Genomic DNA, 72,089 nt, shown 5'->3' on the forward strand with positions numbered 1-72,089 from the left:
ATCCTCTCCAAACAACACTAGAGGCAGCCGTGGATTGCGCCTAACTCTGCCTATGCAACTCGGCACAGCCTGAGAAACTAACTAGCCTGAAGATAGAAAATAAGCCTACCTTGCCTCAGAGAAATACCCCAAAGGAAAAGGCAGCCCCCCACATATAATGACTGTGAGTTAAGATGAAAAGACAAACGTAGAGATGAAATAGATTCAGCAAAGTGAGGCCCAACTTTCTTAACAGAGCAAGGATAGAAAAGATAACTTTGCGGTCTACACAAAACCCTAAAGAAAACCACGCAAAGGGGGCAAAAAGACCCTCCGTACCGAACTAACGGCACGGAGGTACACCCTTTGCGTCCCAGAGCTTCCAGCAAAAAATTAGACAAGCTGGACAGAAAAAATAGCAAACAAATAGCAAAGAAGAACTTAGCTATGCAGAGCAGCAGGCCACAGGAATGATCCAGGGAAAAGCAAGTCCAACACTGGAACATTGACAGGAAGCCAGGATCAAAGCATTAGGTGGAGTTAAGTAGAGAAGCACCTAACGACCTCACCAGATCACCTGAGGGAGGAAACTCAGAAGCCGCAGTACCACTTCCCTCCACCAACAGAAGCTCACAGAGAGAATCAGCCGAAGTACCACTTGTGACCACAGGAGGGAGCTCTGCCACAGAATTCACAACACTTGGGTGTTTGGTCCTAACAATGTAGATATTGGCCTTCATGTTGTCCTACATTAGCTTTTACACAGATTTCATTCACTAAAAGTCTCATTTTTGCTATGGCAACTTTTTTGTATATGGACATATTTTCATTGTATATACATGTATTTTTAGCTCCAAATCATTTTTGTAATAGGGTTTCATTAAAATGATTGAGCTGTTTAACTTGTATGTATCACTGTGTGTATAAGTATTTGTAGCACCTCCGATTTTGCAAGTTTTCCCACCTACAAAGAATGGGGAGGTCTGTAATTTTTATCGTAGGTACACTTCAACTGTGAGAGATAGAATCAAAAAATAAAAACCAAAAATTCACATTGCAGGATTTTTACATAATTAGACTCAATTTTATTGCATGAAATAAGTATTTGATCACCTACCAACCAGCAAGCATTCTGGCTCTCACAGACCTGTTAGTTTTTCTTTAAAAAGCTCTCCTACTCTGCCCTAATTACCTGTATCTATTGCACCTGTATGAACTCATTACTAGTGATGAGCGAGTATACTCACTGCTCAAGTTTCTCCGAGCATGCTCGGGTGGGTTCCGAGTATTTTGTCGTGCTCGGAGATTTAGTTTTTGTCGCCTCAGCTACATGATTTGAGGCTGCTAGACAGGCTGAATACATGTGGGAATTCCCTAACAAACAGGCAACACCAACATGTATTCAGGCTGTCTAGCAGTTGCAAATCATGCAGCTGTGGTGACGAAAATGAAATCTCCAAGCACGCCAAAATACTCGAGCATGCTTGGGAAAACCCGAGCAACAAATATACTCGCTCATCACTACTCATTACCTATATAAATTACACTTGTCCACACAGTCCATCAATCACACTCCAATCTCTCCACCATGGCCAAGACTAAAGAGCTGTCTAAGGACTCCGGGGACAAAATTGCAGACCTGCACAAGGCTGGGAAGGGCTATAAGACAATAGACATGCAGCTTGTTGAGAAGGCAACAACTGTTGGCACAAGTATTTGAAAATGGAAGCGTCACGGTTCCCCCCTCAGTGTGTCTGGGATGCAGTTACTGACAGCTCAGCCATCCAATGTGGTTCAAGAGTGTGCTGAAGCTCTCAGTGTGTTGATTGACAGCTCTGTCATCCAGTCTGGTGCAGGGTCATGCTGAGCTGTCAGTGTGTTGTTTTGATAGCTCTGCCTCCAATCTGAGACTGGGAGGTGCTGACTGTCCACAAGTGTTCATTATCCAAGGTGATTGCCAGGCTACTTAACTGAGCTGCTTCTCCCAGACCTCTGGCAGATGTACATTCAACTGCTGTGTGGATTGTTCCTCTGTGCCTTCTGTTCCATATGTTGATCTTTTGTTGCTTCATCTTGGACCTTGTTCTGACCGTCGGTCTGTTTTACTCCTACTGCTCTGATTCGCTATCTTCATGATATTCTGACCTCGGGACATTACCTGACTACGCTTTTATCTCTTTTTTCATTTTATTGCATACCCTCATGGCATCTGACCTTGGACTCCTTGACTATCCTGACTCATGGTTTGACCGTGAGAAGTGACTAGAGTCACAGAATGAAACACAAGATGACTGTCAATCTTCCTCGGTCTGGGGCTCCATGTAAGAGCTCATCTCGTGTGCTAAAGATGACTCTGAGAAAGGTCAGGAATCAGCTGAGACTTACATGGGAGGAACTGGTCAATAACCTGAAGAGAACTGGGAGCACAGTCTCAAACATTACCTTTAGTAACACACTAAGCCGTCATGGATTAAAATCCTGCAGGGCACGCAAGGCCCCCCTGTTCACGCCAGCACATGTTCAGGCCCATTTGAAGTTCACCAATGACCATCTGTATGATCCACAAGAGATATGGAGAAAGTCATGTGGTCAGATGAGACCAAACAGGACTTTTTGCCATCAACTCCACTTGCAGTGTTTGGAGGAAGAAGAATGATGAGTAGTTGTGTACAACACCAAGAACACCGTCCCAACTGTAAAACATGGTGGGAGAAACACCCTACTTTGGGGTGCTTTTCTGCAAAGTAGACAGGATGACTGCACAGTATTGAAGCAAGAATGGATGGGGTAATGTATCGAGCAATTTTAGCTAACAACTTCCTTCCCTCAGTAAGAGCATTGAACATAAGTCATCTTTGGGTCTTCCAGCATGACTATGACTTGAAACACACAGCCAGGGCAATTAATGAATAGCTCCGTAAGAAGAATTTCAAGGTCCTGGAGTGGCATAGCCAGTCTCCAGACCTGAACCCAATAGATAATCTTTGGAGGCAGCTGAAACTCAATATTACCCAGTAAAAGCCATGAAACCTGAAAGATCCAGACAAGATCCTCAGAAATAAGAATACAGATAATAAATGGGAAATGTTTAAGAACATCCTAAATAGGCAGTGTAAGCGGTTTATACCTTGTGGGAATAAAAGGACTAGAAATAGGAAAAACCCAATGTGGCTAAACAAAGAAGTAAGACAGGCAATTAACAGTAAAAAGAAAGCATTTGCACTACTAAAGCAGGATGGCACCATTGAAGCTCTAAAAAACTATAGGGAGATAAATACTTTATCTAAAAAACTAATTAAAGCTGCCAAAAAGGAAACAGAGAAGCACATTGCTAAGGAGAGTAAAACTAATCCCAAACTGTTCTTCAACTAAATCAATAGTAAAAGAATAAAAACTGAAAATGTAGGCCCCTTAAAAAATAGTGAGGAAAGAATGGTTGTAGATGACGAGGAAAAAGCTAACATATTAAACACCTTCTTCTCCACGGTATTCACGGTGGAAAATGAAATGCTAGGTGAAATCCCAAGAAACAATGAAAACCCTATATTAAGGGTCACCAATCTAACCCAAGAAGAGGTGCAAAACCGGCTAAATAAGATTAAAATAGATAAATCTCCGGGTCCGGATGGCATACACCCACGAGTACTAAGAGAACTAAGTAATGTAATAGATAAACCATTATTTCTTATTTTTAGGGACTCTATAGCGACAGGGTCTGTTCCGCAGGATTGGCGCATAGCAAATGTGGTGCCAATATTCAAAAAGGGCTCTAAAAGTGAACCTGGAAATTATAGGCCAGTAAGTCTAACCTCTATTGTTGGTAAAATATTTGAAGGGTTTCTGAGGGATGTTATTCTGGATTATCTCAATGAGAATAACTGTTTAACTCCATATCAGCATGGGTTTATGAGAAATCGCTCCTGTCAAACCAATCTAATCAGTTTTTATGAAGAGGTAAGCTATAGACTGGACCACGGTGAGTCATTGGACGTGGTATATCTCGATTTTTCCAAAGCGTTTGATACCGTGCCGCACAAGAGGTTGGTACACAAAATGAGAATGCTTGGTCTGGGGGAAAATGTGTGTAAATGGGTTAGTAACTGGCTTAGTGATAGAAAGCAGAGGGTGGTTATAAATGGTATAGTCTCTAACTGGGTCGCTGTGACCAGTGGGGTACCGCAGGGGTCGGTATTGGGACCTGTTCTCTTCAACATATTCATTAATGATCTGGTAGAAGGTTTACACAGTAAAATATCGATATTTGCAGATGATACAAAACTATGTAAAGCAGTTAATACAAGAGAAGATAGTATTCTGCTACAGATGGATCTGGATAAGTTGGAAACTTGGGCTGAAAGGTGGCAGATGAGGTTTAACAATGATAAATGTAAGGTTATACACATGGGAAGAAGGAATCAATGTCACCATTACACACTGAATGGGAAACCACTGGGTAAATCTGACAGGGAGAAGGACTTGGGGATCCTAGTTAATGATAAACTTACCTGGAGCAGCCAGTGCCAGGCAGCAGCTGCCAAGGCAAACAGGATCATGGGGTGCATTAAAAGAGGTCTGGATACACATGATGAGAGCATTATACTGCCTCTGTACAAATCCCTAGTTAGACCGCACATGGAGTACTGTGTCCAGTTTTGGGCACCGGTGCTCAGGAAGGATATAATGGAACTAGAGAGAGTACAAAGGAGGGCAACAAAATTAATAAAGGGGATGGGAGAACTACAATACCCAGATAGATTAGCGAAATTAGGATTATTTAGTCTAGAAAAAAGACGACTGAGGGGCGATCTAATAACCATGTATAAGTATATAAGGGGACAATACAAATATCTAGCTGAGGATCTGTTTATACCAAGGAAGGTGACGGGCACAAGGGGGCATTCTTTGCGTCTGGAGGAGAGAAGGTTTTTCCACCAACATAGAAGAGGATTCTTTACTGTTAGGGCAGTGAGAATCTGGAATTGCTTGCCTGAGGAGGTGGTGATGGCGAACTCAGTCGAGGGGTTCAAGAGAGGCCTGGATGTCTTCCTGGAGCAGAACAATATTGTATCATACAATTAGGTTCTGTAGAAGGACGTAGATCTGGGGATTTATTATGATGGAATATAGGCTGAACTGGATGGACAAATGTCTTTTTTCGGCCTTACTAACTATGTTACTATGTTACTATGTTACTAAGATCTATATTTAGGAGTGGGCCAAAAACCCTGCTGTAGTGTGTACAAACTTGGTCAAGAACTGCAGGAAATGCTTGAGCTCTGTAATTGTAAACAAAGGTTTTTGTACCAAATATTTAGATCTGTTTTGCTATTGTGAAAAAATACTTATATCTTGCACAAAATGCTAATGAATTAAGTAAAAATCATACAATTTGATTTTCAGGATGTTTTTAATTATTCTGTCTCACATGTGAAGTATGCCTACTATAAAAATTACAGACCTCTCAATTCTTTATAGGTGGGAAAACTTGCAAAATCGGCAGTGTATCAAATACTTATTTTCCCCACTGTATATATGCAACTTGTGAAATAAGTATTGAACATGTCACCAATTTTCTAAGTAAATATGTTTGTAAGCTGCTCTTGGCATAAAAGTATCCCCAAATGACGGCAGCAACCCATCCAATCCCCACAGGCAAATAAATCAAACCATTCAAGTCCATAAATGAAGTTACGTGTAATAATGAAAAATGACACAGAAAAAATGTAGGGAACATATGAAGAAAGAGTGCAAAAAAGTCATGGAAAGTCATGACAAGAGCTGAAATCTATCAGTAATTAGATGGCAATCCTTCCACTTAGTGGAAAGTAATATCAGCTGATTCAAATTATGGCCTGTAAAAGGGTGTATCTGTCACGATTCCACTACTCAGTGTGTCTGGGATGCAGTTACTGACTTCTCAGCCATCCAATCTGGTATAGGGGCATGCTGAGGCTGTGGGTACTTTGATAGCTCAGTGCCCTGTTTGGTGCAGGGGCATGTTGAGCTGTCGGAGTTTTAATTAACAACTTGGCTGTACAAGCTGAGACTGTGAGGTACTGGCTGTCCCCAGGTGTTCATTGTGGCAGGTGACTGCCCCGCTTCTTAGCTGGGCTGTTAGTTCCAGGCCTCTGCCAGACCTTGATTCAGCTAAGTTCAGTTGGTTTTCTCTGTGCTTAGTGTTTTGTTTGATGATCTTTCATTGACTGATCTTGGACCTCATTCTGACTCTCTGTCTGTTTAACCACTTTCCCCTGATCCGCTTTCCCCCTGGTTTTTGACCTCGGACTCATTGACTATCCTGATTCACGGCTTGTCCGTGAGTAGTGATTAAATGTTACATTACATCTGGCTAATACATTTTTTTCTTCCAGTATGAAATTTGTTCACATGCTCAGTGACCAGATGGGGAATTTGATGCAGATGACCTAAGATCTGTCTAATGAATGCCTGAGTGTGAAGTCCCAGATCTCTGTCAGATGTATCTTCAGCAAAGTGCAGTTGGTTTTCTCTGTGCCTAGCGTTTTGTTTGATCTTTTGTTGCCTCATCTTGGACCTTGTTCTGATTCTCCAGTTGACGAATTCAGCAAACAAGCTCATTTTGGTCCCTTGCCAGGATTACCTAAAAACAAAGATACTCTATGGGTTGTTTATTTCTCATATTGTAAGATTACATGGGATCCATCTTATTATTGTGTGTGATAGAGGAGTGCATTTTCTCGCTATATTCTGAAGAGCTTTTTGTAGCAGACGCAGGATTAACATATCATTTTCGCCTGCTTACCACCCTGAAACCAATGGCAACTGGGCAGGAAGACTGATGTTTGTTTTTACCTCTCACTGAGTTCGCCTTTAACAAGTGAGTAAATCGGTCTACTGGGACCTCACTATTTTTCTGCAATTATGGTTTTCATCCCCATTTTGGTGAACTTTCTATGATTAGTTCTGGATTTTCTGGGGTGGAGGTCACCTTGCAGAGACTTGCTGATGTCTGGAAGGAGGTTTGCCAAAACGGAAGGCAGGCAGAAGATGCTCAGTGCGTCCTATTTTTAAGATTAGAGATAAGGTTTGGTTGTCATTTACAAATATTAAACTTAAAATGCCATCGACGAAGTTGGGGCCAAAGTATTGTTCATATGAGATCCTGGAGGTGGTCAATCCGGTGGCATTCAGATTAAAGCTTCCTAAATTCCTTGCATCCCTAATGTGTTCCATAAATCATGGAGTTTGTCCCTTTGGCAGTGTCTCATTCATCCCTGCTTCCTCTGGCTTCTGTTGACAATGACTTAGGGCATGATGATCAGAGGGTTATGAATTCTCGAAGGGTCTGAAATTCCCCCGATGCCTCATCCACTCGATGGGAAATGGACCAGAGGAGAGATCCTGGGTTTCAGCTCGAGATGTGATGGCCAATCGGTCAAGGCCTCCCATCTTAAATTTCATGGGGGTACTTTCACAATTCCACCGTCAGTGTGTCTGTAATGCAGTTTCTGATGGCTTTACCATCCAAACTAATACAGGGATGTGCTGAAGCTGTCAGTAATTTGATTAACAGCTTAATGTCCAGGTTGGTTCAGGGGCATGCTGAGCTGCCATTGTTTTTATTGTCGGCTCAGCCATTCAATCTGAGACTGGGAGGTGCTGGCTATCTCCAGATGTTCATTGTCCTAGGTGATTGCTAGGCTTCTTAGCTGGGCTGTTAGACCCAGACCTCTGCCAGATGCAGCTTCAGCTGAGTGCAGTTGATTTTCTCTGTGCCTAGTGTTTTGCTTAATGATCTTTTGTTGCCTGACCTTGGACCTTGTTCTTACTCTTCATCTATTTAACCCCTTTTTCTGATCCACTATCCTCCTAATATTTTGACCTCGGACCATTACCTGACTACGTCTTTTTCTCTTCCGTTTGTTCCGCATTGGCAAACTTTGTGTAATTGAAGGAACGATGAATGGACAAATGTGTCTAGACATTCTTTATAAAAATCTGCTGCCATCTGCCTGGATTATGAAGATGAAATGAGGGTAGAGATTTCAGCAAGACAATGATCCAAAACACACAGGCATTGATTCAGAGAAAGAAAATAAAGCTGCTAGAATGGTCCAGCCATTCACCTGACCTGAATCCAATAGAAAATGTGTGAAAGAAACTAAAGCTCAGAGTTTATAGAAGGAGCCCACGGAAACTTCAGAATTTGAAGAGTTTTTGTGTGGAAGAATGCACCAAAATTATGAATTAAAGCTTTTGTACACAATATTAATTGCATTTCAGTAAGTGGGGTTGAAAACTTTTTCACTGAGTAATACTGTAACTCAAATAACTTAATTTTTGGACATCTATGGTTTGATTTCTTTGCCTGTGTGGATTGGATGGGTTGTTACCGACATCTGGTGAGAATTTCATGTTAATGGCACCTTTAGAAATATATGCACTTAGAAAATTGGTGACGGGTGCAGTTGTTATTTCACCTTCTGTATGTTTTTCAAGCGAAAAGGTGATTAATTATTAAATATAGTTCAAATTCGAGGAACAGGGAGCCCTGATACATTCCAATGGGATGAATGTAATGTGTTACACATGTTGAAGACAAATCACATACTTTGTTGGGAGCTCATAATTGCTTTTAATATTTTGCTTAACTGAATTGAAGATCAATTTACTAAATGTGGTAGGGGTTGTCCGAGTGTGAGATTTTTGTAATGTGACACATCAGACATTGTCAGTGAAGTCTATCGAGACAAAGACTATATAAAGACGGCATTTCCTATTTCTAAGAGTTTGGGATATTACTTACCTACATCTTCAAGAAAATAGGACTAAGTGACTCTCACCATGGGAAGCGGAACGAGGCCCAATGGGCTTTTTCTCTTGTCCCTTTTGTTGCTTAAAAGTAAGTACCCTACGAGTTGGATTAATGTTAGATATATGTTTAATCGTTTTACACCAACTAGTATCACTATTACAGTACATAGATTTCATCAACAAAATCTAAGACAAAATTTCTTGTAACAGATGTCAACAAATAGGAAAGAAATGATGCGCAATAAGAACTTATGTAAATCTTTAAATCTGTATGTCATATTCAAAGTTAAGACTTAATATACTATAATAAGAAATAAAAAAAATTGAGAAAACGAATCATTAAATCAACATCTCAGTTTGTTTAATTTCTTACTTATTTTTGTTTTAGGCATCAAGTTATTAAATCTATCTCTCTTTCTATCTCTCTATATATACATATATGTATATACATAGATATATATACTATATTTTTTGGACTATAAGATGCACTGGACCATAAGACACGCCAATGTTTTAGAGGATGAAAATAGAAAAAAAATCGAAACAAAAAATGTGATCATGACTCACTGTTATGAGGGAGATTTCTGCTGCTGACACTGTTATAGGGGTAATGTACCCCAATTCAATGCTAATATCTCCCATTCTGGTATATGTCCCATCCTGGTTTATATGGCCCCATCCTGGAATATACTGTATGGCCTCCCATCCTGACATATATGTTGCCATCCAGGTATTTGTGATCCCCATCCTGGAATATACGGCCCCATACACCCCCCCATCCTGGAATATATGGCCTCCCATCCTGACATATATGTTGCCATCCAGGTATATATGATCCTCATCCTGGTATACATGGCCCCATCCCAATCCTGGTATACATGGCCCCTCATGGGGCGCTTCATTAAGCTAGCAATGCTACTGGCAATGTATATTATAAAAATGTAAGAAGTCCTCTGGGATTATAACTTTGATGATGTATTGATTGGTATATTATTATTATTATTATTATTATTATTATTATTACATTTTCAGCACTATCACCATTTTGTCGTACCCTAAGGTATTTAAAAAAAAAGTACTTTGAGATTATAACATTGTTCTAATGTATAGGTTATATTTCCTTTATGATTATTTTACATCATACCGTGCATATAGAATATATATATATATTTAGAACTAAAATAATAAAAAAAAAAATAACTAAAAACATTAAATAAATTAATGTACTAAAGTTATTTAAAAATTGATTTCCAGGCTGTTACTTTCTAATAGTTACATTTATTTCATCATTTAAGAGAGGGGTCATTTTTATTTCTAAATGTTAGTGAATACGGTGTTCTTGATGGACCAAAATTTCAAACTCTAGTTAAGTTCACTGCAAAGACAGATATTTAAAACACCGCACATTTTTTCCACCGATGTACTCCGTTGTCCCCTTGGATTGATTTTATATACACTAAAATTATGCAAAACCGGTTAAAGACAAAAATAAATAAATATTTTTAAATCACGTGTCACAAAAAAACAGCAATGAATTCCACAAGATAAAAAAGCTGCGTAAAAAAACTTTTGAAAAAAAACCCTGCAAAATTATGATGTTGGCCCTTGTTGTAAATTATATAATAGAAAAGATTAGCTTTAAGAAAAAAATAAGGAGAAGAAAATGTATTATAGTACTTTATTAATTTAACCAATTCATGGAAATGTACGTAGATTAAAACTGAAATATTAGAAACTCTAATATTTCTAATAATTAAAGAAAAAAAGATAAAAAAAAAAGATTACAAAAAGTGAAGCACTGAAGGACTCAAAAGCAAAAACAAACAAAAGAACACAAAACATTACTGCATAAGAGTATGCAAATTCTTTTTCATTTTTCTGTTTTCATTTTATGTGTTTTTAGTTAGTGTCCTACTTTACAACATATTAAATGTTATTCTACTTAATTAAGTACATTCATTATTAAATCTATATTATTAAATTAATATCATTAATAATAAATCTATTATTAACATTTCCTCTACATCAGCTGTTAAATTGATCCAATTAATCCAAGAACAGTAAAGTGGAAACAAATATATAACTATTTAGTAACTTTAAAAAACTAATAAAAGCGCACACAATCCTTGTAATACTCACACTACTTCCTTCCCAGAAAACTGTTTTCTTCTTCATTGTAAGCATTTCCTCCACTAATATATATAAGTGCGGGATAAAAATCCCACAATAATTAATTATGATATTTTAATCATTTATGGCTGTCATTATTTTTAATATTGCCGATTTTATATAGCTTTGGCTAACTCGAAAAGTTACAAGAATTGACATTGTGCAAGCTCGATCCCTGCTCTATAAAACAATTCGTCACCATAGACGTACTGAGCAGGTGGGATTGGGAGCTAATCACTTAATCTTGTAATTAGGAGGTGGTCCAATAAATTGAACCTCCACCAAAGATTTTTTTTTTTAGTGTGAGAGAGTAAAATATAATTTCAATTTGCCATCCTTTTACCATATTGGCGTGTCTTGACCTATGAAGATTTCTATATGACTGATATACTTGTAATTAAGTTTAAAGGCACCAGCAGTGAATGAAATGCTGGAAATGTCAATTAATGATTTTGTATTTCTTCTTTGGAAACACCTTAATGACAAGTAATCAGACATGAAAAAGTGAAGCCGCAGCCAAATTGCTTCGTGTAATAGTTTCCCCACTTACAACGCCCCACACATAATTAGTGTCTTCTCCTGGGGCAGAAATAGCATTCAGTCTCACTTGGCACCAGAGCCGTTGTGACTGCAACTTTGGTAATTATAGAAGTTATTGGATGACCCATCCCCCATGTGTCATTATTCATCAAAGTCAATTAAATCATTCCTTGGTTAAATGGTTGAAATGTTTGACGTGGAGACCAAGGTAATGGTTTCAAAATGTGCCCTCACCACCGTAGGGTTCAACAAGGTACATGGTTCACCAAATGTGACCATCCTTATATTTCTGCTTGACTCAACATAGAGGATGAGTATCGTAGATGTCCAGTTCTAAAAAAGAAACATGGTGTCACATTTCTCTATGGCAGAGGCCCCCAACCTTTCTGACCTTGAGAGCCACATTCAGCTCTGAGAGAGGGTCGCGAGCCACAACCAGCTCCTTCCCAACTCACGGTAGTGACACCGAGAGCCTCAATTACCGGTATAATAACAACCAAAGCTTTTCCACTGAAATCACACCAAGGCAGTATGCCAAGCTCCAAGGTTTTTTATCTCACCCCCATTCAGTTCTGGTCTTCTCTACAGGGCTACACACAAAAGTCACCATTTAGAGATCTGCTCTTAATAGATTTTTATACCTGGTGTTAATGCACCAAGCTGGCAGGCAGCCGTGAGCCACACATCACGGGCTCGCGAGCCACATGTGGCTCCCGAGCTACAGGTTGGGGACCCCTGCTCTATGGGGACATAAGACACCCTTTATATTGCCAGAAATTGTGTAACTGTGTACATTTTTTATCCAGTGTTCTCTCTCCTGAATTTGGCAACGTTTTAAATTTTTTCTTGTATCTCTCAGTTCAAGATGGCCGCCTTTTTTCTGCATATAAGCCTAGTCTTTTTTTTATAACCAACTGAGCATGGTCCTAAAGAAGATGCTTGTATAGAAGAGTTGCTGAACACGCTCACTTGGCTTAAAATACCAGATTTCCATACAGGGAAGTGAGGGCAATATCTTAGGAACGGGGTGACGCAGAAACGAAAGAAAAACAGATTCAGGAGAACAGCATATTCAACAGTTAAACAAATACATGTTTGTAGCAAATGGCAGGTCCTCTTTAAGCTTTATATCTCTATAGATGCCATCTAACAGTTGTGATTTTAATTGCTCCTATGTCCCGAAATTGAAATTAATTTGTCTTTTTCAATATCTGCAGAAAGTTGATCTTGGACACATCTACAACAGTCAGTCAAAAGCCCTGATAAGTAGAATAGGATTGATTAAATAATAATAATAGCTATACATACAAATTATAATACTTCAATAGAAAAAAAATAGAAACTCCATGACAGTCCCACAGAAGACATCACAGAATATAGCTATACGTTTCATTTCCGAGTCCGGTGTTTGAGCTGGAATCATTCTTTTTCTATTGGATAGTCCAAAGTTGGTAATAATGGAGGTCCATGCTCCCATACTCTATGAATCGCATGGGTTGTGCTGGCTATTCCATTATAAAAGCCCAGATCACAATGTAACGTACCTGTAACATCTATGCAAGTAACTGACTGCATATAACATTTACTGTTTTGTTTTTTGCTAATATTGAGGCATATTTGGAGACCACATACCTGTGCTTGTTCTTACAACCCATTAGATTTGGTTTTTCCTTCCTTCGATAAGACTTGAGAGACTCACACCAATCTTGAGAATAAAGGATCTGAAGAGATGGAATAACGTGATGATTCTTTCACAGTCTTTCCCTGCACTTTGTCAATTTTAGTTGGGTGTCCAGAACTATATTGTTTATTAAAAACTTCGAAGGGACTCCAGAAATAAATTAGGCATCTTCTTTTCTGAGATTGGTCAGGGATGCAATAATGGAATCCAAACTCATCACATAGTCGTGGCAAATCCAAGAGATCCTTATTTAGTTGTTTCTCTTTCCTAAACACTCTTTAGATTTGATTTCAAGAGCATTATTGAAACATGTCTCGTCAGAACTAGTTAAACATAACACCCACAACAAACCCTGGGGCATTGTGTGTCTGCAATAGAATAAATGGTGCTGGAATAAAAAAACAAGTACGGGGCACAGCTATACTTGGCGTCCGTGCCAACAGCAAAGCAAAAATAAGGTTTTTTTTCCAAAAGTGGACAATTAGTGCTTGCATACTATATCGGAGCATGTGGACATCATTCTGAAACAACTTCCCTCTACTAGTGAGAGAAAGTCACTCTAAATGTACAAAGACTCAATGCTGCTATGTGTTACATCTTAGTTTTACCACTTAAGGATCGAGACACTTTATATGTCAATGACTGAGCCTCATTTTTTAAAATCTGACCAGCGTGACTTTTTGAGATAGTAACTCTAGAAAGCTTTAACATATCCCAATGATTCTATTTTTTGTGGCATATTGTACTTCATGATAGTTGTATATTTTGATTGATATGAGTCCATCAATGAAGAAAAGAAGAGGCAGCACTCACCGATCCTTCCGAGACAGGTATTTTTATTTGCTTACAATAAAATCTTCACGGCCAGGGGTGCAGATATACAGAGTGCGACAAGCCTGACAACGGCCGTTTCGCGCCCGACTGGAAGGATCGGTGAGTGCTGCCTCTTCTTTTCTTCGTTGAAGGACTTATTGGCATGTCATTTCAGCTGGAGCACCCTAGATCCGGCAGCCACACTCCTATCGCTGGTGAGCAGGCTCAGCTATTTCCATAAGCAGTGGTGCGGTCAGCTGTGCTTCCTTATGGACTGACATTTTGATTGATATGATTTCAGTTAATTTATAAAAAAAAATTGAAAAATTTACAAAAAAAAATTAGAAAATTTAGGGATTTTCAAACTTTGAATTTTCATTCCCTTAAATTAGATAGCTATCCCACACAAATTGGCTAATAAATAACATTTCCTGTATGTCTACTATACAACAACATATTTTTTAAACATAATATGTTTTAATTTTTTTATATTTTTTTTATGAGCAATTTTCCATTTTTTAAATAATTTTTTACAAAACCTACTTTTTTACGGACCACATCACATTTGAATTGATTTTGAGGGGTGGCATGACAGAAAATAACCAAAGGTGACATTATTTAAAAATCTGCACACCTCAAAGTCCTCAAAAACACATTCAAGAAGCTCATTAACCATTCAGGTGCTTCACAGGAATTAAAACAATGTGGAGGAAAAAATGAACATTTTACTTTTAACCACAAAATGTTGTTTCAGCCCCAAATTGTTCATGTTCACAAGGTTAACAAGAGAAATTGGACCATACAAGTTGTTGATACCCCCCAAATGGTGGAAAACTACTGTTTTGGCACACAGCAACACTCGTAAGGGAAGGAGCACCATTTTTCTTTTTAAGTGTAAAATTGTCTGGAATAGACAGTGAACGCCGTGTTGCGTTTGCTGAGCCCCTGATATGCCTAAACAAGGAAAGCCACCACAAGTGACCATATTTTGGAAACTAAATTGCTCAAAGGATTTATCTAGATGTGTGGTGAGCATCTTGAACCCACAGATGCTTCACAGAATTTTAAAACTTTGGACCATGAAAACTAAAACTTAATTTTTTTTCCAAAAATTTTTTTCAGAGCCAAATCAATTTTTTTCATTTTCACAAAAGTAACAGGAGAAAATGGAATAAGTAATTTGCTGTGTAATTTCTTTTGTATACAGTGATACCCCTTATGTGGTCAGAAACCCTAGTTTGGTCACTTGGCAGGACTTGGAAGGAAAGTGCTATTTTATTTTTGGAGTGACAAATTGTTCGGAATAGATTGTGGATGCCATATCGCATTTGGCAATACCCCATATGTGTCTGTTCAGAACTGCTTAGCTACACAGCGAGACTCGGGATGGAGAACAAATTTTCATAGAATTTATCAACTGTTGTAGTGACGATTTTGACTCTTTTCGTGCTTTCCAAAAACAAGCAGCAATGGCTGTTGCTCAGTGAAAATGCAAATCTGCCATTGTAGTGCCTGTTCCTTGTAGTGCCCAGTACATTGTAGTGCTCATATATTGTGCCCAGCTTGTACTTCTGGAGATATGCACCCTGTAAATAGAGTGTGCTCTCCTCACTATGTTAATGCCAGACATGTGGATGTTAACTTCAATTTAGGCACACTGTGGGGCTCAGGGGAAGGTGGAATTTGGATTTGGGAGAGCAGACTTCTTCAGATGGAGCAATGTCATTTTTTAGTCTTTGTGCTGCCAGTAATATTTCTGTTAAGTGGGGACTTGTTTTTTGTGGGTGGAGTAGAAGCTCTTATTCTTGGAATTTTGATGTACAGAGCATATTGGATCAGTTCACATTTATCCTATGCTTTACGTTGAGCACTTCCATCCGGATTTCCATCTAAATCTGCAAAGTAGAATCCCCTGAGGGATTAGTCACTACTAGTCAATAATATGCAGCAGAGATACTCTGGACTCTGGCTTCTGTTTGGTGCTATCCAGCTTTTAAGAGGTGTACACCACCAGATCATAGGCCAGATGGAGTCTACAATGCCTCCATCTGCTTCATTATAGGGAATCTTCCCTCGGGGGTTCCATTGGAATCACGTATTGTAGAGATTAATATAGAAACCTCGGTGTAAGAGCTGAGTGTAGCGCGCAGGATAAATTTGCGCTGAGGCTTTCTGTGCTCTTTGAGAGGCAGAATGAACAAATCAGCAGCAGGAGGAGAATAAGTTTTATTTATTTTTTATGCTATTCCTCTTGCGATCTAAGTGATTAGATAAGTTTATTATTCTAGTCGGTGCGATTACAGCGATATCATTTGTTTAGTTTTTTTATTTTTGGCTGCTTTCACACACTAAAATACCTTTTTTTTTACAAAAGCAAATTTTTGCAATATTTTAAGAGCTAAAATTTTTCAATATTTCTGCCTACAAAGTTGTGAGGGCTTGCTTTTTGCATGACGAGTTGACATTTTCATTGGTACCATTTTCTGGTACACAGCATTTTTTTATCGCTTTCTATTCCGATTTTTGGGAGGCAGAATGCACAATAAGCAGCAATTCAGGAATTGTCGTCTGAGGACTTCTTTTATGCTACTCATCGTGTTGTAAAAGTGAAAAGGCAGCTTTATCGAGTCAGTACGATTATAATGATACATTATTAATATCTTTTCTTTAGTTTTGCTGCTTTTATACAATAAAAGCAACTTTATACAAATAATATTGTTTTTGCACATATGTATTCTGAGTGCTATAACTGTCACGATAATGTACAAAATGCAATATTATTATTAGTTTTCCCTGAGAGCACAACATGGTGGGCCTTTGTCCCCCCTTGTCTCTGTTTCTGTTTACTGAGATGTGTATGTGTAGATCCCAAACCCCTCATGCCCCTGCCAGAAGAATTTTTATTGCTCACTCTCCCCGCTCCCATCTAGAATCAGCTAGAACTGGTATAGAATGTCTCTAAAGACAGGAAGTCCTTTGTTCCATTATAATAAGATATTGGGCCAACGACTCAGGCTAGGAAAATAATGAGTCCATTTTGCGAATCTCCATCGGCGGATCTGCCAAACACTGTAAGTGCGAGCCTTTAACCCCTTCATGACCTTGGGATTTTTCATTTTTCCGTGTTCGTTTTTCACTCCCCTCCTTCCCAGAGCCATAACTTTTTTATTTTTCCGTCAATTTGGCCATGTGAGGGCTTATTTTTTGCGGGACGAGTTGTACTTTTGAACGACATCATTGGTTTTAGCATGTCGTGTACTAGAAAACGGGAAAAAAATTCCAAGTGCGGTGAAATTGCAAAAAAAGTGCAATCCCACACTTGTTTTTTGTTTGGCTTTTTTGCTAGGTTCACTAAATGCTAAAACTAAGTTAAGTAAAAAGGGCAGCACACTGCAGCGCCAAAACATGCAAACTTGAAAACACGAAATTTGAACTGCATTACTGCACTAGAAATATGAAAAATGAGAGCTTTTAGCGCATAAAAATGGCCATATTTATGTGTACCTCGTAGCCACTTTACGGCATCTCTCTTATACGAGGTCCTACGCTTGACCTACCTCGCTGAGAATAAACGTCTCCATCTGAATGGGTACATGTGAAACCTCTTCTTGGACTCAAATTCTCTCTTTCTGTGGAGGGGTATTGGACCTACTATAATTAAAACACCTGTGGCTAGGAGGCGGGGAGTGCACGATCAGAAGGCTAAAGAATACATTTCAAAAACCTGACCTGCACATCCAAACATAGACTGAGTGTGAACAGGTGCTGAACCCAGAGTCGCCAACTCGTATATAGTTAAGTAAAAAGGGTAGCACACTGCAGCGCCAAAACATGCAAACTTGAAAACACGAAATTTGAACTGCATTACTGCACTAGAAATATGAAAAATGAGAGCTTTTAGCGCATAAAAATGGCCATATTTATGTGTACCTCGTAGCCACTTTACGGCATCTCTCTTATACGAGGTCCTACGCTTGACCTACCTCGCTGAGAATAAACGTCTCCATCTGAATGGGTACATGTGAAACCTCTTCTTGGACTCAAATTCTCTCTTTCTGTGGAGGGGTATTGGACCTACTCTAATTAAAACACCTGTGGCTAGGAGGCGGGGAGTGCACGATCAGAAGGCTAAAGAATACATTTCAAAAACCTGACCTGCACATCCAAACATAGACTGAGTGTGAACAGGTGCTGAACCCAGAGTCGCCAACTCGTATATAGTTAAGTAAAAAGGGTAGCACACTGCAGCGCCAAAACATGCAAACTTGAAAACACGAAATTTGAACTGCATTACTGCACTAGAAATATGAAAAATAAGAGCTTTTAGCGCATAAAAATGGCCATATTTATGTGTACCTCGTAGCCACTTTACGGCATCTCTCTTATACGAGGTCCTACGCTTGACCTACCTCGCTGAGAATAAACGTCTCCATCTGAATGGGTACATGTGAAACCTCTTCTTGGACTCAAATTCTCTCTTTCTGTGGAGGGGTATTGGACCTACTATAATTAAAACACCTGTGGCTAGGAGGCGGGGAGTGCACGATCAGAAGGCTAGAGAATACATTTCAAAAACCTGACCTGCACATCCAAACATAGACTGAGTGTGAACAGGTGCTGAACCCAGAGTCGCCAACTCGTATATAGTTAAGTAAAAAGGGCAGCACACTGCAGCGCCAAAACATGCAAACTTGAAAACACGAAATTTGAACTGCATTACTGCACTAGAAATATGAAAAATGAGAGCTTTTAGCGCATAAAAATGGCCATATTTATGTGTACCTCGTAGCCACTTTACGGCATCTCTCTTATACGAGGTCCTACGCTTGACCTACCTCGCTGAGAATAAACGTCTCCATCTGAATGGGTACATGTGAAACCTCTTCTTGGACTCAAATTCTCTCTTTCTGTGGAGGGGTATTGGACCTACTATAATTAAAACACCTGTGGCTAGGAGGCGGGGAGTGCACGATCAGAAGGCTAGAGAATACATTTCAAAAACCTGACCTGCACATCCAAACATAGACTGAGTGTGAACAGGTACTGAACCCAGAGTCGCCAACTCGTATATAGTTAAGTAAAAAGGGCAGCACACTGCAGCGCCAAAACATGCAAACTTGAAAACACGAAATTTGAACTGCATTACTGCACTAGAAATATGAAAAATGAGAGCTTTTAGCGCATAAAAATGGCCATATTTATGTGTACCTCGTAGCCACTTTACGGCATCTCTCTTATACGAGGTCCTACGCTTGACCTACCTCGCTGAGAATAAACGTCTCCATCTGAATGGGTACATGTGAAACCTCTTCTTGGACTCAAATTCTCTCTTTCTGTGGAGGGGTATTGGACCTACTATAATTAAAACACCTGTGGCTAGGAGGCGGGGAGTGCACGATCAGAAGGCTAAAGAATACATTTCAAAAACCTGACCTGCACATCCAAACATAGACTGAGTGTGAACAGGTGCTGAACCCAGAGTCGCCAACTCGTATATAGTTAAGTAAAAAGGGCAGCACACTGCAGCGCCAAAACATGCAAACTTGAAAACACGAAATTTGAACTGCATTACTGCACTAGAAATATGAAAAATGAGAGCTTTTAGCGCATAAAAATGGCCATATTTATGTGTACCTCGTAGCCACTTTACGGCATCTCTCTTATACGAGGTCCTACGCTTGACCTACCTCGCTGAGAATAAACGTCTCCATCTGAATGGGTACATGTGAAACCTCTTCTTGGACTCAAATTCTCTCTTTCTGTGGAGGGGTATTGGACCTACTATAATTAAAACACCTGTGGCTAGGAGGCGGGGAGTGCACGATCAGAAGGCTAAAGAATACATTTCAAAAACCTGACCTGCACATCCAAACATAGACTGAGTGTGGCTACGAGGTACACATAAATATGGCCATTTTTATGCGCTAAAAGCTCTCATTTTTCATATTTCTAGTGCAGTAATGCAGTTCAAATTTCGTGTTTTCAAGTTTGCATGTTTTGGCGCTGCAGTGTGCTGCCCTTTTTACTTAACTATATACGAGTTGGCGACTCTGGGTTCAGCACCTGTTCACACTCAGTCTATGTTTGGATGTGCAGGTCAGGTTTTTGAAATGTAAATGATAAAACTGACCTGCCATTATGATTCTCCAGGTCAGTATGAGTTCATATACACCTAACATGACTAGGTTATTTTTTATCTAAGTAGTGAAAAAAAATTCCAAACTTTGCTAAAAAAACAAAACAAAATTGCGCCATTTTCCGATACTCGTAGCGTCTCCATTTTTCGTGATCTGGGGTCGGTTGAGGGCTTATTTTTTGCGTGCCGCGATGACGTTTTTAATGATAGCATTTGGGTGCAGATACGTTCTTTTGATCACCCGTTATTGCATTTTAATGCAATATCGCGGCGACCTAAAAAACGTAATTCTGGCGTTTTGAATTTTTTTCTCGCTACGCTGTTTAGCCATCAGGTTAAAGCTTTTTTTTAGTTGATAGATCGGGCGATTCTGAGCGCGGCGATACCACATATGTGTAGATTTGATTTTTTTTTTATTGATTTATTTTGATTGGGGCGAAAGGGGGGTGATTTAAACTTTTATATTTTTTTTATTTTTTTCACATTTTTTAACTTTTTTTTTTTTACTTTTGCCATGCTTCAATAGCCTCCATGGGAGGCTAGAAGCAGGCACAACTCGATCGCCTCTGCTACATAGCAGCGATCTGCTGATCGCTGCTATGTAGCAGAAATGGAGGTGTGCTGTGAGCGCCGACCACAGGGTGGCGCTCACAGCAACCGGTGATCAGTAACCATAGAGGTCTCTAGGACCTCTATGGTTACCATCCTGATGCATCGCCGACCCCCGATCATGTGATGGGGGTCGGCGATGACGTCATTTCTGGCCGTCCGGCCGGAAGCGGTAGTTAAATGCCGCTGTCTGCGTTTGACAACGGCATTTAACTAGTTAATAGGTGCGGGCAGATCGCGATTCTGCCTGCGCCTATTACGGGCACATGTCAGCTGTTCAAAACAGCTGACATGTCCCAGCTTTGATGCGGGCTCACCGCGGAGCCCTGCATCAAAGCAGGGGATCTGACCTCGGACGTACTATCCTGTCCGAGGTCAGAAAGGGGTTAATTCCAACAGGTACCAAAATACGGATTTCTCCGGAACTGTGTGTCCCAACTAGGACAAATTTGGTTTCATTAGAAAGCCAATTTTAAAATAAGATGAATGTTGGGTGTGTTATGATTCTGACATGTTCGGGAACGAAAATACAAGAATTATAAGAATTGTTGGAGAAAACTGTACAGCTGAGGAGAGGGGAGGGCGATGTTAACTCAACCCCTTTAGTGATGTCACGAGGCTGCAGTTTTTACATTGCTGCACTTCACCCAAGCTTTGAGTCTTACCTGAGGAGCTGTTGCTATCCAGACCCGCTGATGCACTGGGACATTTGCGGTCCTGCCTGCCAGCATAGTTTTGCCTGAAATGACCTGAGAACATGTGAGTTTTACCTTTTCTCATTTAATCCCGTTATTTTATAATTACCTTGTACATATTTTCAATTGTCTCATTTTGTAACAACTTTATATACCTTCTTTTATAAACACTGCCTTAACCCCTTTCTGACATTAGATGTACTATCCCGTCGAGGTGGGGTGGGCCCTTATGACCACAGATGGGATAGTACGTCATACGCGATCGGCCGCGCTCACGGGGGGAGTGTGGCCGATCGCGGCCGGGTGTCGCAGCTGACATCTGGCACTATGTGCCAGGAGTGGTCACGGACTGCTCCCGGCACATTAACCTCCGGCACACTGCAATCAAACATGATCGTGATGTGCCGGCGGTACAGGGAAGCATCGCGCAGGGAGAAGGCTCCCTGCGGGCTTCCCTGAGCCCCCCGCAGCAACGTGATGTGATCGCGTTGCTGCGAGGGTCTCCTTACCTCCCTCCGTGTAGCAGGCCCAGATCCAAGATATCCACGGCATCCGGGTCCTGCAGGGAGGGAGGTGGCTTACCAAGTGCCTGCTCAGAGCAGGCGCTTGGTAAGGCTGCAGTGCTCTGAGACAGATCACTGATTTGACAGAGTGCTGTGTGAACTGTCAGATCAACGATCTGTGATGTCCCCCCTGGGACAAAGTAAAAAAGTAAAAAAAAATTTTTCCAAATGTGTAAAAAAAAAAAAAAATCCTAAATATTGAAAAAAATATATATATATTATTCCCATAAATACATTTCTTTATCTAAACAAAAAAAAAACAATAAAAGTACACATATTTAGTATCGATGCGTCCGTAACGGCGCGACCTATAAAACTGGCCCACTACATAACCCCTTCAGTAAACACCGTAAGAAGAAAAAAAAAAAAACGAGGCAAAAAACAACGCTTTATTATCATACCGTGGAACAAAAAGTGGAATAACACGCGATCAAAAAGACAGATATAAATAACCATGGTACCGCTGAAAACGTCATCTTGTCCCGCAAAAACGAGCCGCCATACAGCATCATCAGCAAAAAAATAAAAAAGTTATAGTCCTGAGAATAAAGCGATGCCATAATTATTTTTTCTATAAAATAGTTTTTATCGTATAAAAGCGCCAAAACATAAAAAAAATATAAATGAGGTGCGCTGTAATCATACTGACCCAAAGAATAAAACTGCTTTATCAATTTTACCAAACGCGAAATGGTATAACCACCTCCTCCAAAAGAAATTCAAGAATACATAGTAACATAGTTAGTAAGGCCGAAAAAAGACATTTGTCCATCCAGTTCAGCCTATATTCCATCATAATAAATCCCCAGATCTACGTCCTTCTACAGAACCTAATAATTGTATGATACAATATTGTTCTGCTCCAGGAAGACATCCAGGCCTCTCTTGAACCCCTCGACTGAGTTCGCCATCACCACCTCCTCAGGCAAGCAATTCCAGATTCTCACTGCCCTTACAGTAAAGAATCCTCTTCTATGTTGGTGGAAAAACCTTCTCTCCTCCAGACACAAAGAATGCCCCCTTGTGCCCGTCACCTTCCTTGGTATAAACAGATCCTCAGCGAGATATTTGTATTGTCCCCTTATATACTTATACATGGTTATTAGATCGCCCCTCAGTCGTCTTTTTTCTAGACTAAATAATCCTAATTTCGCTAATCTATCTGGGTATTGTAGTTCTCCCATCCCCTTTATTAATTTTGTTGCCCTCCTTTGTACTCTCTCTAGTTAGCTGGTTTTTGGTCATTCTGCCTCACAAAAATCGGAATAAAAAGCGATCAAAAAATGTCACATGCCCGAAAATGTTACCAATAAAAACGTCAACTCGTCCCGCAAAAAACAAGACCTCACAAGACTCTGTGGACCAAAATATGGAAAAATTATAGCTCTCAAAATGTGGTAACGCAAAAAATATTTTTTGCAATAAAAAGCATCTTTCAGTGTGTGACGGCTGCCAATCATAAAAATCTGCTAAAAAAACCGCTATAAAAGTAAATCAAACCCCCCTTTATCACCCTCTTAGTTAGAGAAAAATTAAAAAAATGTATTTATTTCCATTTTCCCATTATGGCTAGGGATAGGGCTAGGGTTAGGGCTAGGGTTAGGTTTAGGGCTAGGGTTAGGGCTAGGGTTAGGGTTAGGGTTAGGGCTAGGGTTAGGGTTAGGGCTATGGTTAGGGCTAGGGTTAGGGTTAGGTTTGGGGCTAGGGTTAAGGCTACAGTTAGGGTTGGGGCCAAAGTTAGGGTTAGGGTTGGGGCTAAAGTTACGGTTAGGGTTTAGATTACATTTACAGTTGTGAATAGGGTTGGGATTAGGGATAGGGGTGTGTCAGGGTTAGAGGTGTGGTTAGGGTTACTGTTGGGATTAGGGTTAGGGGTGTGTTTGGATTAGGGTTTCAGTTATAATTGGGGGGTTTCCACTGTTTAGGCACATCAGGGGCTCTCCAAACGTGACATGGTGTCCGATCTCAATTCCAGCCAATTCTGCGTTGAAAAAATAAAACAGTGCTCCTTCCCTTCTGTGCTCTCCCGTGTGCCCAAACAGGTGTTTACCCCCACATATGGGGTATCAGCGTACTCAGGACAAATAGGACAACAACTTTTGGGGTCCAATTTCTTCTCTTACCCTTGGGAAAATAAAAAATTGGGGGTGAAAAGATAATTTTTGTGAAAAAATATGATTTTCTATTATTACGGTTCTGCATTATAAACTTCTGTGAAGCACTTGGTGGGTCAAAGTGCTCACCACACCTCTAGATAAAATCCTTAGGGGGTCTACTTTCCAAAATAGTGTCACTTGTGGGGGGTTTCAATGTTTAGGCACATCAGTGACTCTCCAAACGCAACATGGCGTCCCATCTCAATTTTTGTCAATTTTGCATTGAAAAGTCAAACGGCGCTCCTTCCCTTCCGAGCTCTCCCATACGCCCATACAGTGGTTTACCCCTACATATGGAGTATCAGTGTACTCAGGACAAATTGTACAACAACTTTTGGGGTCCAATTTCTTCTCTTACCTTTGGGAAAATAAAAAATTGGGGGCAAAAATATAATTTTTGTGAAAAAATATGATTTTTTATTTTTACGGTTCTGCATTATAAACTTCTGTGAAGCACTTGGTGGGTCAAAGTGCTCACCACACCTCTAGATAAGTTCCTTAGGGCGTCTACTTTCCAAAATGGTGTCACTTGTGGGGGGTTTCAATGTTTAGGCACATCAGTGGCTCTCCAAACGCAACATGGTGTCCCATCTCGATTCCAGTAAATTTTGCATTGAAAAGTCCAAGCTCTGTCATGCGCCCAAACAGTGGTTTACCCCCACATATGGGGTATCGGTGTACTCAGGACAAATTGTAAAACAACTTTTGGGGTCCATTTTCTCCTGTTACCCTTGGTAAAATAAAACAAATTGGAGCTGAAATAAATTATTTGTGAAAAAAAGTTAAATGTTCATTTTTATTTAAACATTCCAAAAATTCCTGTGAAGCACCAGAAGGGTTAATAAACTTCTTGAATATGGTTTTGAGCACCTTGAGGGGTGCAGTTTTTAGAATGGTGTCACACTTCATTATTTTCTATCATGTAGACCCCTCAAAATGACTTCAAATGAGATGTGGTACCTAAAAAAAAATGGTGTAAAAATGAGAAATTGCTGGTCAACTTTTAACCCTAATAACTCCCTAAAAAAAAAATTTTGGTTCCAAAATTGTGCTGATGTAAAGTAGACATGTGGGAAATGTTACTTATTAAGTATTTTGTGTGACATATCTCTGTGATTTAATTGGATAAAAATTCAAAGTTGGAAAATTGCGAAATTTTCAAAATTTTTGCCAAATTTCCATTTTTTTCACAAATAAACGCAGGTACTATCAAATAATTTTTACCACTATCATGAATGACAATATGTCACGAGAAAACAGTGTCAGAATCACTGGGATCCGTTGAAGCGTTCCAGAGTTATAACCTCATAAAGGGACAGTGGTCAGAATTGTAAAAATTGGCCCGGTCATTAACGTGCAAACCACCCTTGGGGGTAAAGGGGTTAATCTTTCGGAGTAAAATATTTAAACTACTAGTTTTCATTCTTCCTGCTCTAAAACGTACCCTAAGCCCTCTGAAGGGAATTACGCTACTGTTTTGGGTTAGCTTCGGACCCGTTAATCGAAGCTGGTGGCAGCATACCTTGTTCTGTGCCTTTGGGAGTCGTTGTAGCAATGGTGGCATTGATAATTATTGTTCCTGCCTGAGTGGGAGAAGTTATATCGCCTCGCTGCAGCGTGCCCAATAGCCAGTACATAGCAGGCAGCCTTTCTGGTGACTAATTACCCTAGGTGCAGTACCTAATCTGACCTGATGGTAAGGGGGCGCCAGAGAGCTGCAAGTTTTTAAGCGGAACTGTAACATATACATAAATCCCTGCAGTTCGGGTTATATTGCAGAGCAGTGGGATAACTAAAATAAGCCCCTGCGGTAAACTAAGAGGTCAATAGCCTTATGTGTGTTTTCATCGCATTGTAGCAGTGGAGGGATAACTAAGATACGCCCCCTGCACATGTGATAGCCGTCTGTTGGCCTAATGTCACCCCAATACGTGACGAAGGGGGGACAGTCATGGTATGAATCGTGACAATAACTTTTTTTATTTTTCCGCTGATTGAGCTGTTTTTCGCGGGCCAAGATTATGTTTTCAGCAATACCATTTTTATTCACATTTTTCTTTTTTATTGCATTTTATTCTACATTTTTTCCCAGCAGTATGATAAAAACCATAGATTTTTTTCAATATTTTTTTTTTGTTTTGCGCCATTCACTGTAGGGGTTAACTAGTTTGCCAGTTTTATAGGTTATGTTGCTCCGGATGAGACAACACAAACTATGTGTGCTTTTTATGTTTATTTTTACATAAATATGTGTATTTGTATTTATTGATGTAATATTTTTTGCTTTTCATTTTGTATTTATATTATATTTAAAAATAATGTTTTTCAATCTTCCTAACTTTTTAAAACTTTTTTACTTACTCTCTCTATGGAAATTTAACTTTTATTACTCTGATGACTGGTATCATGCATTATAAGGGTATGTGCACACGTATCCTGGAGGACTGCGCATTTTTCCGTAGCGGATTTTGAAAAACCGCAGTTCAAAACCACTGCGATTTTTACTGCGGATTTATCGCGGTTTCTTCTGTGGGTTCTAATGCGGGTTTACACCTGCAGTTTCCTATTGGAGCAGGTGTAAACCCGCAGTGGAATCCGCAGAAAGAATTGACACGCTGCGGAATATAAACCACTGCATTTCCGCGTGTTTTTTTCCGCAGCATGTGCACTGCGGTTTTCATTCCCCATAAGTTTACATTGTACTCTAAACTCATGGGAAACCGCTGCGGACCCGCAGCTGCGGAGACGCTGCAGATCCGCAGCAAAATCCGCAGCGTGTGCACATAGCCTCATGCATCAGCAGTGCAATACATGAGACCTATGATATTACAAAGTCAGAACATCTGCTACACCCTGCCTACGGCTGGGTCTCAAAGGCCACATATCTGGCACACCAGGAGATCATTTACTGATCATCAGCTCCAAGTGATTTCATTGCGGGGGTGAAAAAGGCCAAATATTGCAATTGCTATCATTTGCAGAAACTGGAAAATTAATCAGACAGGTGCATGTAAATATATGTACTTGTAAATATGGTGCCATTATCTGAAAAATCTAGTGGATCTTAGGTTTTAATTCCAGTGGAGCGGTGAACTAGTGATAATCAGATCTGAGCTAATAACACACACTCTGCATTCATTCTTAATTTGTACAACAGATGAGTGTAACAACAAAATCTATAATAAGAAAAATATTCAAAACAATACATATAAAATTTTCAGTAACGTGAACTTATTCTACTGTTTTTTTGTTAAATTACTACTGTAGCTGTAAACATTTGTGAAGCACAGACCACTTCTCCAGCTCCGACCATGACTCCAGCTCTGACCACGACTCCAGCTCCGACCACAACGCCAGCTTCAACCACGACTCCAGCTCCAACCACGACTCCAGCTCCAACCACTACTCCAGCTCCAACCACGACTCCAGCTCAAACCACGACTCCCACTCCGAACACCACTCCAGCTCGGACCACTACTCCACCACCAACCACCACTTCACCTCCGACCACTATTCCAGCTCTGACTACGACTCCAGCTCTGATCACGACTCCAACTCCAACCATCACTCCAGCTCCAACCACCACTCCACCTCCAACCACCACTCCAGCTCCAACGACCACTCTGGCTCTAACCACCACTTCAGCTCCAACTAGGACTCCTGCTCCAACCACGGCTCCAGCTCCATCCACCAATCCAGCTCCATCCACCACTCAACCTCCAACCACCACTCCAACTCAAATCACCACTCCACCTCCAACCACCACTTCAGCTCCAACCACTTCCCCTCCAAACATGACTCCAGATCCAACCACAACTCGAGCTCCAACCATGACTCCACCTCCAACTCTTACTCCAGCTCCCACCACCACAAAAGCTCCAACGACCACTCCACCTCACACAACCACTCCAGCTCCAACCACCACTCCAGCTCCAACCACCACTCCATCTCCAACCACCACTCCAGCTCCAACCACAACTCTAGCTCCAACCACCACTCCATCTCCAACCACCACTCCAGCTCCAACCACCACTCCAACCACCACTCCAGCTCCAACCACCACTCCATTTCCAACCACCACTCCAGCTCCAACCACCACTTCAACTTCAACCAACCCTCCATCTCCAACCACCACTCCAGCTCCAACCACAACTCTAGCTCCAACCACCACTCCATCTCCAACCACCACTCCAGCTCCAACCACCACTCCAGCTCAAACCACCACTCCACCTCCAACCACCACTCCAGCACGAACCACCACTCCACCTCCAACCACCACTCCAGCTCCAACCACCACTCCACTTCCAAACACAACTCAAGCTCCAACCACGACTCCTGCTCCAACCAGCTCTCCACCTCCAACCACCACTTCAGCTCAAACCACCACTACATCTCCTACCACCACTCCACTTCCAACCACAACTTCAGCTACAACCACGACTCAAGCTCCAACCACGACTCCAGCTCCAACCACCACTTCAGCTCCAACCACAACTTCAGCTCCAACCACGACTCAAGCTCCAACCACGACTCCAGCTCCAACCACGACTCCAGCTCCAACCACCACTCCACCTCCAACCACCACTCCACCTCAAACCACAACTCCACCTCCAACCATGATTCCAGCTCCAACCACCACTCCAACTCCAACCACCACTTCAGTACCAACCACTATTCCACCTGCATTCACCACTCTACTTCCAACCACCACTCCACCTCCAACCAACAATCCATCTGAAACCACCACTGCAGCTCCAACCACCACTCAAGCTCCAACTACCACTACAGCCCCAACCACCACTCCACCTGCAACCACTACTCCAGCTCCAACCACCACTCCACCTTCAACCACCACTCCAGCTTCAACCACGACTCCAGCTCCAACCACCACTCCAGCTCCAACCAACACTCCACTTTCAACCACCACTCCACCTCCAACCACAACTCCATATCTAACCACCACTCCACCTCCAACCACAAGTCCAGCTCAAACTTCCACTCCACCTCAAACCACCACTCCAGCTCAAACCACAACTCCAGCTCCAACCACCACTCCAGTTCCAACCACAACTCCACCTCCAACCACCAATCCAGCTCCAACCACAACTTCAGCTCCATTCACAACTCCACCTCCAACCACCACTCCACCTCCAACCACCACTCCATCTCCAACCACCACTCCATCTCCTACCACCACTCCACTTCCAACCACAACTTCAGCTACAATCACGACTCAAGCTCCAACCATGACTCCAGTTCCAACCACCACTCCACTTCCAACCACACCTTCAGCTACAACCACGACTCAAGCGCCAACCACGACTCCAGCTCCAACTACGACTCCAGCTCCAACCACCACTCCACCTCCAACCACCACTCCACCTCAAACCACAACTCCACCTCCAACCATGATTCCAGCTCCAACCACCACCCCAGCTCCAACCACCACTTCAGCACCAACCACTATTCCACCTCCATCCACCACTCCAGTTCCAACCACAACTCCACCTCCAACCACCAATCCAGCTCCAACCACAACTTCAGCTCCATTCACAACTCCACCTCCAACCACCACTCCACCTCCAACCACCATTCCACCTCCAACCACCACTCCATCTCCTACCACCACTCCACTTCCAACCACAACTTCAGCTACAACCACGACTCAAGCTCCAACCATGACTCCAGTTCCAACCACCACTCCACTTCCAACCACACCTTCAGCTACAACCACGACTCAAGCGCCAACCACGACTCCAGCTCCAACTACGACTCCAGCTCCAACCACCACTCCACCTCCAACCACCACTCCACCTCAAACCACAACTCCACCTCCAACCATGATTCCAGCTCCAACCACCACCCCAGCTCCAACCACCACTTCAGCACCAACCACTATTCCACCTCCATCCACCACTCTACTTCCAACCACCACTCCACCTCCAACCAACAATCCACCTGAAACCACCACTGCAGCTCCAATCACCACTCAAGCTCCAACTACCACTACAGCCCCAACCACCACTCCACCTGCAACCACTACTCTAGCTCCAACCACCACTCCACCTTCAACCACCACTTCAGCTTCAACCACGACTCCAGCTGAAACCACGACTCCAGCTCCAACCAACACTCCATTTTCAACCACCTCTCCACCTCCAACCACAACTCCAGATCTAACCACCACTCCACCTCCAACCACAAGTCCAGCTCCAACCACCACTCCACCTCAAACCACCACTCCAGCTCAAACCACGACTCCAGCTCCAACCACCACTCAAGCTCCATCCATCACTTCAGCTCCAACGACCACTCCACCTCAAACCACCACTCCAGCTCCAACCACCACTCCAGTTTCAACGATCACTCCACCTCCATTAACGACTCCACCGCCAACCACCACTCCACCTCCAACCACGACTGCAGCTCCAACCACAACTTCAGCTCCAACTACGACACCAGCTCCAACCACCACCTCAGCTTCAACCACCACTCCACCTCCAACCACCACTCCACCTCCAACTACGACTCCATCTCCAATCACCACTACAGCTCTAACCACCACTCCAGTTCCAACCACAACTCCACCTCCAACCACCAATCCAGCTCCAACCACAACTTCAGCTCCATTCACAACTCCACCCACAACCACCACTCCACCTCCAACCACCACTCCATCTCCTACCACCACTCCACTTCCAACCACAACTTCAGCTACAACCACGACTCAAGCTCCAACCACGACTCCAGCTCCAACCACCACTTCACTTCCAACCACAACTCCAGCTCCAACCATGACTCCAGCTCCAACCACCACTCCACCTCCAACCACCACTCCACCTCAAACCACAACTCCACCTCCAACCATGATTCCAGCTCAAACCACCACACCAGCTCCAACCACCACTTCAGCACCAACCACTATTCCACCTCCATCCACCACTCTACTTCCAACCACCACTCCACCTCTAACCAACAATCCACCTGAAACCACCACTGCAGCTCCAACCACCACTCAAGTTCAAACTACCACTACAGCCCCAACCACCACTCTACCTGCAACCATTACTCCAGCTCCAACCACCACTCCACCTTCAACCACCACTCCAGCTTCAACCACGACTCCAGCTGAAACCACAACACCAGCTCCAACCACCACTCCAGCTCCAACCATCACTCCACTTTCAAATACCACTCCACCTCCAACCACAACTCCAGATCTAACCACCACTCCACCTCCAACCACAAGTCCAGCTCCAACCACCACTCCACCTCAAACCACCACTCCAGCTCAAACCACAACTCCAGCTCCAACCACCACCCCAGCTCCATCCACCACTTCAGCTCCAACCACCACTCCACCTCAAACCACACCTCAAACCACCTCTCCAGCTCCAACCACCACTCCAGTTTCAACCATCACTCCAACTCCAACCACCACTCCAGCTCCAACCACCACTCCACCACCAACCACCATTCATGCTGAAACCATCACTCCAGCTCCAAGCACCACTCCAGCTCCAACCACCACTCCACCTCACACCACCACTCCAGCTCCAACCACCACTCCAGCTCCAACCACCACTTCAGCTCCAACCACCACTCCACCTCAAACCACCTCTCCAGCTCCAACCACCACTCCAGCTCCAACCACCACTCCAACTCCAACCATCACTCCACCTCCAACCACAACTAAAGCTGAAACCATAACTCCAGCTCCAACTGCCACTCCAGCACCAACCACAACTCCAGCTCCAACCACCCCTCCACCTCCAACCACCCCTCCACCTCCAACCACCACTCCAGCTCCAACCACCACTCCACCTCAAACCACCACTCCACCTCAAACCACCACTCCAGCTCCAACCACCACTCCAGCTCCATCCACCACTTCAGCTCCAACCACCACTTCACCTCAAACCACCACTTCAGCTCCAACCACCACTCCAGTTCCAACCATCACTCCAGCTCCAACCACCACTCCAGCTCCAACCACCACTCCACCTCCAACCACAATTCAAGCTGAAACCACCTCTCCAGCTCAAACCACCTCTCCAGCTCCAACCACCACTCCACCTCCAACCACGACTGCAGCTCCAACCACGACTCCAGTTCCAACCACCACTCCACTTCCAACCACACCTTCAGCTACAACCACGACTCAAGCGCCAACCACGACTCCAGCTCCAACTACGACTCCAGCTCCAACCACCACTCCACCTCCAACCACCACTCCACCTCAAACCACAACTCCACCTCCAACCATGATTCCAGCTCCAACCACCACCCCAGCTCCAACCACCACTTCAGCACCAACCACTATTCCACCTCCATCCACCACTCTACTTCCAACCACCACTCCACCTCCAACCAACAATCCACCTGAAACCACCACTGCAGCTCCAATCACCACTCAAGCTCCAACTACCACTACAGCCCCAACCACCACTCCACCTGCAACCACTACTCTAGCTCCAACCACCACTCCACCTTCAACCACCACTTCAGCTTCAACCACGACTCCAGCTGAAACCACGACTCCAGCTCCAACCAACACTCCATTTTCAACCACCACTCCACCTCCAACCACAACTCCAGATCTAACCACCACTCCACCTCCAACCACAAGTCCAGCTCCAACCACCACTCCACCTCAAACCACCACTCCAGCTCAAACCACGACTCCAGCTCCAACCACCACTCAAGCTCCATCCATCACTTCAGCTCCAACGACCACTCCACCTCAAACCACCACTCCAGCTCCAACCACCACTCCAGTTTCAACGATCACTCCACCTCCATTAACGACTCCACCGCCAACCACCACTCCACCTCCAACCACGACTGCAGCTCCAACCACAACTTCAGCTCCAACTACGACACCAGCTCCAACCACCACCTCAGCTTCAACCACCACTCCACCTCCAACCACCACTCCACCTCCAACCACCACTCCAGCTCCAACCACCACTTCAGCTCCAACCACCACTCCACCTCAAACCACCTCTCCAGCTCCAACCACCACTCCAGCTCCAACCACCACTCCAACTCCAACCATCACTCCACCTCCAACCACAACTAAAGCTGAAACCATAACTCCAGCTCCAACTGCCACTCCAGCACCAACCACAACTCCAGCTCCAACCACCCCTCCACCTCCAACCACCCCTCCACCTCCAACCACCACTCCAGCTCCAACCACCACTCCACCTCAAACCACCACTCCACCTCAAACCACCTCTCCACCTCAAACCACCACTCCAGCTCCAACCACCACTCCAGCTCCATCCACCACTTCAGCTCCAACCACCACTTCACCTCAAACCACCACTTCAGCTCCAACCACCACTCCAGTTCCAACCATCACTCCAGCTCCAACCACCACTCCAGCTCCAACCACCACTCCACCTCCAACCACAATTCAAGCTGAAACCACCTCTCCAGCTCAAACCACCTCTCCAGCTCCAACCACCACTCCACCTCCAACCACGACTGCAGCTCCAACCACGACTTCAGCTCCAACGACGACTTCAGCTCCAACCACCACCTCAGCTTCAACCATCACTCCACTTCCAACCACTACTCCACCTCCAACTACGACTCCATCTCCAATCACCACTCCAGCCCTAACCACCACTCCAGTTCCAACCACAACTCCACCTCCAACCACCATTCCAGTTCCAACCACAACTTCAGCTCCATTCACAACTCCACCTCCAACCACCACTCCACCTCCAACCACTACTCCAGCTACAACCACCATTCTACATCCAACTACGACTCCAGCTCCAACCACAACTCCACCTCCAACCATGACTCCAGCTGCAGCCACCACTCCAGTTCCAACCACAACTCCAGCTCCAACTACCTCTCCAGCTCCAAACTCCACTCCACTTCCCACCACCACTCCAGCTCCAACCACCACTCCACCCCCAACCACCACTCCAGCTCCAACCACGACTCCTGCTGCTCCAACCATAACTTCAGCTCCAACCACCATTCCACTTCCAACTACCACTCCAGCTCCAACCACCGGTCCACCTGCAACCACCACTCCAGCTCCAACCACAACTCCAGCTCCAACAATGACTACAGCTCCAACCATGAATCCAGCTCTAACGCCGACTCCAGCTCCAACCACCACTCTACCTCCAACCACCACACCACCTCCAACCACCACTCCAGCTCCAACCACCACTCCAGCTCCAACCACAACTCCACCTCCAACCACAAATCCAGCTCCAACCACCACTCCAGCTCAAAACACCACTCCACCTCCAGTCACCACTTCAGCTTCAACCAACACTCCACTTCCAACTACGACTCCACCTCTAACCACGACTTCAGCTCCAACCATCACTCTAGGTCCAACCACCACTCCGTCTCCAACCACCACTCCATCTCCAACCACCACTCCAACTCCAACTACCACTCCACCTCCAATAACCACTCCAGCTTCAACCACCACTCCACCTCCAACCACCACTACAGCTCCAACGACCACTCCAGCTCCAACCATGACTCCATCTCCAACCACAACTCCATTTCCAACCATGACTCCAGCTTCAACCAGCACTCTAATTCCAACCACCACTCCAGCTTCAACCACCACTTCAGCTCCAACCAGCACTTCACCTCCAACCACCACTCCAGCTCCAACTATGACTCCACCTTCAACCACGACTTCAGCTCCAACAATGACTTCAGCTTTAACCACGACTCCAGCTCCAACCACCACTCCAGTTCCAACCACCAGTCCATCTTCAACCACCACTCCACCTCCAACCACCATTCCAGCCTCTACCATGACTTTAGCTCCAATCACCACTCCATCTCAAACCACCACTCCAGCTCCGACCACCACTCCACCTCCAACTACGTCTCCAGCTCCAACCACGACTCCACCTCCAAGCATGACTCCAGCTTCAACCACCACTCCAATTCCAATCACAACTCCAGTTCCAACCTCCACTCTAGCTACAACCACCACTCCACCTCAAACCACCACTCTGCCTCAAACCACCACTCTGCCTCCAACCACCACTCCACCTCCAACCATGACTCCAGCTCGAACCACGACTCCAGCTCCAACTACGACATCAGCTCCAACCACCAGCCCAACTCCAGCCACTACTCCACCTCCAACCACCACTCAAGCCCCAACTACCACTCCACCTCTGAGCACAACTCCAGCTCCAACCACCACTCCTCCTCCAACCACCACTCCAGCCCCAACCACCACTCCACCTCCGAGCACCACTCCAGCTCCAACCACCACTCCATCTCCAACCACCACTTTAGCTCCAACCATGACTCCAGCTCCAACAACCACTCCACCTCCAACCACCACTCAACTTCCAATCACCACTCCAGCTCCAACCACCACTCCACCTCCAACTACGACTCCACTTCCAACAACGACCCCAGCTTCAACCACCACTCTTTTTCCAACCACCACTCCAGCTTCAACCACCACATCAGTTCCAACCAGCACTCCACCTCCAACTACCACTCTAGGTCCAACCATGACTCCAGCTCCAACCACGACTTCAGCTCCAACCACGACTCCATCTCCAACCACCACTCCAGTTCCAGCCACCACTCCATCTCCAAACACCACTCTACCTCCAACCACAATTCCAGCGCCAACCACGACTTCAGCTCCAATCACCACTCCACCTCCAACCACCACTCCAGCTCCAACCACCACTCCACCTCCAACAACAACTTCTGCTCCAACCACGACTCCACCTCCACCCTCGACTCCAGCTTTAACCACCACACCAGTTCCAATCACAACTCCAGTTCCAACCACCACTCTAGCTACAACCAAGACTCCTGCTCCAACTACGACTTCAGCTCCAACCACCAGTCCAACTCCAACCACCACTCCACCTCCAACTACCACTCCAGCCCCAACCACCACTCCACCTCAGAGCACCACTCCAGCTCCAACCACCACTCCACCTTCAACCACAACTCCACCTGCAACCACAACTCCAGCTCCAACCACAACTCCAGCTCCAACCACAACTCTAGCTCCTACCACGACTCCAGCTTCAACCACCACTCCAGCTCCAACGACCACTCCAGCTTCATCCACCTCTCCACCTCCAACTACCACTCCACCTCCAACCACCTCTCCAGCTCCAACCACCACTCATCCTCCAACCACTACTCAACCTCCACCCACCACTCAACCACCAACCACAACTTCACCTTCAGCTATGACTCCACCTCCAACCATGACTCCACCTCCAACCACCACTCAACCTCCACCTTCTACTACACCTCCAACTTCTACTGTAGTATCAACTGCAACTGCAGCTCCAAAAATTACATCAGCTTCAACTACAACTGCAGCTTCAACTACAACTGCTATTCCAGCTTCAACTACTATTTCAGTTCCAGCTACAACTACTGACCAAACTACTACTCCAGCTCCAACAACCACTGCAGCAGTAGCTACTACTTCATTTTCCACTACTACTGCCTCACCAATAACCACTGAATCTATGACTATTGCTGATCCTACTACCAATGCAGTACCAATATTAACGACAATTGCTACTACTTTTACCACTACTGGAGCCCCAACATCTAGTACGTCTACTACTTCAGTTTCAACTGTTACAATAGCTCCTACTTCAGCTTCATCTAACACAACAGCATCCACAGCCACAATCCCTACCACTACTTCTGCAGGTTCAAGTAAAACTGTAACGCCCACAACCACTACAGCATCAACAAATAGTGTCACTATCACTAGCGCTGGAGCCCGAACTACCACGGCTACTTCAGTCACCGGTAAGTGAAATTTTTAATTTGTTTAGAGAGTATATTCCTGTTAACTAAGCATCAAATAGGACATGTCTGTGTTTACTGCATGCTTCTTTATAGAAGTCCAATCAGCAGGTTAAAAGTTGTTGTGAGTTCTGTTTTTGGGCTCCCTCTGGTGGTTACTGATGGTACTGGGTGACTTGTGTTCTCTGCGGTCTCTGGTGTCCACCTGTTCCATCAGGTTATGGGAGTTTCCTATTTAATCTGGCTTTTTTGTTATTTCCTCTCCGGCTATCAATGTAATCAGCGTGTCTTTTTACCTCTGCTCCCTGCGTCTGTTATCTTCAGGACAAGCTAAGTTTTGATTTTCCTGTTCCACGTTTTGCTTAATTTTTGTCTTAGTCCAGCTTGCAGATATGTGATTCCTTGCTGCTGGTTGCTCTAGTGGGCTGAAATTACTCCTCATGTTCCATGAGTTGGCACATGAGTTCAAGTAATTTCAGGATGGTTTTTTGAAGGGTTTTTCGCTGACTGCGCAGTTCACTTTTGTATCCTCTGCTATCTAGCTTTAGCGGACCTCATTTTTGCTGATTCTATTTTCATAACTACGTATGTGCTTTCCTCTCATTTCACCGTTATTACATGTGGGGGGCTGCTATTTCTGTGGGGTGTTTCTCTGGAGGCAAGTGAGGTCTGTGTTTCTTCTGATAGGGGAAGTTAATCCTTCGGCTGGCGCGAGACGTCTAGGAATCATCGTAGGCACGTTCCCCGGCTACTGCTAGTTGTGTGTTTAGGTTCAGGATCGCGGTCAGCTCAGGTTCCATCACCCTAGAGCTTGTTTTGTTTTTGTGCTTGTCCTTTTGTGATCCCCTGCCATTGGGATCATGACAAAAAGTATCCAGTTTTTGCAGGTATTTTATTTTATGCTCCCTGCCATTGGGATCATGACAGTATAGCCGGCCTAAAAAAAAATTGGTCATCGTTTTGGCTGAAGTAGGAGGAAAAGTAGTCGTCGGAAGTATTTTTTTTTTTTTTTTTTTCCCCTCCTCAGTGTTTGCTGCCTAGCCTTAATAGCAGCTTGGCTGCTTCTTTCCTCCTCTTAATCCTTGAATGGCTCTGACCTCAGCTGTTTATCATGGACGTCCAGAGTTTGGCTTCCAGCCTGAATAATCTTGCTGCTAAGGTTCAAAATATACAAGATTTTGTTGTACATACGCCTATGTCTGAACCTAGAATTCCTATCCCAGAGTTTTTTTCTGGAGATAGATCTAGTTTTCTGAATTTTAGGAACAATTGCAAGTTGTTTCTTTCCTTGAAATCTCGCTCCTCTGGAGACCCTGCTCAGCAGGTCAAGATTGTTATATCTTTCCTGCGGGGTGACCCTCAGAATTGGGCATTTGCATTGGCACCAGGGGATCCTGCGTTGCTCAATGTGGATGCGTTTTTTCTGGCATTGGGTTTGCTCTATGAGGAACCTAACCTAGAGATTCAGGCTGAAAAAGCTTTATTGGCTCTCTCTCAGGGGCAAGATGAAGCAGAAATATATTGTCAGAAATTTCGGAAATGGTCAGTGCTTACTCAGTGGAATGAGTGCGCTCTGGCTGCAAAATTCAGAGATGGCCTTTCTGAGGCCATTAAAGATGTTATGGTGGGGTTCCCGGCGCCTACAGGTCTGAATGAGTCCATGACTATGGCTATTCAGATTGATCGGCGTTTACGGGAGCGCAAACCTGTGCACCATTTGGCGGTGTCTTCTGAACAGGCACCTGAGATAATGCAATGTGATAGAATTCAGTCCAGAAGTGAACGGCAAAATTATAGGCGGAAAAATGGATTGTGTTTTTATTGTGGTGATTCAGCTCATGTTATATTGAACGTTTTATATAGGTCATTTTTGCTGATTCTATTTTCATAACTACGTATGTGCTTTCCTCTCATTTCACCGTTATTACATGTGGGGGGCTGCTATTTCTGTGGGGTGTTTCTCTGGAGGCAAGTGAGGTCTGTGTTTCTTCTGATAGGGGAAGTTAATCCTTCGGCTGGCGCGAGACGTCTAGGAATCATCGTAGGCACGTTCCCCGGCTACTGCTAGTTGTGTGTTTAGGTTCAGGATCGCGGTCAGCTCAGGTTCCATCACCCTAGAGCTTGTTTTGTTTTTGTGCTTGTCCTTTTGTGATCCCCTGCCATTGGGATCATGACAAAAAGTATCCAGTTTTTGCAGGTATTTTATTTTATGCTCCCTTGAGTTTGCTAATTTTTTTTTCTAAATTATCCATACATTTCTAGAGATATGTTTTTTTTTTATTTAGCGTTAATTTTTACGGTTTTTATCAAGGTGATGTGGGTCACTTGGTAATAATACAGAACACTCTGGAGACATGCCCCAAAGGATCCTAAGAGCAACGACCTCCTGATTTGGGGAATAACAGGAGCATTAGCTTGCTACTTTTTACCTGATCACAGGTTTACTTTAAACAATTATTTTTTCTTTTGATATGTTTTCATGACAATGTTCCAGTTTTCCTAGAAATTTACATTGCGAAATTTCTTTGTTACTATTTCTAAAAATTAATGAATAAATTGACATCTGGGTACCAGTTGAAAAGTGTACCTACAGTACATGCACTAATATTGTCCAGTCAGTATTGTGAGCGTAAGATTAAGCAGAGTCACACATCTTAGACCCATTGACAAGGGGAGTGGAAACACTTAGATATTAATTTATTCAGAAGTATTTAGGAGGAATAACAGAACAACAGCACAACGTAGATCACAGACTTTTGCGGCAGAATTACTCACCATAGTTTGTGACTTTTTTGTAGTGTAATAAAAATGTCTAGGTATAGTACTAGCCCCTAAATGTGTATAGTCATTATAGAGGAGGTCTCGCAACACCAACCCCCATCAATATCTCCTATCAGACCATATAGACATCAGAATATGGGACCCCTTGTTCATCACACCACTCATGACTGAAAAGAGAGGACCCCTGGTTGATGAAGTTAAAGGGTTTTTTTTCCCATGAACGAAAGTTCATTTTAATAAATAGATCTTGGAATAATAATAATAAGTTCCACAATTGGACGTGTGTAAATAAAATGTTCCTGTGCTGAGATAATCTTATAAATGTGACCCTGCTGTGTACTGTGTAATGGTCGTGTTTGACTGAACAGGAACATGGCCTGATCATACCACATCTCCTGAGTAGGGGGAAGCAAAAGAGTATACAGACATTACAGCACTTAATCGCAACTGAATCTTTCTTTGGGGTAAAACATTGTAAAACAGGCAGCGAAATGTTTTATCTCACAAAAATAATCACTAGTGATTCCATGCTGTATTGTCTGTATACTCGTTTGCTCCACCCCTGCCCAGGAGATGTGGTATGATCAGACCATGTTCCTGTATGGTCAAACACGACCATTACACAGTACACGGCGGGGGCACATTTATAAGATTATCTCAGCACAGGAACATTTTATTTACACACATCCAATTGTGGAACTTATTATTATTCCAAGATATATTGATTAAAGCAAACTTTTGTTAACGGGAACACCTTTTTAAAGTCTATCTACAGTTTTGTGTTATACAGTGAATTGTGTGAAATCAATAGGTTCACGCATAATGGCTAAGTCAACTCATGCTGCTTATACTTAAAGTGGTTTTCTGGTAAAATCAAATTATCACCAGTCCACAGGATAGATGATAACTTGTTGACCATGGGGATTTGACCACTGATACTTGCACTGATTTGCAGAATGTGTAATATTTATCACCTTTAGAACAGAACAGCAGTGCTCATTCCCGATGACTCTGCTGAGTGCAGGGCTCGGCTTTTTCTAGCACCCCCATATAGAAACAATGGAGTGGGCATCTAACCAGCCATTTTTGAAACAAAGATAAAAGATTCCAGTTGGGAATAAAAATTCCCCATTCTGCTGATCGGTACGAGTCCCAGTGGTGGGACGCCCGCCACTCACCAAGGTATCATCTATCATGTCAATATATATGTTATTACTTGCTTACACTGGACAATCTATTATGTAAAAAAGGTAAATACAAATTAGGAAATATCTAAGTCTAGTTTCACACTAGCGTCTTGAGGAGCTGCAGAGGGCTGCGGACTTCATCTGTGAAGCTCCGCCCTCGGCCACACCTCTGCCGCTAGCTCCGCCTACTTATGCATGTGGCCTGCATGCGGCCTGCGTACCTATCTTTAACATTAGGTACGCAGGTCGTGCGGCTGTATGCGGATGCTTCCATATGCGTCGTTCTGACGATGCGGAGAAAAAAAGAAATTGCAACCAGGTGCGTCCTATGCTGGTCTCCGCATCATCAAAACGACGCATGCGGAAGCATCCGCATACAACCGCACGACCTGCGTGCCTAATGTTAAAGATAGGCACGCAGGCCGCATGCAGAAGTAGGCGGAGCTAGCGGCGGAGGGTCGGTCAAGGGTGGGGTTCATGGAGGAAGTCCACAGACCTCCTCAGCGCCTCAAAACGCTAATGTGAAAAGGCCTAAAACGACAAACAAGATATCAAAGGATATAATAAAAAATAGCATTCAAGACAAAACAAAAAATTAATGTAGGATATACTATATAAAATACAGTATATTAACCAGATGTAAAAAAAATGCATCATGTAATTTTACCTGTGGAAGCCCAGATGAAGTGTGTACAGGGTAATAGGGGTTGTCCAGTGCATTATATCTATTGCCTATCCTTAGGATAGGTCATCAATACCAGATTGGTGGATGTGACAAGATGTGCTTAATTGCGGAGCAGAGAAACACAGCTCTAGCAACAGCATAGTGGCCACAGTGGGGTACTGCAGAACCACGCCTATTCATTTGTATAGGGAGGGAGGGCGCCGTGTCTGGCCACATCCATTATGCATTTCATGGAGCTGTGCTGTGCAGCTCCACAACTGATCACATCCGGTCTCTATCTGACCGGGCTGTTGTGAATTCTGTGGCAGAGCTCCCTCCTGTGGTCACAAGTGGTACTTCGGCTGATTCTCTCTGTGAGCTTCTGTTGGTGGAGGGAAGTGGTACTGCGGCTTCTGAGTTTCCTCCCTCAGGTGATCTGGTGAGGTCGTTAGGTGCTTCTCTACTTAACTCCACCTAATGCTTTGATCCTGGCTTCCTGTCAATGTTCCAGTGTTGGACTTGCTTTTCCCTGGATCATTCCTGTGGCCTGCTGCTCTGCATAGCTAAGTTCTTCTTTGCTATTTGTTTGCTATTTTTTCTGTCCAGCTTGTCTAATTTGTTGCTGGAAGCTCTGGGACGCAAAGGGTGTACCTCCGTGCCGTTAGTTCGGTACGGAGGGTCTTTTTGCCCCCTTTGCATGGTTTTCTTTAGGGTTTTGTGTAGACCGCAAAGTTGCCTTTTCTATCCTCGCTCTGTTAAGAAAGTCGGGCCTCACTTTGCTGAATCTATTTCATCTCTACGTTTGTCTTTTCATCTTAACTCACAGTCATTATATGTGGGGGGCTGCCTTTTCCTTTGGGGTATTTCTCTGAGGCAAGGTAGGCTTATTTTCTATCTTCAGGCTAGTTAGTTTCTCAGGCTGTGCCGAGTTGCATAGGCAGAGTTAGGCGCAATCCACGGCTGCCTCTAGTGTTGTTTGGAGAGGATTAGGGATTGAAGTCTGCAGAGTTCCCACGTCTCAGAGCTCGTTCTATGATTTTGGGTTATTGTCAGATCACTGTATGTGCTCTGACCGCTATGTCCATTGTGGTACTGAATTGCCTTTCATAACACCGGGCACAGAGACCGGATGTCACATTCTCATCAATTTGGTACTGATGACCTCTCCTAAGGATAGGACATCAACATTAAAGTACAGGACAACCTCTTTAAGTCTACTCTTGTTGGATAAAATCTGGGTGTTGTAAGATATAATTCTGATGAAGCCAAAGAGGATGAGTATTTTACATGTATTGAACACGCTTTTGATTTTCTTTTAACTAAACTGTATCATTTCACTTAGATTTTTTAGTTAAACCACTTTATATCTTATGTTTTTTATGCCCGCCTTTTCTTTGCTTTTGCAGCTGCTGCTTGGCATTGAGGGCCGATGCTTGACTTGTATTTGACCCGTAGAGTCTAGTTGTTTTACGATCGATGGAGTAATACTAGTTGCCAATAAATTTGTTCATGTGCGTGACTTCTATTCCCCAGACATGTCGTCTAATTAAATCTGTTGTTAATGTGTTTAAACCTTCATTTATGATTATAGTTATTCTTGATTGATAGATACCGGCACTGGAGGACTTCCATACTGGGCTGTGATTCTCATCACTTTAGCTGCAGCCGCTGGACTCATTCTAGGAATACTGGGCATATTTTCAGTAAGTATCAATTCATTTCTGGATTACAGTACAAAAAAAAAGGATTATTTCTTGAAATTGAAGAAACTATGGGGAGAGGACACTGCTGCAATTCTCCCTGTCTGCACTGATCTATATGATCAGGGAAAAAGAGAGAGCTGTTTGCGATGTGCAGATCATGTTCAGCTTCACGTCAGGCAGAACATCTAGGCAGGTCACAGCTTTGAAGTCTGGTGAAGTGATTACATTTCTGGACTACTGCTCTAAGGAATAGATATTAGCCAACACTTTTCAGCTCATAATTCAGTTTAATTACAGGGTTTTACCTACAGGACTTACATCATAAAATCAGTTAAAGGGAACCTGTCAGCAGGATTGTGCACAGTAACCTACACACACTGTCAGGTTGGCGCCGTTGTACTGAATAAAATTATACCTTGGTTGATGAAATCCGTCTTGTGGTTGTTTCTTAATCGTTATTTTTAGTTTTGTGTTAATGATATGCTCGTGCTCTGGGGCGGGTTTGGTGTATGTGGTGCTCTGATTATATATTCATAATGCAGACCGCTGACAGGTCACTGATCACTCAGTTAAGTAAATAAGGCAGCACACTGCAGCGCTAAAACATGCAAATTGAAAACACGAAATTTGAACTGCATTACTGCACTAGAAATATGAAAAATGAGAGCTTTTAGCGCATAAAAATGGCCAATTTTATGTGTACCTGGTAGCCTCTTTACGGCATCTCTCTTATACCAGGTCCTACGCTTGCCTTACCTCGCTGAGAATAAACGTCTCCATCTGAATGGGTGCATGTGAAACCTCTTCTGGGACTAAAATTCTCTTTCTCTGTGGAGGGGTATTGGACCTGCTGTAATTAAAACACCTGAAGCTAGGAGGCGGAGTGCACGATCAGAAGGCTAGAGAATACATTTCAAAAACCTGACCTGCACATCCAAACATAGACTCAGTGTGAACAGGTGCTGAACCTAGAGTCGCCAACTCGTGTATAGTTAAGTAAATAAGGCAGCACACTGCCGCGCTAAAACATGCAAATTGAAAACACGAAATTTGAACTGCATTACTGCACTAGAAATATGAAAAATGAGAGCTTTTAGCGCATAAAAATGGCGACTCTGGGTTCAGCACCTGTTCACACTGAGTCTATGTTTGGATGTGCCGGTCAGGTTTTTGAAATTTATTCTTTAGCCTTCTGATCGTGCACTCCGCCTCCTAGCTTCAGGTGTTTTAATTACAGCAGGTCCAATACCCCTCCACAGAGAGAGAGAATTTTAGTCTAAGAAGAGGTTTCACATGTACCCATTCAGATGGAGACGTTTATTCTCAGCGAGGTAAGGCAAGCGTAGGACCTGGTATAAGAGAGATGCCGTAAAGAGGCTACCAGGTACACATAAAATTGGCCATTTTTATGCGCTAAAAGCTCTCATTTTTCATATTTCTAGTGCAGTAATGCAGTTCAAATTTCGTGTTTTCAAGTTTGCATGTTTTAGCGCTAAAGTGTGCTGCCTTATTTACTTAACTATATGCGAGTTGGCGACTCTGGGTTCAGCACCTGTTCACACTGAGTCTATGTTTGGATGTGCAGGTCAGGTTTTTGAAATGAACTGATCACTCAGTGACCTCCCCCCTAGTTTGCATAATGAATATCATCACATACTGAATAAAAAAAACCCTTCTGCAGACAGGTGCTTGCTGTGACACCTGCGCTGCAGCATAATCGCATGTCACTTTGCACTTATTCCCTTTTGCAGATTTACTTGAGAGAGGAAAGAAAAAAGTTACTTTGAAAATGGCACCTGCCGCACCTGTGCAGTATCAGCTGTCGGTTTGCATAGAGTTACGATAGCTACTGTTACACAGGTGCCGGCGCCCTCTTGCTGGAAAAGAAAAGAAAAAATGTCCTCCACAAGTAGCAGCTCTTGGAGATCGCCAATAGCTGGTATTCATTATGCAAACTAGGGGGCAGTTCAGGAAATAAAGATTGAGAAACAACCACAAGACAGATTTCATCAACCAAGGTATCATTTTATTCAGTATAACGGTGCCGACCTGACACTGTGTGTAGGTAACTAACTACGCATAATCCTGCTGACAGATTCCCTTTAAGAACTATTCGTTTTAAGAAAGAGTGTCTTTACATGATCTACCTGCTTAAGATTCTTCGAATTGGATATACACAAAAATTTAGAAGCCCACCAAAACCAATATTGAACTATGGACCACGGTATAAAGGGAGAGCAGAAACAAGAGGAACGAGGGACACTTCTGGTTTGGATCATGTAGTTAACTCCCAAGTGAGGATCCTAATAGAGCATATTCAAAGGGTTAGACTTCAAGAGAAACCTCCTTTAAAATTTAGACGTAAACATGCAAACATAGATGTCCTACTGTCAATTTGAATGTCTCATTATTAACATCTTGTCAAGAATATCGATTTGTAGACTATAACTGAGTTTTGTCTTTGCAGGTCTTGTCTTTATTATATCCTACAGGTTTTCTGGCTGTAAGCTCAGCTGTTGGTCCAGGTATCTCCAGTGTTCTACCTGGTACCACAAGCACTTTGGTGGGCCCTTCAACCTACACACAACACTTTACTAACTTTCGGAACGATAATCCTGAGCTTCTGCAATTTAGCCAAGGACCTCGTCTTAGCCCACAGCTACCAAGACATCCACCAACGCAACTTCTTCAGAATTCCCAACCACAACCACCACGTCGTGAGCACCATGAGAAAGGACCGCACTCAGATTATTTTCATATGAATCCATAAAATATTTGTAACCATCCCACACATTGAGAAGGACCAGGACATTACAAGAAATAGGCACAAATGCTATTGTAATATACCGTATATTTATTTTGCATTAAATTCAATTTTAGAGAATATTAACGTCTTAAATATTGATAGCAATTTGAACAAGACAGATATTCACAAAGCTGTTGACCCCAGGACTATTTATTTGGACAGTGGAGAGCAAGCATCACTCGTTTCTGCAATATGGGACAATGGATGATAAAAACGAATCCATGTATCTAAAGTTGATATCCTCATGTGCGAAATGTTCCTTCAGTCTCTCGCATATTTTGCTTTCCTTGACCTTTGTTATGACCATGATTTGAAAATGATTCTTCTTGACGATGGTGTGATCTGAACTTTGGATACCTGAATGGTCTTCAATCCTTTAGAGCGATAATCCTGAGCTTCTCCAGTTTAATCAAGAACCTCGCTTTGACCAACAAGTACCAAGACATCCACCAAGACAGCATCCACAGCATTGCCCACCACAACCACCAAGTCGTGAGTATTATTCCATAAATTAATCGTATGGAGACGGACGAGGACATTACAGAGAATGGGCATATATACGATTGTAATATTTATTTATTTTGCATTTTGTATGAACTTTTAGAGAATATTAAACTCTTACATATTAAAAAACTATTTGTCAAGACAAATTCACGTAGTTGTTGTCAACTCTCCGGAGGACTCTTTCTTTTGAACAGTGGAGAGCAAGCGTCACCCTTTTCTGCAATATGGGACAATGGATAATAAAAGAAAATCCACATTGAAGCCCTGATTGTCATAAAGAATCAAATACAGTTCCAACCAATGAATTTGGGATAACTAGCATCTAAAGTTAATGTCCAAAAAAAACTCCATGGTGTCCAGTCTTCCAAACTTTTTTGGCTTTCCTGACCTGTGTTATGGCTAGGACTAAAAATAAAATGTTTTGATTCTTCTAGAAGATGAAGTTATTCAGAACGTAGTTTTTGTTTGTTACCTCTAACATATGTTGCATAAGACAGGAAATTCAGGGGCCAAATCACAAGATGGAATATACTTGAATGGAAAGGGACATTTTTTTTTTAACCCAAAGCCTATTCAATACTGTTTCAGTATGACAAAAACTTCACTTTGTTCTAGATACATCCATGAGTATGTTGCTAAGTATGTTGCTAGTGTTCAAAGGTGTTTTGGTGTGTTAGGTCTTGAACTCATGTATACCTTAACTATGATAATCAGAATTCTGGGAGACTTAAGGTTGGCTATTGACCATGCTGGACCATTGTTTGTCTGATCTCCCCGGCTCCTTCATAAGTGTTAATGTGTCAGGATTCCTGTTGTCTTTCTCTGGATTGACTACTAGAGGCTGCTATTGTTCACCTTGATAATCGTGCTGCATTTCCTCTCCTTACCACCAGAGGATGCTGCTGTGTTCTGCAATCGCTCATTACTAAGATATCAGATTCTGAACCCGTGAAAGCCATCTTGCTTCCTGTTTGGTCATACTTAAAGCGGCATTCACATCTCCAAGATCCTCACCCAATGTGTAGTAGGTGTAATAATAATTAATAAAAATGTGTATTGTGTAACGCTTCATTTCACCTGTGGTGGCGCTGTTGGAGAATTCAGCACCTACTGCCAGGTTTCTCCAGCAATCATTTGTGAACTGATCAGACAGAAAACCCCCTTAAATAATCCATGAAATCATATGAGTGTAAATGTCATAAGCAAACAGATGACTCAAAACTTTTCTTAAAAGACATTGCACTGCTCTAATAAAGGATTTTGGATGGCTTGAGGACCAAACTTGTTTTTTTACGAGGAGTTCAAAGCATTTTAATCTCTATATACAATAAAATAAAATCCTGTTTTGTGAGAGCGGCACATAAAGTAACAGCTCCGCTGCCAAGTTTTGGTTTCCTATAAACGTGTAGAAGCAAGACTCATAAATTATCTCGATAGTTTAGAAACAAATAACAAAACTGGAATTCTATTAAATGACTTTCTTCTTTTAATCAGCTGAAAAACGTCTAATTTCAGACATTTTTTTACACAATTTTTTGTTGTAATTTATGTTATAATTTTAGTTTTGAAGTTTATCTTTTTCCTTTACGAGTCTTTCCACTTTACATATGTTGCGTAATTAATCTTTATAGAAAGCTGAGTCACATCACAGTAGGAATAGCTGATGTTCTTTATCTTGTACTGATCCTTAGTTACAGATTACATTATATTCATGTGCTGTATTCACAATTCTCCAAGCTTCAGAGCTAAAATCTACCAGTTCTTGCTTGATTAGTAACTACACAAAGCTGTTTATTTGCATTATAGGAGTACATTTTCTACATGAGAGATGGATGAGTGACGTTTACCTCTGTGTGCGCCTTCCACAAATTCTACTCCTGTTCCTGCCAGAGTAAGATTTGTGGGGTAGTGAAAACCCTCCATTGCCATGAATTTGAAGAGCGACACTCACCACACCCCTGTCTCATCCCACATTTTGTCGAAACTGGCCAAAAATAAGGTGACGACTCTAAAAGTCCCAAGCATTTAGTGGAGCCTCAAGTAGCGCCAAAATTACACAAATTTTCAAACCTTTTTATAGAAAAACAATGGCATAAAAGTTTATCGAATGTTGCCCTAATTCTTTTGGATAAATTTTGGAGCAGAAACTGAGTTTAAACTGGGTATGACGCCTTTTTCAGGCAGATTCCACCAAGGAAACCACCCGAAAACTTAAAAAAAATTTTTTTACAAAATTGAACATCTGTATTTCTATGAAAAAGCATTCATATGTTCAGGTTTTGATTGTCTTTTAACTACTTAAGGTTTCTAAAAATGCCAGGTGTTTGTAATCAGTGACTTTTCCATTCTTGTGACTTTTTCCCGCTTGGAGGACACTCCGTATTTTACAAAACAAGTCAATGGGAAAGTTCAAAAGATGCCCGGATGACGACTTGATATTTTTTTTGTGAGTTTTGATATTGTTTGTAAAAAAAAGAGTAATGGAAAACGACATCACAAACACCATGGAAAAGCCCTCCAAAATACTGCCAATGACCAAAACATTCAGGGAACAACAGAAAAAACAACACAAGATGGTCAGGAAAAAAAATTAAAATATCAGAGTATCCTGAAGTATCTTCTGCTTGAAAAACTTGTCTAGTTCACCAGAGTTTTAAAGATGTTGTGCACATAGCCCTTTTTTTTCCACCAGGCATTATTTGAAAACCAAAAGAAAAAAAAATCAGTGATGAGGAATTTTGGAAGTTCCTAAAAAAATAAGTTAAATTTTTGAGTTTCCTGAAGTTTTCTTTTAAGTTTAGAGCTGAAGTGGCCACTCCTGTGTGAGCTTACCATTTCAGTATGTCGAGGTGTTTACATTTAGAACTTAATTACCTGATCTGACGTAAAAGTAATTGTAGTCTGCATTGCAATAATTAAAGCCAGCATTACAATAGTTGGAATCAGCATATGAATGGCATTTAAAAAATATTCCAGGATAGACAAATTTCATCCATTTCTTTTTTGCTTGAGGTCTTATTTGGTTGATATTAACAGAAAGTCATATCTTTATCTTTCCTGTTGTTATTTTTTAAGTTAAAATTTAAAATTTCAGATGTTTCTCTGTTTTTTTACATGACGTTATTTATTTTTTGAGATACCAGGTGATAATTAGCTCTTTTGGCATCATATGCTGTGCAACAAGCAGGCATGTTGTTAGGACTGGCGGAACGCACCAAGAGAGATGATATAGATGCGTTCGCAGTCCGGGGTCCACCGTGCAGGTGAAACCTGCTGCTAGGAAATGACAGACTATATGGCGGTATCCAAAAGTATACACGCGTGGGTTAAACCTCACCCAGCGTGAAGAAAGCGATCCTGTTGCGTCACAGGACCGCGGTACCGCACATAGAGCGCGAGCAAGTGGTCAGCGAACTTAACCCCAACAGGGATTGTAGTCCGATTAGACCCTTGCTGGCACTACACCGCTACTGGGTGTGTAAGGAAATATATAATTATAGCACCGAAGTGCGAACTGTGCCGTGCTGGCAGGTACCACAAAGCACCCAGACGTGGGTCAGGAAGCGCACACTGGCGCGTGGCACCGCACTGGCGGTCACAGCAATAGACGCTGATACGTGTGTGACACGTTGAGTGATTAGTCGGGCGCTAGATAGCAGCCATACACCATACGCGAACAGTCATACAATAGGGTAGGGGTATTTAAAGAACGACTTGCACTCACAACAAACACACGTATTAAATTGTACACTAGCGCATGGCCGTGCGGTCATGCGCAGTTTATATAGTTGCAGGACAGGAAGTGGCCACAGAAACTTTGCCCTTCCAAGACCTGCCAAGAGGACCAATAGAATGCGCTGCAGAGTCTGAGCACATGACCCTCGATCTCCAACGGGAGATCTTGCCCTGGGCATGCTCAGTGTGCGCAGACAAGGACTTAGTCCCAGAGAAGTCCACTCGCTGCTGACCAGCACTGACTTTAATGGCAGGAGCTGAAGAAGCAGCAGTAACTCTCTGAACAGAGTGAGACCGAGCAAGACGCTGGGACCGACGTCCCTGCTGAGCAGGCTCCACTGCGGCTGGATAGGAATGGGGGACCGCAGCGGAGACGGCTCGAGATTCCCCCTGTGCAGAAGCGGGAACTCGAGACCTAACATTACCCCCCTCCTAGGGCCCCCCCCTCCTTGGGCCTCGCTAAGCTCGAAGGCAGCAATGAGCTGTGGGGCCCGAATGTTTTCAGCAGGCTCCCATGACCTGTTCTCTGGACCATAACCCTTCCAATCCACCAGATAGAACTTTTTGCCGCGTACCACCTTAAACCCCAAAATAGCGTTCACCTCGTAATCGTCTGTAGACGAACCCGATGTCCCGGCAGATGACTCGGAAAACCGGGACATGTATACGGGTTTCAAGAGGGACACATGAAAGGTGTCGGTGATACCCAAGCGAGGAGGAAGAGCCAGGCGGTAGACCACAGGATTAACCTGTTCGAGAACCTTGAAGGGACCCAAGTAGCGAGGAGCAAACTTAGTGGACTCAACTCGCAGCCTGATGTTACGGGCGGAGAGCCACACCAAGTCGCCAGGAGCAAAGGTCGGAGCGGGGCGCCGATGAGGAGGACCTCATTCTCTCCTTGGAAGCCCGAATGGCATCCTGAGTGCGATCCCAAATGTCCCGTGCCTCCACAGCCCAGTCTGCCACCCTGGAATCGGCGGAAGACACGGGCATGGGCACAGGTACCCGCGGATGCTGACCATAGTTAAGGAGGAATGGAGTCTGTCCAGTGGAGTCAGCTACAGCATTGTTAAGAGCAAACTCCGCCCACGGTAGCAAAGATGCCCAGTCATCTTGCTTAGCAGAGACAAAATGTCGCAGATATGTGACCAAGGTCTGGTTGGCTCTCTCCACCAACCCATTCGTCTCGGGATGATATGCCGAAGAGAGATTCAACTCGATACTGAGAAGGCGACAAAGCTCTCTCCAGAACCGAGACGCAAACTGGGGACCCCGGTCACTGACAATTTTGTCTGGCATACCGTGAAGACGGAAGATGTGTTTAACAAACAATGCTGCCAAGGCCCGTGCAGAAGGTAGCCGAGGAAGCGGCACCAAATGCACCATTTTAGAAAAATGGTCAGTGATAACCCAAATGACAGTACAGCCACGTGACTTGGGCAAACCCACCACAAAGTCCATCCCGACCATCTCCCAGGGCCTGTCTGCCACCGGCAGAGGGTATAACAACCCAGCTGGCCGTTGACGGAGAGACTTATTTTTGGCACAAGAGACACATGCCCGAACGTAGTCCCCTACGTCACGAACCATATGTGGCCACCAATACATTCTCGCCAACAACTCAGATGTCCTCTTTGCCCCAAAGTGTCCACCCACTCTGGACGAATGAGCCCACGAGAGAACCTCCGGACGCAAATTGATGGGAACAAAAGTCTTGCCCGGAGGCACAGACTCAAGCGAAACCGGAGCTAAGGTTCTCAGACTCTCTGAAGGGACAATGAGCCGTGGCTCGTCCTCCTCCTCCACAGTTGACACCAGGGAGCGAGAGAGAGCGTCAGCACGAATGTTCTTCTCCCCGGCGAGATAATGTAGAGTGAAGTGGAACCGGGAGAAAAACAAGGACCATCTGGCCTGACGAGAATTCAGCCGCTGGGCTGTCTGTAAATAGACCAAATTCTTGTGGTCCGTGAAGACTTTGAATGGTAACTGAGCACCCTCCAAGAGATGTCTCCATTCCGAAAAGGCCAACTTCTATGCCAGCAGCTCCCTATCCCCGATGGAGTAATTTCTCTCCGCTGGTGAGAAGGTCTTTGAGAAGAAGAAGCATGGGTGCTTCCGACCTTGAGCATCCTTTTGATAGAGGACTGCTCCTGCACCAACGGATGAGGCATCCACCTCCATTAGGAATAGCTTATCCACATCGGGACGATGTAAGATGGGAGCGCTAGCAAAGTGGGACTTAATAGAAGTGAAGGCCTTGGAGACCTCTTTGGACCACAATTTAGGATTCGCTCCCTTCTTGGTGAGGGATACCAAGGGAGCTACCAGGGTTGAGAAGTGGGGGATGAACTGACGATAGTAATTTATGAACCCCATAAAGCGCTGCACCGCTTTCAGAGAATGGGGTTCCTGCCAGTCCATCACTGCCTGTAGTTTGGCAGGATCCATAGCCAATCCCTGGGCCGAGATGATGTAGCCCAGGAAAGGTAAAGACTCCTGCTCAAACATACACTTCTCCAACTTGGCATAGAGGGAGTTTGCCCGTAGGAGGTCGAAGACTTTGCAAACATCTCTCCGGTGGGAGTCAATATCTGGAGAGTAGATGAGAATATCATCCAGATAGACTACGACCGAGGTGGAAAGCATATCCCGGAAGATATCGTTCACAAAGTCTTGGAAAACGGCTGGGGCATTACAGAGCCCGAAGGGCATCACCAGATATTCATAGTGCCCATCCCTGGTGTTAAAGGCCGTCTTCCATTCGCCCCCCTCACGGATGCGAATCAGGTTGTAAGCACCCCGCAGATCTAATTTAGTAAATACCCTTGCTCCCCGAAGTCTATCGAATAACTCAGATATCAAGGGCAAAGGATACTTATTCTTAACGGTGATGGCGTTAAGACCCCTGTAGTCTATGCATGGGCGCAATTCCCCATTCTTCTTCTGCACGAAGAAGAACCCTGCCCCAGCAGGTGACACTGACTTCCTAATGAATCCTCTTGCCAGATTTTCCTGGATGTACTGTGACATTGCCTCCGTCTCCGGGAGAGATAGCGGATAAACTCGACCCCGGGGAGGCTCAGCACCAGGCAAGAGATCAATAGGACAGTCATAGGGGCGATGAGGCGGAAGGACCTCCGCCGCCTTTTTGGAGAACACGTCTGCATAAGACCAATACTGCTTGGGGAGAGAGGATAGATCTGTGGGTACCTCAGTAGTAGCAACCTTAACGCACTCCCTCTGACATCTACCCCCACAAGATTCACCCCAACCCAGAATTCTGCCTGAGGACCACTCGATATGAGGAGAGTGGTACCGTAGCCAAGGTATTCCCAACAGGACCTCATCAATTCCTTCCGGAATGACGAGCAGAGAAATTATCTCCTGATGAGATGGCGACATGGACAGAGTAAAAGGGATGGTCTGGTGTGTTATCTGTGAGGGCAATGTCGACCCATTCACCACTCGCACCGTTACTGGTTGAGCAAGCATTACCAGGGGTATTGCGTGACGTTGGGCGAAGGCAGAAGACATAAAATTGCCCTCCGCCCCAGAATCCACGCAGAGCTCTACCAAGTGGGAGAATGAGCCAATAGTAATTGTCCCCTTAAAGGACAACTTAGAGGCAAACGTCGCCGTGTCTAGTGTACCTCCACCTACTACCACTAGACGCTGACGTTTCCTCGACCGCTGAGGACATCTGGTGGCTAGAGCGTCCTGACTGCTGGCAAACATGACAGACCCTGAGTGCACAAGCTTCCCTGGCCTCATGTGGCTCAGGAACCAGGACCGGAGATTCCAGAGGTTTGGCGAAAGTAGGAGCCAGCCGAAACCTCTGCCTACACTGGGCTCGCTCTAACCTCCGCTCGTTAAAACGGAGGTCAATTCGAGTGGAGACAGTTATTAACTCCTCCAGTGTGGCAGGAATCTCCCTAGTGGCCAAAGCGTCCTTTACGTGGTCAGCCAAGCCCCTCCAAAATATGGGGATAAGAGCTTTATCCGACCAATCCAGCTCAGATGCTAAGGTGTGGAATTGGATGGCAAAATGACTGACCAAGGACTCACCCTGAGTTAATGCCAGCAATTGGAGCGCAGTATCATGGGTGACTTGAGGTCCTAAAAAGACCTGTTTCAGAGCGCTCAGAAACAGCGGAGCACTCTGCACCACATGATCGCCACGCTCCCACAGCGGCGTAGCCCATTCCAACGCCCTGTCCGACAATAGAGACAGAATAAATCCCACCTTAGCCCGCTCTGTGGGAAAACGTGCAGCCAGGAGCTCGAGGTGAATAGAGCACTGACTCACAAATCCCCTACAAAACTTGCTATCACCAGAAAATTTTTCTGGCAGCGGGAGGCGAGATAGTGTCGGAACAGGGGTGGCAATGGACATAGTAGCTGCAGCCACGCTGGCAGCCTGTACAGCTACTGCAGTAACATCCACAGCTGAAGTCGCGCTCTCGAGAGCCGCCAACCTACCCTCCAGCTGCTGGATATACCGCAGAGATTGCTGTTTGTCTGTCATCACTAGCCAGACCCTGGAGCTAGTGTAATGTTAGGACTGGCGGAACGCACCAAGAGAGATGATATAGATGCGTTCGCAGTCCGGGGTCCACCGTGCAGGTGAAACCTGCTGCTAGGAAATGACAGACTATATGGCGGTATCCAAAAGTATACACGCGTGGGTTAAACCTCACCCAGCGTGAAGAAAGCGATCCTGTTGCGTCACAGGACCGCGGTACCGCACATAGAGCGCGAGCAAGTGGTCAGCGAACTTAACCCCAACAGGGATTGTAGTCCGATTAGACCCTTGCTGGCACTACACCGCTACTGGGTGTGTAAGGAAATATATAATTATAGCACCGAAGTGCGAACTGTGCCGTGCTGGCAGGTACCACAAAGCACCCAGACGTGGGTCAGGAAGCGCACACTGGCGCGTGGCACCGCACTGGCGGTCACAGCAATAGACGCTGATACGTGTGTGACACGTTGAGTGATTAGTCGGGCGCTAGATAGCAGCCATACTCCATACGCGAACAGTCATACAATAGGGTAGGGGTATTTAAAGAACGACTTGCACTCACAACAAACACACGTATTAAATTGTACACTAGCGCATGGCCGTGCGGTCATGCGCAGTTTATATAGTTGCAGGACAGGAAGTGGCCACAGAAACTTTGCCCTTCCAAGACCTGCCAAGAGGACCAATAGAATGCGCTGCAGAGTCTGAGCACATGACCCTCGATCTCCAACGGGAGATCTTGCCCTGGGCATGCTCAGTGTGCGCAGACAAGGACTTAGTCCCAGAGAAGTCCACTCGCTGCTGACCAGCACTGACTTTAATGGCAGGAGCTGAAGAAGCAGCAGTAGCTCTCTGAACAGAGTGAGACCGAGCAAGACGCTGGGACCGACGTCCCTGCTGAGCAGGCTCCACTGTGGCTGGATAAGAATGGGAGACCGCAGCGGAGACGGCTCGAGATTCCCCCTGTGCAGAAGCGGGAACTCGAGACCTAACACATGTGATATATGTAAAGGCGAATCAAATCAAACACATCTTTGGGATATTTTACCATAATCCTTGGGTATCTCATGAAAATGACCCCCACACAATGCTAGCTGCATTTAGCCAATCATTTCAACTGATTCACCAAATGGAGCATTATAGATGACAATGGCTTAACTAGAGTCCGACGGGCCACTATGCAAAAGTTGGATCTGCCCCCCCTTCCTGTTGGTCAGGTGTATGGGCCCTTGTAATATTCTAAATCCTATAAGAACATACATGTTGCCCGTCCTCCCCCATCATATAGTAATGTCCCTCATCATGTACTAATGTTTCTTATCCTGGCCCCCATCCAGGTATTTATTTCACTCATTCTGGTATATATGTCCTCCATCCTGGGCTTACCCTGGTATATATGTCGCTCATCCTGGTATATATGTCCCATTTCCTGGTATATATGTCACCCATCCTGGTATATATCTCCTATATCCTGGTATATATATTACCGATCCTGGCATATATGTCCCATATCCTGGTATATATGTTGCCCATCCTGGTATTTGTGTCCCGCATCCTGGTTATATTCAGTGGGGAAAATAAGTATTTGATACACTGCCGGTTTTGCAAGTTTTCCCATATGCAAAGAACGGAGAGGTCTGTAAATTTTATCGTAGGCATACTTCAACTGTGAGAGACAGGATCTAAGAATAAAAAACAGAAAATCACATTGTATGATTTTTAAATAATTAAATTGCATGTTATTGCATTAAATAAGTATTTGATCACCTAGCGACCAGCACGAATTCTGGCTCTCACAGACCTGTTCATTTTTCTTTAAAGGGACACTGTCACCTGAATTTGGAGGGAACAATCTTCAGCCATGGAGGCGGGGTTTTTGGGTGTTTGATTCACCCTTTCCTTACCCGCTGGCTGCATGCTGTTAGGACTGGTGGAACGCACCAAGACAGATGATAAAGGTGCGTTCGCAGTCCGGGGTCCACCGTGCAGGTGAGAACCTGCTGCTAGCAATTTGCAGACAATATGGCGGTACACTAAAGTATACACGCGTGGGTTAAACCTCACCCAGCGTGAAGAAAGCGATCCTGTTAATTCACAGGACCGCAGTACCGCACTAGTGCGCGAGCAAGTGGTCAGCGGACTTAACCCCAGAAGGGATTGGAGCCCGATTAGACCCTTGCTGGCGTAACACCGCAACTGGGTGTGTAGAGAACCTTAAGAAATCTATGTGCACAAGAGTGCGAGCGATGCCGCACTAACGGACGCCACTAACCACCCAGACTCGGGTATGGAAAGCGCAAGGCAGGCGCACGGCGCCGTACTGGCAGGCACAGCTACAGGACGCTGTGATGTGTGTTTAGTGCTGTAGGCTAAGTCGGGCGCTAGATAGCAGCCATACACCTTCCGCGAACAGACATTCAATAGGGTAGGGGTTTCCAAGGACGACTTGCACTCACAACATACACACATAAGCAATTGTAAGACAATACTAGCGCATGGCCGTGCGGTCATGCGCAGTTTATATAGCAGCAGCACAGGAAGTGGCCACAGCACTTTTGCCCTTCTAGGACCTGCCAAGAGGACCAATGGAATGTGCTGCAGAGCCTGAGCACATGACCCTCGATCTCCAACGGGAGACCTTACGCTGGGCATGCTCAGTACATGCAGACAAGGACTTAGTCCCAGAGAAGTCCGCTCGCTGCTGACCAGCACTGACTTTAATGGCAGAGACTGGAGAAGCAGCACTAACTCTCAGAACAGAGTGAGAATGAGCAAGACGCTGGGACCGACGTCCTTGCTGAGCAGGCTCCACTGCGGCTGGACAAGAATGGGAGACCGCAGCGGAAGTGGCTCGAGATTCCTCCTGTGCAGAAGCGGGAACTCGACCCCTAACACATGCTGGCTGCAATATTGGATTGAAGTTCATTCTCTGTCCTCCATAGTACACGCCTGCGCTAGGCAAGATTGCCTTGTGCAGGCATGAACTACGGAGGACAGAGAATGAACTTCAATCCAATATTGTAGCCAGCATGCAGCCAGCGGGTAAGGAAAGGGTGAATCAAACACCCAAAAACCCCGCCTCCATGGCTGAAGATTGTTCCCTCCAAATTCAGGTGACAGTGTCCCTTTAAGAAGCCTCCTGCTCTGCACTCATTACCTGTATTAATTGCACTTGTTTGAACTCCTTACCTGTATAAAAGACACCTGTCCACACACTCAATCAATCACACTCCAACCTATCCACCATGGCCAAGATCAAAGAGCTGTCTAAGGAAACCAGGGACAAAATTGTAGACCTGGGCTGGGATGGGCTAGAGGACAATAGGCAAGCAACTTGATGAGAAGGCAACAGCCGTTGGTACAATTATTTGAAAATTGAAGAAAGAAAAGATGTCTGTCAATCTTCCTTAGTTTGAGGCTCCATGCAATATCGCAACTCGTGGTGTAAGGATGATCCTGAGAAGGGTCAGGAATCAGCCCACAACTACACAGGAAGACCAGGTCAATGACCTGAAGAGAGTTGAGACCACAGTCTCAAACATTACCATTAGTAATACACTACGCCATCATGGATTATCCTGCAAGACACACAAGGTCCCCCTGCTCACGCCAGCACATGTCCAGGCCCACTTGAAGTACCCAATGACTATCTGGATAATCCAGAGAAGGCAGGAGAGAAGGTCATGTGATCAGATGAGACCAAAATAGAACTTTTTGGTATCAACTTCACTCGCCATATTTGGAGGAATAATTAGGATGAGTGCAACACCAAGAACACCATCCCAACCATGAAGCATGGTAGGGGAAACACCATACTTTGAGGGTGCTTTTCTGCAAAGGGGATAGAAAGACTGCACTGTATTGGATGGATGGGGTTATGTATCACGAGACTTTGGCCAAAAACCTCCTTCCTCAGTAAGAGCATTGAATATGAGTCATGGCTGGGTCTTTCAGTGTGACAAGGACTTGAAACACACAGCCAGAGCAACTAAGGAGTGGCTTTGTAAGAAGCATTTCAAGGTCCTGAAGTGGCCTAGCCAGTCTCCAGACCTGAACCCAATAGAACTTCTTTGGAGGGAGCAGAAACTCAATGTTGCCCAGCAATAGCTCTGAAACCTGAAAGATCTGGAGAAGATCTGTATGGAGGAGGGGGCCAAAATCCCTGCTGCAGTTTGTGCAAACTTGGTCAAGAACTACTGGAACGGTCTCTGTAATTGCAAAGAAAGGTTTCTGGAACAGATATTAAATTCTGTTTTCCTATTATATCAAATACTTATTTTATGCGATAAAATGCAAATTAATCATGTAAAAATCATTCAGTCTGATGATTTTCAAGTTTTTCTTTTATGATTCTGTCTTTCACAGTTGAAGTGTACCTATGATAAAATTACAGACCTCTCCATTCTTTGTAGGTGGGGAAAGTTGCAAAATTGGCAGTGTCTCAAATATTTATTTTCCCCACTGTATGTAACTTATCCTAGGCCCATCCCGGTATATTTTTCACCCATCCTGGTATATGCAGTATGTTCACCATTCCATGTATGTCCCTCTCTCTGCCTCTATTCTTTAATGCATAAATAAAATATACACTTCTACTCACATTTCTCTGCTTCCACTCTGCCAGTTGTCCTCCTCTGTCACTGGAGCAAGAGCCAGCAGCTGACTTCAGCATGCAAGCGACAGTCAGTGCATGACGTCCTTGCCATGTGCTGCCCGTGACTTGCATGCCTAAATCAGCTGTTGGCCACTGATTGGTAGGCGGTGTCTAATATGGTGCAGGGACACAGCAGGTCTTTACGGCGTGAGGAATTTCAGCTGAATGTATGTCCTTGATAGGCCACTGATAGATGGCTATTCAAAGCATAGATAGTTTTGTTCTCCATTATTTGTGAGCTGTCCTCTATTCTATCATGTAGAGGTCAGTACACGGTGTTAGGTGTCGGGTTCTCGCCACCGCACAAGGGGAATCTCGAACCATCTCTGCTGCGGTCTCTCTTCCAGCTGCAGTGGAGCCTGCTCAGGAGAGACGTTGGTCCCAGCGTCTGGCTCAAACTGATACTGTTTGGCTGGTTACTGCTGTCCTTCCAGGCTCAGCCATTGTAACCAGTACTGATCAGCAGTGAGCAGGCGTCCCTGGGACTAAGTCCTGCTTTTCTTCTTCTGAGCATGTCCAAGGGACGACCTCTCATTGGAGGTTGGGGGTCACATGCTCAGGTCCTGTAGCAGCTCCTATTCGACCACTAGGAAGGTCCCGTAGAGCTTCCACTATAAAAGTCCTAGAGAGGTGGTTAGTGGCGTCCGCCAGTGCAGCGCTGTATGCACTCTCGTGCGGTAAATGCTTAGTTAGTTTTCCCCTGGCACCGCGATAGTGGCGCCGAGCACTAGTGGTCTAGAGGGACTCTTCCCCCTGTCCTTGCGGCAGAGTTCTGTTACCTCGTCCTAGTGTTCACTTTGCGGTTCGGCTGCCCTCTGAAGCAACAGGGTTCATCTCCCTTTTCATACCGGGTGAAACTAACCCATGTGTGAACATGTTATACCGCCATATAGTGTCTGCCATTACTTAGCAGCAGGTTCCATCTCAAAATAGACAATCGCAATTACATGTACATATAGAAATGTTCAGTAATTATAGAATAAAAAATGTGAAAAATTTCATGACACAGCTGTCAGATGACCCAGGACCAGGGGCTCCTTCCCTGTCCCTAATAATAGGGGGCACCCTAGCTCACCCTGTTTCTTGGGATACTTCAGATAGCAAAGATTCCCGGGCCTCTGCCCTTGCCTCATCTCCTAAGTCATGGAATAAACAAAACAGAGAAGGATAAGGAATTATCACGCATACAAACCAAGCAACAGTCACAGATAACTCCTCCAACTCTCCTTCTCATATGTGCTTCTCTCCCACTGTTAGCCATGCAGCAAATGCTAGCTCTGACAAGGATTAGTTACTGAGCCCAGATTATAAAGGGAAAAGGAGTGGCTAACCAAGCACAACTGTGAGCACAGGGATTTCCAACATGGCCGATTAACCCCTGTTCTGCCAGAAGAAATAAACCCAGTTAAAACAAAGAAGTGCTTCTTCTCAGCACCCAAGTAGGAGCAATCAGACGCTGCTGTCATCTGGCTCCACACTGTCACGGTAACCCCGAGACAGGTAAATTCTAAACTTCTATGGATCCTACTGTTTTTACTTTTCCAAACTTATGGTGAAAAAGAGGATTTTAGATGGATAAGTGTCAATGTGTGCCCCATAGAGGGAAATATTTATTGTCCCAGTTGCCAATTATGTTATTGTAGTTTGATTTTATGTTCCATACCAAGTTAACCCCTTATCTCCCAGAGGTATTTTTGTTTTTGCTGTTTCATTTTTTGCTCCCCTTCTTCCCAGAGCCATAACTTTTTTTTTATCAATATGGGCATGCGGGGGCTCGATTTTTGCGGGATGAGTTGTACTGTTGAACGACACCATTGGTTTTAACATATCGTGTACTGGAAAAACGGGAAACAAATTCCAAGTGCGGTGAAATTGCAAAAAAAGTGCAATCCCACAGTTTTTTTTCACTAAATGCTAAAACTGACGTGCCAATATGATTCTCCAGGTCATTACGAGTTCATAGACACCAAACATGTCTAGGTTCTTTTTTATCTAAATGGGGAAAAAAAGTTCCAAAATTTGTGAAAAAAAGTTGTGTTACTGGAGAGAGGACTCCACTAACCATAAGACCTTACATTTTATAGGAAAGAGAGAGGACCTCACTGACCATAAAAGCTTACACTCTACTGAAGAGAGACAGAGCTCCACTGACCATAGCAGCTTACACTCTACAGGATGGGACCCTGGTGACCATAGGAACTTACATAGTACAGAAGAGAGAAGATCCCACTGACGATATAAGAGCTTACATAGTACAGGAGAGAGAGGACTCCACTGACCACAAGAATGTACATACTATAGGAGTGAGAGAGGACTCCACTGACCACAAGAGCGTTCATACTACTGGAGACAGAGAGAGAGGACTCCACTGACCACAAGAGCTTAGATACTACAGGAAAGCGAGAGAGAGGACTCCACTGACCACAAGAATGTACATACTACAGGAAAAAGAGAGAGAGGACTCCACTGACCATATGAGCTTATAGTCTACAGAAGAGACTTACCAGTGACTCCGGAGATTGATAATGATTCTGCCGTACAAACTATGCTCCACTGTTAGCTGCTGATCCGTGATGGCCCTGGTACTGACCACCATTGTAGAAGGTATAATAAATCCGTAAAATATCATAGCTGAGGGGCATTATGTGATGGTGCATGCAGCCAAGCAGAAAAGGCATTAGAAAAATCTCTGATGCTTCAGCAGCGTAAATTAAATCCCAAAATGTTCGAATTTATGCAAACCATAAGGTTCAGGAAATTCATCTCGTACTTGATCCTCTGAGAATCGATCCACTCATCTCTAGTTAATAACATGAAATACCAGTGTCAGTTGTGGATGTGTTACTGTGTGTCATGCCTTTTTTGTTGGTTTGCTAACAAAGTTGTGGTCAACCTATACCCATTTCAAAAAGAGTTATAGTATTCGAGGAACTGGGTGTTAAGCCCCAGCATAATAGGTATCGGTGCGTGGTAGGCCTACCATACTTTTTTCATAGATTTCATTAGTTTCAATATAGATTTTATTTGTCATATTACAAGTGACTTTCTTAACAATGATCTTTGATCTAGAGATAATCAACAATTAAATATGATTATAGTCTGGAGGATAGGGAGCCCTGATACATTTCAATGATATGAATCTGATGAGTCACGCGTGGAAAAGGCAAATGATACACTTTGTAGAGAACTTATAATTGCTTTAATATTCTATTTAGGTGAATTGAAGGTCAGTTTACTAAACGTGATAAGGGCTGCCCTAGTGTGACATTTTTGTAATGTGACACATAGGACATTGTTTATAAAGTCCATCATCCTATCACAAACACTATATAAAGACACTATTTCCTATTTCTAAGAGTTTGGAATATTCTTTGTCCACATCTTCAAGAGACAGGGCTAAGTAATAGGCACCATGGGGAATGAACCGAGGCCCAATGGGATTTTTCTCTTGATCCTCTTATTGCTTAAAGGTAAGTAACCTACAATTTGGATTTGCTTTAGATACATTCTAACTCATTTGAAATGATATCAATTAGTCCCATAGATAAAGAATAGTGTCATCAGTACAATAATTTTGGTATTGGTAACTTTTGATATTATCCGCTAATTCTAAGACGCTGGCATCGCAATTAATTTAGATCCAATTTAATTACTTGAATATGCATAAAGATAAGATTTACAGTTTCTTGCGAAAGTATTCTCCACCCTTGGCATTTCTCATGTTTTGCTGCCACAATTGTGAACATAGTGTGCATAATAATTCGCCTCCTAAAGTCAGTACTTTGTAGAGCCTCCTTTTGAGGCAATTACAGCTGCAAGTGGCTTTGGACAAGTCTCTTTGAATTTTCCAGTTCTGGCCACTGGGATTGTTGCTCAGACTTCAAAGCAAAACTGCTCGAGCTCCTTCACGTTGGAAGTTGTCCTCTGGTGAATGGCAATCTTCAAGTCTGACCACAGATTCTCTATGGGATTAAGGTCTGGGCTTTGACTAGACCACGCCAAAACATTTACATATTTCTCCTTAAACCACTCGAGTGTTGTTTTAGCACTGTAATAATCTTTATTTTTTATATAGCGCTAACATTCCGCAGCGCTTTACAGTTTTCACACATTATCATCGCTGTCCCCAATGGGGCTCACAATCTGAATTCCCTATCAGTATGGCTTTGGAATGTGGGAGGAAACCGGAGAACCCGAAGGAAACCCACGCAAACACGGAGAGAACATACAAACTCTTTGCAGATGTTGTCCTTGGTGGGGTTTGAATACAGGACTCCAGGGCTGCAGTGCTAACCACTACGCCACCATGCTACCCTGTAGGGATGGTGTTCTTGGGGGGATGAGCTGTGTTGGTTTGGTGTCAGACATAGCATTTACTTTGGTGTCCAAAAAGTTCAATTTTGGTCTCATCTGTGAAGGATTCACTTATGGGAAAACAAATAAAACAAGGACACAAAAATATTAACCACAAGGAAAATCAATGACTAAAAATAACAAAAAAGCTAAGGAAAGAAATATATCTATATCTTATCATCAACAATTATTACGTTTTCATCTTTTAAAGTAATATTTTTTGGGAAATGTTCGATGTTTTCTATAGTTTTAGCAGTCAACATGTACTGTTAGAAGGTTGTTTCCTCATCTCTTTAAAGTGTCACCAAATGTCATACATTATTAAGTAGATATCTTAGAGGTAGGGAGACTGATGTACTGGTTTTGAAAATCTACATCAGGATACCTGTAAAATCCCGAAATAACAATTAGCATTTTATGAATTGAAGTAGGACTCGTAAAATGTTCAGTGATAAAGTCAGGGACTTTCAAAAAGAATAAACAGCCATGGAGATTCATGGATTTTATAGGTAAGTACCCCGGCCTCATCAAGTCTATGAGATCTATTTAATAATGCAGTTGATATAGTGAAGTTTGTGGACAGATCTATATGAATTTTACTGCTCCTCAATTAAATGTTTTGTCAATACGAGCAAAATGGGGGAAAGGACCTATTCACCATTATGTTCATAGTGACAAGACATTTTTTTGAGCAATAGTAGCCCCCTATTCTAGCAATTCGAGATCATCCAAGCAAATGGAAAAATAAAGAATGCTTTCTGTCTACAAAAGTGAACACCAGTCATCAAGGTTGTACCCGATAATATGAGATAAGAACCCATATCTGCCACTCAATACCGAAAAACACTTCCAAAGAGTACAATCCCACAAATGTGAAGGCTGTGTCTCCTACCTGACAGATGCTGCTGCTCTTATTATTATGCTTTTGAATATTCCGGCATATTCTGTAACATGTAAATGAGTAACTTAAAGGGGTTGTCCATTACTAGGAAAAAACCCTTCTTAATCAAAATGTGTGGCCCCGATAACACAATATAGCCTATACTCACCCGCCATGCCGGCGCCATTCCCACGGTGTCGACACTCACTCTCCCCGGGGCACTCGGGTGGTGTTATGGCATGTGCTGGTGGCACCCAATGAACATTAAGAGGAAATACGGGCTGCAGATTATCACAAACGTCCTCTTCATGTCTAACTTGTCTGAAGTTGGAGACGGTAACGCCGGTGTTGATTAGGCGCCAGTGTCACATGGCACAACACCTCTTGAGAGCCCCGGGGAGAGCGAATGCCAACACAACAGGATTGGCACCGGCACAGGAGGTGATTATAAGCTTTGTTATGTTATCGGAGTGAAGCGAGGGGAATGAGAAGAAGTTGACCAAGTAGTGGACAACTTCTGTAACATGGCACCAATAATTATTTATGGCTGCCAGATTCTCCAGTCATATCTCTTCCATGGAAACACCTTGTTAACACAAAAACATGAAGAAAGCAAAGTAGCGGCAAAACTGCTACTTACATATATGAAGCAAAAACTGAAATTCATTCCTCGCCTTCCATGTGGTATACACAATACTCTATCTTCTTATCTGACACATGTGACATTCATCCTATTTGGCACCAGTACGAGGTGCAACTGCAACTCCTTCACCCATGTAGATACGCGACTCATTGGATGATCGGTTCTACCATATCTCGTTATTCATCCATATCAATTCCATCATCACATGAGGAGACAGAGTTTATATGTCTTCCTCCGTCTCCCTTAGTAGGATGACAAACTTTTGGTAAATAATAACAGAAGGGAGAATTTGAAGAACATCAGCCTTGATACCCAAGTGAGCTCCACCCTACATCTAGTTGGGCTTAAATTGTGTCCTTTCAGCAATCTTCTTTATATGCCAAATTTTGGCAATGGTTCGTATGATTTTCTTCTTTTTCTTCTTTTTAATATTTTTGATAATACAGATGGCCTTCCACCAATATCATCTAATAAAACATGATTAATATTGTGCTTCACCAAACTGATTAACTATCACATTAAAAACAGACCCTGGAAAATAGATTGATATAATAGACTCACCTCTACTGGTGAACAGAGTGACCGTAGTGCAAATAAAAATATGTAATAATAATTTATGTGAAAAATATTTTTAAAACTAAATTTTATTGACTTTTATTAAATTCTACTGCAGCTTTAACCATTTGTGAAGCACAGACAACTACTGCAGCTCCAACAACTACTGCAGCACCAACTACTACTGCAGCTCCAACTACAACTCCAGCTCCAACTACAACTACGGCAGCTCCAACAACTACTGCAGCTCCAACAACTACTGCAGCACCAACTACAACACCAGCTCCAACTACTGCAGCTCCAACAACTACTGCAGCTCCAACAAGTACTGCAGCACCAACTACAACACCAGCTCCAATTACAACTACTGCAGCTCCAACAACTACTGCAGAACCAACTACAACTCCAGCTACAACTACTGCAGCTCCAACAACTACTGCAGCACCAACTACAACTCCAGCTCCAACTACAACTACTGCAGCTCCAACAACTACTGCAGCTCCAACTACAACTCCAGCTCCAACTACAACTACTGCAGCTCCAACAACTACTGCAGCTCCAACAACTACTGCAGCACCAACTACAACTCCAGCTCCAACTGCAACTACTGCAGCTCCAACAACTACTGCAGCTCCAACAACTACTGCTGCACCAACTACAACTCCAGCTCCAACTACAACTATTGCAGCTCCAACAACTACTGCAGCTCCAACAACTACTGCAGCACCAACTACAACTCCAGCTCCAACTACAACTACTGCAGCTCCAACCACTACTGTAGCTCCAACAACTACTGCAGCACCAACTACAACTCCAGCTCCAACTACAACTACTGCTGCTCCAACAACTACTGCAGCACCAACTACTACTGCAGCTCCAACTACAACTCCAGCTCCAACTACAACTATGGCAGCTCCAACAACTACTGCAGCTCCAACAAGTACTGCAGCACCAACTACAACACCAGCTCCAACTACAACTACTGCAGCTCCAACAACTACTGCAGCACCAACTACAACTCCAGCTACAACTACTGCAGCTCCAACAACTACTGCAGCTCCAACAAGTACTGCAGCACCAACTACAACACCAGCTCCAACTACAACTACTGCAGCTCCAACAACTACTGCAGAACCAACTAAAACTCCAGCTACAACTACTGCAGCTCCAACAACTACTGCAGCACCAACTACAACTCCAGCTCCAACTACAACTACTGCAGCTCCAACAACTACTGCAGCTCCAACTACAACTCCAGCTCCAACTACAACTACTGCAGCTCCAACAACTACTGCAGCTCCAACAACTACTGCAGCACCAACTACAACTCCAGCTCCAACTACAACTACTGCAGCTCCAACAACTACTGCAGCTCCAACAACTACTGCAGCACCAACTACAACTCCAGCTCCAACTACAACTACTGCAGCTCCAACAACTACTGCTGCTCCAACAACTACTGCAGCACCAACTACAACTTCAGCTCCAACTACAACTACTGCAGCTCCAACCACTACTGCAGCTCCAACCACTACTGCAGCTCCAACAACTACTGCAGCACCAACTGCAACTCCAGCTCCAACTACAACTACTGCTGCTCCAACAACTACTGCAGCACCAACTACAACTACTGCGGCTCCAACAACTACTGCAGCTCCAACAACTACTGCAGCTCAAACAACTACTGCAGCACCAACTACAACTACTGCAGCTCCAACAACTACTGCAGCTCCAACTACAACAACTGCAGCTCCCACTACTACTGCACCTCCCACTACTACTGCACCTCCTACTACCACTGCACCAACCACTAATACTGCACCTCCTGCTACCACTGCACCTCCCACTACTACTGCACCTCCTACTACCCCTGAACCCCCCACTACAACTGCACCTCCTACTACCACTGCACTCCCCACAACTGCACCTACCACTACTACTGCACCTCCCACTACCACTGTACCTCCCACTACTAGTGCAACTCTCACTACCACTGCACCTCCTACTACAACTGCAGCTCCAACTACTACTCCACCTTCCACCACAACTGCACCCTCTTCTGCAACTGCATCCCCCACTACTACTGCGCTTCCAACTACTACTTCATCTCTCACTACCACTACACCCCCTACTACTACTGCTCCACCTACTACAACCACAGCAACTACTTCTCCAACTGCAACCTCAACTTCAGCTACAAGTAAGTGCTATTTTATAGATTGCATTCCATCAGGGTTTTTATTATGACAAAGCACATAAATGCATATTCTTTCACTCATCGGATGGTTGAGATGGGCACATTCAGTTAGGCGACCATTGGTGGTTGGAACTACAGAAACTGTCTTATGGAATGGAAGTTAAAATAGGTTAGCAGGATGAGATGCACTTTTTCATAAATTCATAGCATGACCGTTCATAGGGCTCACTTGAAGAATTTCAGATTTGTTTCTTATTGACGATTGAGCTGTATTCTCATAAAACTATATAAATATTTTCAAAGAGAGAAATTCCAGCAACTGAGCAATATGGCTTATGCTTACATTTATTGTACTATACCGTCATCTAGTGAGTGGTAATTCAACACTTGTTTAGAGGAGTAAAGGAAAAGATGAATAGTTTTTGTCTGGTGAAAAAAAATTCAACTTACTTATGGGATTGATGATAATTTATAGATTATTTGTGCCCAACCACTGGGAACCCCCCAAACCTGCAAAATAGAGCACCACTATCAATATCATAATTATAATAATAATGTTTTCCAACACTTTTCCACATTTTTTCTGACATTTAAAAGGACAGGGCTAAATAAAGCAAAAATAAACAAATAAAAACAGTTCCAATGGCTTTTTCAGGGTATGTGCACACATTCTGGTTTTTCCGCATTTCTTTTCGATAAAAACGCGATAAAACCGCATTAGAAACTGCAGACATATGCATCCTATCGTTTAGAAAACATTGTGCAATTTTTGTGCACATGATGGGTTTTTTTCCACGAAAAAAACGCATCGCAGGAAAAAAAAGCAGCATGTTTATTAATTTTGCGGATTTTCTGCGTTTTTCTATGCATTTGGGAAAAAACGCACAAAAAACGCATGAAAAAACGCGAAAAAAAAAACGCATGCGGATTTCTGGCAGAAATGTCCGGTTTTTGTCAGGAAAATTTCTGCAAGAAATCCTGACGTGTGCACATACCCTAAACCTAAGGAACTTTGACCATTACAAAAGGTTTTCTCATGAGCACAATCCCCTTCATGAGTTGCACTGTAGCAATAGTTTCTACTATTGAGGACCAGCCCATTAGTTCATTCATTGGCCAGACAGCACTTGTCAAAGTTTGACCATTGGCGAACCAAAGGGATTTAAAAAAGAATTAACATTAATGTTTAAGCACTTTAGGAAGCCAAACCCAAACCTCCCTTTTGCATCTCTTGTTTTATATATACATTTCAGTGCTTTTGTAGCAGCTTCTTGGCATTGATAGCTCACTCTTAGTTTTTAGTTGACTGGTAAAACCCAATTTTAGCATTTTTTTTTTTAACAGCTACGTTACAATTCTAATGTTTATACCTCTCTGATCCTAAATCAATATATGACTTCATTACCGCAGGCTCGTTCATCTGTTTTGACCACCTTTTTATGATTGTTTTTATGTTTGTTTTATAGATACCGTTGCGAGCAGCCTTCCATACTGGGCAGTGATTCTCATTGCATTAGGTGTAGCAGCTGCCTTAATTTTAGGGATGATTTGTTTATGTGCGGTAAGTATCTTTTTTATTTAGGCATTGTTACTGCCTTTGGTATTCTATTGTTCCTTGTCCACAACATTAGGGATAAAAATTGATAATTAAGGAATCTTTCAGTAGAATCAACCCCTCAAACTTCATGTATGGACGCATAGGTCTTTGAAAGACAAGTCCATCAAAACCTCTACATCTTCTAAGTGTTCCTGATACTGAACTCACAAGAAATCTGCGTTTTAATTCACGTGCTTTTTCAGCTTGATTGATGGCCAACTGTCTGATTTCCTTGCTTGGCGCTTCATGTCTCAGAGACAATGAGGGATCAATCAAGTTAAGGAGACTTGAGCTGGGTGAAAAAAATAACCTCAGGAGGCCGAGGCTCAGAAAGTGCTGTCATGCCCAGATCCCTAAACAACTCATTTGCATATTTGATTTCTCAGAAATGCAGCAACAGATACAAGTTATAAAGGTGTTAGTGAATTTATCTTTCAAAGACCTGCATGCTCATATATGCGGTTTCATGGAGTAGATCTTGCGGACAGATTCCCCTTAGCCCCTTCCCAAGGCAAGCCTGCATCTTTCCCAGCAGATGATGGTTGAATTACTTAGCCATCATCTGCCTCTAATAGTCACGGGTGATGCAGAGCCGGCAAGGGGGATGCACCGATCATAAGTGGTTTGGTGGGGTTGATCTTATCGACAAATTCCTTTGAAAGAGGATCTGTCACTGGGTCAAAAAGTGGGCCATTGTTGCTCTTATTATTTTCCTGCTGCTTTCCTGAGTACTTTTTTTAATCTTCCATATGGTACCATTTTTATTGAGCGCTAATTTTTTATGGATTATTCCAAAGGGGAAAGGATCACATGATTCCTTGTGGGGGTGTATTTAAGATGTTCTGCATAATTAGCCTGTAAGTAATGCCCCTTTGTTAAAGACCATAAAATTTTGCATATTGGGTGAACTAAATAAAAAGGTCAAAATATCTGGAACCATATGGGGGATTTTTAAAAAATAAAAATAAAGGTTGCAGGTCCTCTGTAAATATAGCTGGTCCAGTAATTTGTTGTTCATCATGGCTAGCTGTTTCGGCAGTAACATTTAGCCATGCATTACCCCTGCAGGTGAAATGCAGCATTATGCTTGTTACTATTGGAATCCAAGAAGTATCGTTTCTCCTTGCAGAGAATGACATGTTGAGCATGTCGAAGTGAGGAGACTTAAAGCCGCAATGCTCCTCTGGGAAATATGCAAATTGTCTCTTCAGAGAGGAAGAGGACTAGAACTCTAGTGCCACCTGTTGGGAGTAGCAATCCTAACAGTCAATATTGACCCTTTAACGAGCTTTGTCACATGACTTAGGATAAAAGCCAAACCAGAATCTTCAATCTGCGAATTGAGGTTCTGGTTTGGCTTTTATCCTAAGTCATGTGACAAGGCTTGTTAAAGGGTCGACATTGACTGTTAGGATTGCTACTTCCAATAGGTGGCACTAGAGTTCTAGGCCTCTTCCTCTCTGAAGAGACAATTTGCATATTTCCCAGAGAAGCATTGCGGCTTTAAGTCTCCTCACCTCGACATGCTTAACATGTCACTCTCCGCAAGGAGAAACGATAATTCTTGGATCCCAGTCAGACGCCTCTCAATCAGCCAAACCAGATCTCCACTTTGCACTGACGAGGGGCAGTACCCCGAAACACAGTGTCTGAAAATTAAGATTCTGGTTTGGCTTTTATCCTAAGCCATGTGACAAGGCTTGTTAAAGGGTGGACATTGACTGTTAGGATTGCTACTTCCAATAGGTGGCACTAGAGTTCTAGTCCTCTTCCTCTCTGAAGAGACAATTTGCATATTACTATTGTAGTCATTGGTGATCCATGTGATCCATGGTAAGTTTGGGTTCAGTAGATCAAGAGATATTTTTGCTCGGGGTCCAAAAAAGAGAACCCAAGAAAGGCAATTAACGGGATATATGGAGGAGGTTCAGTTCATGGGACAGGATGACTCCTTTAAAAGTCAAAGTAAATGGAATGGTAGTTAAAATCAGAAAACCTCAGCTCAAATTATTTTAAAAAAACTTTTACTTTAGCAAAGAGTGGTCATGACGGACCTTGTACATTTTGGAAAACTGACAAAAAGTACCGGGATCTAAAATGTACCTGTAATGGTGGAAACTTGTCAAATAATTAAGTAAAATAGACATCTTACCAGTACTTGGAGGTGTCGGTGGGAAGAATATTGATGATTTCTTGACTTTTTGTTCTTGCAGGTCATGTCTAGAGCATACCCTGGAAGTTTTATGGCTATAGGTTCAGGTGCTGCACCAGGTTTCTCTAGCACTCTGCCAGGTGCCACAAGTGCTGTGTCTGGCCCCTCCACCTACACGTCCTACTATCCCAACAATACTTTTTATAACAATAACCCTC

General features: G+C 43.6%; 1 protein-coding gene across 1 annotated transcript; it reads left to right on the forward strand.

Annotated features, from left to right (window-relative positions):
- Window positions 1-8,757: 8,757 nt before the first annotated feature.
- On the forward strand, window positions 8,758-46,729 carry LOC138666198 (mucin-2-like). Its single transcript, XM_069754438.1, has 4 exons — window positions 8,758-8,860; window positions 27,402-36,941; window positions 43,179-43,273; window positions 45,741-46,729. Exons 1-4 carry the CDS (start codon window positions 8,803-8,805, stop codon window positions 46,041-46,043), a joined length of 9,996 nt encoding a protein of 3,331 aa, XP_069610539.1. The 5' UTR covers window positions 8,758-8,802; the 3' UTR covers window positions 46,044-46,729.
- Window positions 46,730-72,089: the final 25,360 nt, after the last annotated feature.

The sequence above is a fragment of the Ranitomeya imitator genome, chromosome 2 (assembly GCF_032444005.1).
Source record: "Ranitomeya imitator isolate aRanImi1 chromosome 2, aRanImi1.pri, whole genome shotgun sequence".
In the NCBI taxonomy this organism is placed as follows: domain Eukaryota; kingdom Metazoa; phylum Chordata; class Amphibia; order Anura; family Dendrobatidae; genus Ranitomeya; species Ranitomeya imitator.

Coding starts and splice junctions, on each gene's coding strand:
- LOC138666198 (XM_069754438.1), top strand. CDS start 8,803: ATGGGAAGCGGAACGAGGCCCAATGGGCTTTTTCTCTTGTCCCTTTTG. Junction 8,861..27,401: donor GTCCCTTTTGTTGCTTAAAA/GTAAGTACCCTA, acceptor TTACTACTGTAG/CTGTAAACATTTGTGAAGCA. Junction 36,942..43,178: donor CACGGCTACTTCAGTCACCG/GTAAGTGAAATT, acceptor CTTGATTGATAG/ATACCGGCACTGGAGGACTT.